Source organism: Rattus norvegicus, chromosome 3 (assembly GCF_036323735.1).
Source record: "Rattus norvegicus strain BN/NHsdMcwi chromosome 3, GRCr8, whole genome shotgun sequence".
Classification (NCBI taxonomy): Eukaryota; Metazoa; Chordata; class Mammalia; order Rodentia; family Muridae; genus Rattus; species Rattus norvegicus.
This window is the reverse complement of record NC_086021.1, coordinates 137,443,631-137,508,748: the sequence shown is the minus strand read 5'-3', so window position 1 is coordinate 137,508,748 and position 65,118 is coordinate 137,443,631. Positions and strand designations below refer to the sequence as shown.

Here is a 65,118-nt window from a genome sequence, read left to right as displayed (position 1 = left end):
AGGCCTGCCTGGATGCTGCTGTGCTCCTGCCTTGATGATAATGGACTGAACCTCTGAACCTGTATGTAAGCCAGCCCCAATTAAATGTCCTTTTAAGAGTTGACTTGGTCATGGTGTCTGTTTACAACAGTAAAGCCCTAACTAAGACAGGGGCATTGTCTTAATAATTAACTGATACAGGAGAGTCTAGGCCACTGGAGGCAGTACCATTCATTCCCTGGGCAGATGTTCCTGGGCTGAATAAGAAAGTAGGAGATGGTGAGCAAGCCAGCAGGCCGCATTCTGTCATGGACTCTGCTTCAGACTCCTGCCTGATTTCTCCCATTGATAAACGTAGATGTGTAACAAGACAAACTCTTCCTCCCTAAAGTTGTTTTTTGTTATGTACTTGTCCCAGTCACAGAATGAAACTAGTACAGCAGGTGGCATCTGCTTCCCTCCTCCCTACTCAAAGGAACCAGGTGGGCATGAAGCAGGCCTCAGGGCTTAGGTTAACCTTGCTGGTGCCGGCACCATCCTCACTCCCATGAACCTGGCATAACCACCGAGCTGGCCCCATCTGATGATAAGTCACTATGTAATTCACAGACTGCCCACAAAAGCAACCCCCGGACCACTCCAGTGTATAGCTTTATTTATGTATTAATTTATCATATTTATTTATTTAGACCAGTTCTCACTTATGTAGCCCTGGCAGCCTGGCACTTACTATGTAGACTGGCTCTGGCCTCAAACTCACACAGATCTACCTGGCTCTGCCTCCTAAGTGTTGGGATTAAAGGTGTGAACCGTGTTCGGCAGGTGTGTGGTTCTAAGTGGTCGAAGTAAAAGTACTGACACCCTGGAGTAGACATGAAATCCGGATTTCTGCACCCATAACTAGAGTTCTGTTGGCACTCAGACACACTCACTTGTGTGCATACTCTCAATGGCAGTGTGCATCACGACAGTAGAGCTGGAAATCTTCAGTGGACCCTTGAGCCAGCAAAGCCTGACATATTCACTGGTTGGCCTCCGACACGCTGGCCGACCCTCGATCCCGGGGAGGGAGATTAAACTGCAGTCTCACAATTAGCATCTGGTAATACCCGTGGGTTTCATTCCTATGTCTCTGGGGCTGGCTGGAATGAAGCCAAGCAGAGTGGGCTGGGGCTCACAGCCTCTGGGTTCTTGTCCCATGGTGACAGTCTACCCTGCTGGCTCCCAGTGTTTCCTTGAGAATGTGGAATAATAAATGACTCTGATTACACAGGGTCGCTCATTCATCGACTTAGATGCTGCCGTCTACTATGTGCCATTGCAGGAACTCTTTTTTTTTTTTTCTTTTCTTTTTTTTCCGGAGCTGGGGACCGAACCCAGGGCCTTGCGCTCGCTAGGCAAGCGCTCTACCGCTGAGTTAAATCCCCAACCCCGCAGGAACTCTTTAAGGACATACACAAACTTTTTATATTTTCTATTTACAGAATATAATTACATTTCTCCCTTTCATTTCCTCCCTCCAAACCTCCCATACATCCCTTTGCTTTCTTTCAAATTCATAGCCTCTTTTTCATAGATATTACATATGTATGTACATACTACATATGTATTTATGTATGTATACATATAAATTATTAAATTCAAAAGTACACTTGCTCAGGGCTGACCATTTGGTATTAAGTAAGTTGGTGTGCTCTTTCCTGAGGAAGGCTATTTCTCTCGCTCAGGCATTCCTTGTCTGTTCTCAAGTAGGGCTGAGGTTCCACGAGCTTTCTTGCATCAGGGTTAGCATGTCTTTTGTCCTTGTTCAGATCATGTCTAGACAGCCGTATTGGTGAGGCTGTAGCTCCTGATATTCTGTATTACAGCAAACTTCCTGGTCTCTGGCTCTCTTATAATCCTCCTGCCCCCTCTTCTACAATGTCCCTCCGAGTCTTAGGCGTAAAAAGCTGTGTTGCAGATAGATCAGTTGGGACTGGGCTCCATGTGTGATGGTTTGCATGTGTCTGGCCCAGGGAGTGGCACTATTAGGAGGTGTGGCCTTGTTGGAGGAAATGTGTCACTGTTGGGTGGGCTTGGAGACCCTCCTCCTAGCTACCTGAGGATGCTCAAGCTGTTCCTGGCTTCCTTCGGGTGAAGATGTAGAACTCAGCTCCTCCTGCACCGTGCCTGCCTGGATGCTGTCATGCTCCTGCCTTGATGGTAATGGACTGAACCTCTGAACCTGTAAACCATCTCCAATTAAATGTTGTCCTTTATAAAACTTACATTGGTCATGGTGTGTGTCTGTTCACAGCAATAAGACCCTAACTAAGACACCATGTATATATGCACATACCACAGGACAATACAGTTCACATGATACAGTATACTGTAGTGATATGATTTAGGAGAAATGAGATATGTTGAAGAGTCAGTGACAGTTGGGGACTTGTTTCTTTAAATAAGTCAGGAAGGGTCTCAGGTGACATGGACAGACCACCTGTATGAAGCAGAATACCAATGTATTCCAGGTGGAGGAACAGGCGTGCAAGGCTCAGGGTGCTTAGAGACAGCAGAAAGGCAAGATGGCTTTGAAGCAGAACAGAGAAGATGCTGGTGGCAAGGCTTGAGAGTAAAGTAGAAGAAATGTTAAGTGCTACAAAGTCTATAATGTTCTGGGCCACTGTGTGGCCCGCTCTGTTGACTTAGAAGGAAATTGTGTGGATACTGACCAAGATGGGTCCAAGGCCATAGGAGCTCCTTTGGATGCTCAGGCATGGTAAAACCTCCTGCAAGGCTCCAAGTTGGAAGACCAGAGGCTGAGAGAACCCTGGGCAGTTGAGACTGCAGACCGAGCAGGGTCTGGAGTGAGATTCTGGCTAGGCAGTAGGGTGGACAGAACAGTCACCTAGGACTTACCTCCTTCAAGAAGACTCTGCCATGCCCTCCAGATTGTTTCAGGGCCTCATTTCTGTCTCCCCCGGTCAGGCCTGCCAGACCAACGTGCCTGTATTCACCCCATTTCTTCCTCTGGAACAGAAGCTCCTGGGTAGCAGTGTAAGCTGGAGACAACTATTTATCAAGCCCCTCAAGCCCTGAACAACGAACAGAGGCCGGGTGTGGGGTGTGAGCAGGATTAGTGAGGTTCTGGATAACTCCTTCCACTGACGTAAACACTCACTCACTTAGCTGGGTTTGTTGGTTAGTTAGTGGTGTCAATCTAGTACTCTAGGATCTAGAATGTACTGGAAGATGAGCCTCCGGGAATGCCTGTGAGGGATCCTCTTATGTTAATAGATGTAGGAAGACCCACGTGGGTGGGACCACTCTCTGAGCGGGAGTTCAGGAGGATGCAGAGAGCTGCGCTGCTAGCATTGTGTGCATTCGTCATTCTCTCTCTTGGCTGTGGATGCAGTCATCTGCTTCAGCCTCCCGCCTTCCCGACTTCCTAGCTACAACTGTGAACCTGCTCCTTTACGTTGACCTTCTTAAGCTTTTTTATCCCAGCAACAGAAAAAGAGAGACCAGGATAGAAATTGGCACCAAGTGGGACCAACACTGTGCTAAACCTGACCCTATGGTTTGTAGGCCTTTGAGACTGTTCTAATGAGGGCTAGAAAGCCCTTAAGTGCTAAAAGCAGAATAGGCTGTTCTGATGGGAACTTGGAAGACAAAATTGCTGAGGAACTCAGACAGTGGAGGCCCATCTTGTGAGGTTCCCACGGGCTGAGTGCTTTGTACAGTGAGGCAGACGCCTCTGTTTGCCCCTGAGCTAGGGACCTCCAATGTGAGATTTTGGCTAAGAGTTCCATTTTGTCCATATCCTAAAAAGCTGAATGGAGCTCAGTGTAAAGACTACAAACTTGTTTGGTAGAGGAAAAGGTACATAAACAAGCCTGCTTCGGGCAGAGAATACGAAGACAGCAAACCGCTGTCGTTAGGAAGAAGTGACATTCATGGAAATCTGTGCTGTACTGGAACTATAGTAAAGTTGTCCCCCACAGAGGCTCCAGCCTAAGCTGTTGGCAATGAGGTACTGGTTTTGATGGCATAAAAACACAAGTCATTGGGAGCAGCTGAGACCAGGTAATCTGTGACAAGGTCAGAATCCCCACAAAGAGGTCCTGAGAGACCATTTGTGTACAAGTACAAAGGTTAAGCAATGGAGACCCCCAGGATATTGGAGATGTCAGGATTGTGGGATGTCAGCCAAAGCAAGCTGTATAGATGGACTGGAACCAACTGGAGAAGCCACAGAGCTTAAAGGGGTGTGGCTACCTACATTTTTTGAAAATCAATTTCATCACAGCTTCAGACACTACGTAGAGAGCTGCAGATTTTATATGTGCTGTGCTGGCTTTAGTTCTTGCTTAGCATGGCCATTCCTTGTTATGCCTGGATTCTCCCCTTCTGGAAGAATATTTCTTCTAAGTTGAAGGCCAGTTAAGATTTTACTCATTGAAACTGTTAGACTATAAGAGAGGGGGCCAATTATGAGGTGGCTTAGTAGTTCCATTGTGCTGTGACACACATGTACATTGTGCACCCCATGTACATGGGACCTCCCCCCTCACATAATCACAAAAGATCTTTAAAGACTATGGAGACTTCAAGTTGGGCTGAGTGCCTTTTACAATGAGGCATTGTCTTTGACAAGGGGTAGAGTTGGGGTCAGGGTAGACTCTAAAGTGACTAAAATGGGGTTCTGGGTATCTGAAGGATTTTTTAACACATTAGCAGATGTGGGGAGACCCTGCACAGTGATCCTAGAGGCTTTGCGTGTATCCATCCTTGTTCCCTTTGTAGATGTCTGCGGTCTGAAGCTTTTTCACCTCCACTTTCAACCTTTTTTTTTTTGGTTCTTTTTTTCCCCCCCGGAACCCAGGGCCTTGCGCTTCCTAGGTAAGCGCTCTACCACTGAGCTAAATCCCCAGCCCCTCAACCTTTTTTTTTTAGCACAATTTCTTTATATTTTCAAACAGTACACAGTCACATGTAGGATTCCCTTAAAACCTGGATTCCCCACAACATCTTTATCATTATTTCCAGTACAGGAATTTACTGTTGTTGCTGCTCTTGTTGCTGTCACTTTCAACCTTTAAACTAAGCTGAATATAGCCCTTCCCTTGAAGTTGAGCTCCCCCCACCCCACCCCACCCAACGTAGACCTAGCAATCCTGGAACTTGTAATGCAGATTAGGATGAACTTAAACCCAGATTCACCTGCCCGTGTCCGAGGTGCAGGGATTAAGGGTGTGCACCACCACACCCTGCTGTTCTTACCAACGAGCCAAGTGCAGCTAAGAGTGTTCTAGAGGCTTCCACAAAAGGTCTAAATGGCACACCTCAATTCCTTGGAGCACAGTGCTTTATTACTTTGCTATAGGTGGTTCATGCTTCCTGTTAGTAATGATCAAATGGTCACAACCTCCTCTTTGCCTTTCGAATACTACCCTACCTCCAGTGCCAGAGATAAGACTGATGGAAGAGAAGGGCCTCTTGCTTTTCCTGTAAAAGGTTTTCTGTTTTTTTGGTCCTTTTAGCCATCCTGTGTGGCTATTTACTGCTCTGTGGATGAGAGAAGTGAAGCTGGAGGGAAGTGACCAGTGAAGGGCCAGTAAACAGCAGAGCTGATCTATATTCCTTTAATCTTGCCGAGTGTGGGTGTGCACCTCCTTACTGGATCAGTGAGTCAGGATAAAGAATCTGCTGGCTGTTCTCCCTCCCTGCTCTGTACACCAGAAGTAGACATCTGTAGTTCACACATACCCAACTAACTACAAGGGGTGCGGCAAAAATGCATTTATTGGAAATGTTCAAAGTATGACAAAAGCAAGGTCTAACTAAACCTTGGTGTATGCCTCTAAAAAATATCTTGATACTCACACACATAAAACAGAATCTTAGAACACAAACACACACACACACCACATACACGTAACCCCACTAAACTTGTGGTTATATTCTTCAAGTGCCAACTCATTACCTGGCTCAAGGACAGAAGAATCCTTTCCAGAAGTCCTTGTCCCTAAATCTAGGATCTAAAATGGAGTTTACGTAGTTTATGTCTGTGTCAGAAGTCTTTTTCCTCTAACACATATTCCAAAGTACTGATTCTTTCATGTTTTGTTCTGTTCCTTCCAGTCTCCTTTGGTAAGATCCGAAATGGGGGAGGGGGGCTCAACAAGTAAGTGCTACAGACTGCTAGAATCCCAAAGATGACTCTTCAGGAAGAGGAACCCGGCCCAGCAGGGGGCTCTTTACATGCTCTGAAGGCAGCCATCTTACTTCCGCTGTGTCCTGGCTGTTATTTGTCCCAGCTGGCAAGCTTTTCATTACTACTTCTGTTTAATTGGTCTGTTGGGGGCAGGTCAGCAAGTCTAGCTTGTCAGAAGTGCCAGGGCTCAGCTTTAACCCTAACCCCAATAATACTGTGGCCCTGGCCACTCATCCGGTAGCAGTAAAAATCACAAAACACTCATTTTCAAATAGCATATGGCTTTTTTTGACCCCATCAAATAACTTTATTCACACAAACGTCCCTTAATTTACAAAGTTTCAGTCATTCATACACATTAGAGGGAATCCACAGTGTTCAAGGAACTTAAATATGTTATCATACCAACCCAAGTAAGCCAAGTACAAAAAATATTCATATAAAGTTGTTCACACATAGGTCCTATATTACCAGCTTCTGTGCAAAAAAAAAAAAAAAGGAAAATAAGATTAACTAGTATTTGAAACTAACCTTGTGCCTGGCTTTAAACCTCCCTCAAAATCAAGTCTGACCCACATGAGCATTAAGAGTAACTGAAATATCCTCCAATGTTGATGGTAAGGAGCCCTAGGGGTAAAAGTGTTTTAGGGAAAAAAACAAAACAAAACAAAACAAAACAAAAAAACCTCCCCTAAACAGGTTTCCTTCTTCCTATGATCTCATCTGGATTTATAAAAAAAAAAAAAAGCCCCACTCATTCTGTACTCTCCCCATCTTAGGGGCCCTAGGCAACCCATGGCAGTAGACCTGCCCCTCAGCAATGGCTGTGGATACTGATATTAGCCAATGCTACGAGTACCTACTGGGTTCTCTTTCCAGAGCATGTGTCCAGACAAGGCTCCTTTCCCTCAAAAGTTGGGCCTGTACTGACCCTGTGCATACAAACTCAGAGAAGGCAGAGGCATCAGCCTGCTGGCCTGGAGAGCTGACTACCCAAGCTTAGCCAATTCTGAGGTAGACTCCCAGCAGCTGTCTGGAGCTGTCAGGCCAGGAGAGAATCCAGTCAGGGGGAGAGAGGGATAACCCAAAGACCCACCAGTGCCCCCCTATGGGGACGGAGGAAGAGAGGTGGGAAGTCTATGGTGGGCAGGGCTGGAAGGGGCAACTCAGTAAGGCAAGGGCAGTGCAGTCCCTTCCTTGGAGGATAGCAGTCAAACTCCTGCTCTTCCCATTCTTCAAGATACCTAAAGGTTAAAAGCCATATATAACCACCCCTCCAAGCTGTCTTCCCAAACAGTAAACAGCTAATAGTATAAACAGATTCCCACAATGCTCTTTTCTTCTTGGAATAAGATTCACACAAAAACAATAACTTTATTGCTGCAAACACTGGTTTTCTAAAATAGTGATATGTTAGAGCTGAGAATCTTGGAGGAAGGAAATGACATGGAGGGGATTGGCGGGGCAAGAAGGCTACGTGGGAAATAGGGAGTGGTCTTAGCACCACAGGGTTAGGAAGCAGAGTAAGTCAAGGGCCTCTGCTCACTCCGGGCTTCTCCGCCTTTACCACCACTGCAGTTACTACTGGCAGTGCCACCAAGGAGACCAGGCCCTATCCAGAGTCAGATCTTCACCTAGTGTGGGCGAACATTTCTCCTCCAGCTGTAAACAGGGTATTTTCTTTAAGTAAACATTAAAACATCCCTCAGGCAGCCAAAGGGCAAGCCCTACAAGGTGGGACTAGAGTTCCTAACTCCCTGCCTCAGTGCCCCTAAGCTAGATGAGGCAAAAGCCTGAACCTTGGTCTCCTGTGACCAGAATGGGGTTAGCTGGTGCCAGTTTGGATGGTGCAGTAGGTGTCCTCCTGGCTTGAGCTAAGTAAGAACAGGGAGGGACAAAGGCAGTGTGCATATATGGGCAGCAGCATTTGGTCCTGGTCTAAAGCTGCTGGGAGGGCCACGGAGGCAAGAGGAAGGTGTGTCTGGCTATAGCCCACAGAAGGTGGGTGGGGGCTCAGGTTTCCTTCCCCTGTGGCTATATACAGGTGAGAGTCTGAGTACAAGTGACAAAATGAACCAGAAGACAGCCACCTGCTTCTGGCTGAGTCTGGACAGGGAAGACAATGGAATAAGGCACTATGATCTGTCCTGCTGACTCCCTTCCCTGACAGGGAGCTGAGCTCTAAGCAGAGAACTGAGGCCAGGCTAGTCCTCACCAGCCCCACCCCACAAAAGGACAAACTTCTAGAATGTGAACAGCTTTAACGCACCTGGAGGCACCTGAGATCAGATGCCCCAGACCTTCTGGTGAGCCTGCACCCCAGAAGAGAGACTGAAAAGGGACAGGACAGGGGTCCTGACCCACCTGCCATACATAGGGCTAGCTTTTGTCTAGCTGGCAGGTGATGGATGGGTCACAGGGAGGAAAGGGCGAAAAGACCAGGAGCAGGCACTTGGGGCTCAAGACCTGGCTCTTGTTTGAGCCAGAGAAAGAGGTGCAATCTCCAGGCCAGAACTAGCTGGGAGTCATGGAAGAAAAGGTGCAGGGAAGCAGGCTACCCCTCACCAGGCAAGCCACCTGCAATCCACAGGGGCTACATTGACACCAAGAAAAGTGCAGTGGGAAAGCACTATCCCAGGTCTCGGCTGGACCAAGAGCTAAGTAAGAGACAGGGTAGAGAAAAGAATTAAGGTAGACAGAATAGTGATTTGCTAGGCCTGAGTCTTTACCAGGAACCCAGAGCAGGACTGGAGCAGGGAAGAGTTGGGGTACTGAGCTCAGCGACTGCTTTTCCCATTTGCTCAGGCACAAAGGGATAGCAGCACCCAAGGGAAGGGAGGGTAGCAGAACAGAAGTGGAATGTATCTTGCAATTAGGGGATGCCGCTGTTCCCACCCTCCCAGGTGCTACTGATTAGGCTCAGGAGGCTGCTTAAAAAGTCACTCCAGGAGACGAGATGCTATCACAGTGCAGCACAAGGTAAGTAAGGTTCCACCTGCAGTCATGCACCCACAGAACAGCTGCTGACTGACCTCTGGCCAAGAGGAGAAAAACTTTGGTGCTGAGTTGCCCAAGAGAAGGCTGGAAAGTGAGACTTGGAGGAGCTAACTAAGCAGGGTCAGCTGTGCAGACCTTCCCCACACTACAAGAACAAGGACCCTGCTCAAGGGAAAATTCCCCTCAACCTCTTATTTCCCTATCCATCCTGCACTAGTTTAGGAAGTATAAACAAGAATGAACAGAGACTTTCTTTCCTTGTCCAGAGGCCAGAACAAGGTGAAAAGTCTGGAAAAGTTTTGGACCAAACAAAGGTGCATCTAAGTAGAGGGCAACACCAGAGAGGATGGTGGGGTCCATGAGGCAACTGGAGGGAGGGGGTCTTCCCTCAGGAGGCTGTAAGCACACTGCAAGGGCGTTACTAGTGTGTTTGGCAGTCACGGGGATCTAGGTTGGGGGTGCTTTATAAGGCTAGCTGCTATATGGGCCTCTAATAACCTGGGCACCCCTAACTGCCTCATACCTCCCTCTTGAGGCAGGTCCTTTCTCTTCTCGTCAGACAACAGTGACATAGAGGTTGATACCTAACATGAAGTCCCTGGGGTAAGAGAGATGGCGCTTGGCAGTGTCACCCAGTGGTGACACTAGGGATCCTGTACACAGGGCACACCTTTCACTGTGAGGAAATGATGGCAGCAGCCAGTTGAGGGTACTCTGCAAGGATCAAAACTGGATCTTGGGACCTAGGTAGTCTCTGTGACAGGCTGGACTTGTAGCACGTAGAGAAGACAATCCAGAAGTACAAGAGTGTGGAAGGTATCAGCCTCATAGTAGTGATGAGAGGCCAAGGAAGACAAGTCTGACGGAGTGGGGATGGGGGAGAGGGGGACTTGGCACAACAGTCCTAATAGAAGATAGGCTTGTGCAGGAGAATAGGGGTGGGGTCTCTCTATCCCCAAGTGATGGGATGACCACTCTTGGTCTCTTTTCCTCAGGGACCCCAGTTGGAAAGGGCAGAAGAGAGAAGCAATGCCTACTACACTGAGTCCGGGTGTGGCCTAGAGCTCCCAAGAACTTAAACAGAACCAAACCCATGGTTTAGGTCTTTTTTCTAGAGTCCCTCTGGCCAAACTCTGGTGGTTCCTCTTCTGAGAGGTTCTTCATCTCTGATCTTGTCTGAGGCCTGAGGGCTGGCCAGGACCAGCATCCAAGACGTTCAGCAGCTCCCACATCTGGAGGAAGGCAACTCAGAGGCTGCTTCCTCAGATCTTCTTTCTATCCCTTTCCAGGAGAAATACCAAACTCTGGGTAGACAGAACTTCTGTGGGAAGTGGGATGTTAACAAAGAACTGAGATGTGTGTAAGAAAGAAATAGAACATGAAAAATAAAACCAAAATTGCTTCCTAAGAAGTTAACAGTGACTATATGCATAAGCTTTGTCCACATTCAATGTTCTTAAAAACAAAACAAAAACAACAATAAAAAGGTGCCTGTCCAGAGTATAGCCTTCTGTTCCTCAGAAGACTTGATGGTTTAATGTTTAAAAAAAATAATTATTATTATAATAAAGGAGAAAGAAAAGGGTAGAGTGGGAAACCCAAGCAAAAGCTTCACATTGTGGGAGGTCCAGCTGTCAGGAGATCACCACGACCTGCACCCTCTGCCATCCTGTCCGAGACACGATGAGACTGTGGGTCCCGAAGGATCGACCTGGAAGACAGAAGGCAGGCAAGGAGTGGACATTGGATTAGTGGGTGAAGGTATAGAGCCAACACCCAAACCAAACTGACCCCAAAGCTGTGTACACTGTTTTCTAAATACTTTACATACAGTAAGCTGAACTTCTAACTACCTCAGGTAAGGACACTGATGTCTCCAAGGTCATATGACTGAGAGAAGACTCTGGAAGAGGGGATTTAAGGCATGTTGGCTCCAGCTACCAATCTGATCACAAATCCTGTACCTTTTTCCTAATTCCAGCTTCCCGGTACTCCACAGGTCCCATTCTAGATAGGCTGTTCCCAGAAGACCCTCATGGTCTTGGTTCTACTCAGCATTCTCCACTCTCAACACCTGCTGTCACGGCCTCAAAGCTGACCCTGTATGGTTCTGCTAACAGTGCTCAGCACCTGGGAACCTGCACACGGTACGTTAACCAGCAAGCTTTAAAGAGAACACACTTCCCCCACCCCCTCCTTAGTCAGGTAGACCCAGAGCAAGCTTTCCCAGAACCAAGTGACAGGTCCCACCCTACCCACAGCATCATCTACTGGGGTTATAACTAAGTGCTCTGCAGACAAAACTGGGCCTTACTTATTACATTCTGCCAGCTGACTGTACAATTCAAGACAAATTCTTTGGTCTCATAATCTATGTCACAGGTGACTTTACAGATCACATAGTACAGCTGTCTGAATATCAGAGTATAGTAATGGGACCACCATTGTGTACTGTCTGCTACTGCTAGAAACATCATGACATGTAACTGTGCATGCGCGTGCACGCACACACGACTTAGAACGCCTGGTCCTGTGAGCACTGGCTGCTGTTTGGGAAGTGCTTTGATACAAGGTCTCAGGAATAAGACAAGAAGCTGCCCTTCAAGGAAACACAGATTAGCCTTGGGTCAGCCCCATATTCTAAGCCACTTAATCACATAGCTAAGTATAGCTTTGTCTTAGACAGGGCAGGTCATCTGGGTAGGAAGTAATGTTCTGAAGTTTTTAAACTGTCTAGTTTCTCCCTAGATGACTGACTCAAACAAGCCCTTCCCTGCACACCTGCAACCCTTCAGTGGCTTCTACAGACACATCAAGCCTACCGTCTTGAAGTATGCCCTGCTTCCAGCCAGTGTGCACCCTTCTCCACTGAGCTGTGGTTAGTACCATCAGACAACACTGGCCCTATAGCCTTAGGTCTTAAACAGAGGCTCATTCACAAAGTGACACCAGAGTGGGCATGTCTGCCTCGCTCTTCCTCTGGAAGCCTTCTGTCCCCTTCTGTCCCCTTTGGGATGAGTGGAATAACGATAAAGTATTGGGCCTACAGGAGTTCTGACATTCAATGAGTTCACTTGTTGTTTGCCAGTGTCTCCAGCTAGATTCTGAATGTACCTTCAGCCATTCAGCCATCCCAAGTGGTTTTAAGTGCCATGGGAAAGACTTCCCTCACACTGATGGAGGAGTGTAAGCAACCTCTGTTACCCGTGTAAGCTGGTTAAAAACCTTCAGAATTTCATGTGTGCTGAGAGCTAGAGCCTGGTGCTCCCACTCCTGGAAACCCAACTTCACTGCTAACTCTAAATATGGAGAATTCATGAATAAAAATGACCAATTATGAGGCAATACCTCCAAAGTTCAAAACTAAAGAGACTAAGGATCTATCAGCTCACTGTTAAACTGAAGAATGAGAGAAGGATGGCAGTTGTGTATCAGTAAGAAGACTTAATGGGTCAAGTGAAATACTGTTACAAGGCTGTGTGGTAGAAAGCAAGAATATGGTTTTCCTCTATAGGAGAATGTTAAAGTCCTTGTTGCAAAGGTAATAGGGTAGTGAAACGTGGTGTTTGGATGGAGGATGCCTTTGGGAGGTTATGAGAATTTCAAAAATCATTTGGGTAGAATCCCATGATTAAGCTCTTTTAAGAGGAGATCCTAAGCAGCTGGAGAGATGGCAGCTCATAACCATCTTTAACTCCAGTTCCAGGGGATCTGATGCCCTCTTCTGTGTGATACACATTTACATGTAGGCAAAACAGGTGTATACATAAAATAATGAGTAAATCTAAATAAGAAAGGGAGTAGGGTTGAAGTGCAGATCCTGGACACACATACACCATGGAGGCTTCTTGATACATGATGCCCTGTGTTGCCTCAAAACACAGCCAGCAAGCAATGTGGACCAGATGTGGACCTCTGACTTGGGACTAAAACCAAGAATCCCCTCTTTTCCTTATTTTTAATAAACTTATTAAAACAAACAAAACATGACTTACACATAAAAACCATAACGTACTGAAATTAACCAGACCCAATGACTACACATAAAAGCATGCACTTTGGAGACAAGTTAGAGTAGAAGGGAAAATAGAATATATAGTTAATAGGCAGAATTGGTGGGATACAGACCAGAATGGAAGGACCAAACTGAAAGGGGAAGAGAAAAGAGGAAACAGGAAGGGAATAGTGGAAGAGAATTAAGATTGAGGAACATTGGAGGGGGTCATATGGAAACCTACTGTAGATGCTTCTTAAAATATATTCCTGTAGGGGGTTGGGGATTTGGCTCAGTGGTAGAGCGCTTACCTAGGAAGCGCAAGGTCCTGGGTTCGGTCCCCAGCCCCGGGGGAAAAAAAAAAATATTCCTGTATGAAAGAAATCTAAATGGAGTCACCAAATAAAGGAGGAGACAATCCCCCAACTAGACATTTTTCTCTGCTATGTTAAACTTCCAGTGCTAGGAATAGGTTACTTCTAATTCAGTTGTTGAGCAAAGGGAAAAGCCACCCAGAGCCCAGGGTATTACCAGAGATAGTGGTTGCTTTCTACAAACTGATAGTAAGGCCCTACTGCTGAAAACAACATATCTCTGTGAGCAGCAGTCAAGCTGTGTCTGCCTGACAGAGCCTGCACCCTTCCTGACAAGTTGTCATGGTACTGGAAGGTACTCAGCATGCTACCAGAGCAGAGAGGAACCACAAGCCAGCTACAAACCTACAAAGGTAACCTGGTGCTTAACACACCTGTGTGATGGCTGACCAAACACCGTGGGAAAAACCAACTTCGGTCTACTGAAGTGGATTTAAGGTCCACTCCATGAGATGAACCTACGACTAGGCAGGCAGGCCATGGTCCATGGGAAAACCAAATACTATTGTTCTGCTAAAGAACGGCAGCAACAAGCAACAAAATGACTGCTAACAACTGCGCCCATAGAGCAGCATTTTGCTCAGTCTCATCAGGAAGCTTCCTTCTGAAGTAGGTGGGAACCAATAAAGAGACTCAAATCTGGACAATTTAAAGAATGAGAGCTGTCAGGAGATGGAGGACACCAAGGTAACAAGGCCTCCTAGGCACAACAGGACTGTGTTACTGTGACAGGTCCAAGCTGGATAGGGTCCCAGCACTGAGAGGGAAAGCCAGACAGAGAGTCATCAATATCCAAGAAGCTATCTCCAATTGATAAGTTTTCTCCAACAGAGTCTCCAACGATTCTCCAGGGCACCCGGCCCCACACCCGGCAGTTGATGGTCAGTAGAAAACAAACCCCATGGTACTGGAGGGTGGTGTTTTTTTAAAACCTTACTGGTTTTGCATATTATGGCTTCTAATTTTGTGTTTTTATGGATTTTGTGTGTCTCTCTCCATATGTATGTGTTTCTCCTGTTTTGGGTTTTGTTTTGTTTAATTAATTATTGGGTTTTTGTTTTGTTTTGTTTTAATTTGCCTGTTTGCTCTCCAAGGCGAAAAAGAAAGCAAGAATAGTTTGGTGGGTGAGGAGGTGGGAAGAACCTGGGAGAATCAGAGAAGGGAAAACAGAATTCACAAAAAAAATATCCAATTAAAAAAAAAAAAACAAAATCAGTATGCACAAAATTAACTACTGGACCCGAAGTCTATACCTAAAGAACATACACTCTAGAAAGAAAACTCTTCTGAGGCCCACTCTTTTACTGACTGCATCTGCTCCCCTACTAGCAATAGGAAATAAAGAGTGCCCCAAAAATTCAGTTGGGGATTTTCCCCCAGCTTTCATGGGGAAAACCTCATCTACTCCCTGATGACTTGGCAGCTATCCCAGCTTATGGAGCTTTTGCCTGTTGCTCTATGTTTTCAGTAGATCAGTAGATGAGACAGAAGACAGACAGGTACACCTTCCCCAAAGCACACAACACAGCATGCTTACAAAAGATGGGAGGCACATTTTACCACCTCAACAACAACAGTAAAAGCCATCTGGTTTGGAGTCAAAGCAACCAGCCCTGAATACTTGTTAGCTGATGAACAATTCAGGGCCCAGCCATGTGGGCCCTGGCTTAACTCCTTTCATCCTACCAGATGCCAGCCTTGGCTCCCTTGGTGACCAGGGTATATATCGTGATGTGGTTCCTAGCATCAACCAGGAATTTCCTTGTTGCTGTCAGTGAGACTCCTGGCCACAGCCCCTCCTGAAAGTTAAAGCCACATCTGCTAAGCATAATGACAAATGGTAACCATCTGTAGTGGACTTCAGTTTGTAACTACATTCCACCACTTGTGTCAAGATGAGCTTGACCACTTTTCCCAAAGAAAGGTACAGAGAGAGGGAGCAATGGGGTCCCATCACAAAAGCGAGAATAGTACATCTATCTTAACAAGAACCTCTCCAACCTTCCCACTAGAACTTTTACTGTGTGCTTCAAACCTGGTGAAGCCACTGGTCCTAACAGCGTACATTAGATACAGCCTTGGGATAGAAGGTAATCTATCAGGTTTTCTATAAATCCTTACCTTTGTTACTTCAGATCTTGGACTAAGTTCCCTCAGGACCACCCAATTTCTCTAGAACACATCTTATTGGGCACTTAACCCAGTGAGGTGATTTTCAACCCTCCTACAAAGCTGTTCAATTTAAATTTGCAACCTCCAGCAACTCTGAGGTAGGAGGCAGCGTCACCCTGGCCTTAAAGAGGAGGGACTTGAAGCTGGGAGAGGGGTTACATCATCACTAAGCAGCAGCCAGTCTCTCCAAAACTCTACTTTCATCACATAACTCCGTGGTGTCGACTTCATTCTTTCAGACACAAGGGCCAAGTGTTACTTATTGCTTAGAACACATGTGACCCTTACATTTTTATATAGAAAGCTCAGCAAAGATTGTGGATTAGGCACCTGCCGTAGGCGCTTGTCATAAGCTCCAGTGTTCAAGGTAGAAAGGTGTGTTAGCCACCAGGAACCTCTTCTGCCAGCGAGCAGTAGTTTGTTCTACTCAGTAAGTTGAGGGAAACTAACCCTTCCCACCAAGCCATCAGCATCTCAGAGTACAGAAACCAGAAGAGCAGGTAACAAGGGGTGGAAAGATATGTCTAGAGACAGGACAGTGTTGTCGACCTCCTGTCCTCCCCATTACAGCCTCTCCTCCTGTATGTCTAAGTGTTACTTCTTTAAATAACTGTTCATAATTAGCAGGAACAGTTTGAAAAGCTGGATCCCTGTACTGGACCCTAGTTTATTAATAAATTGTATTATCTTAGGAGATGTGTTTAGAAACATGGCAGGTGGAACACAACTTTCTTATTCCCAAACTCCATGAAGGAACGGCACAGGCTTTACAGGAGACATCTAAGGGTTTGGAGTCAATATAGGTAGTCAATAATACTACCTATTATTTACGACCCTGACTGATGCGCACCTCCCACCCTCTCCTTTTTTTGGAAAGCAAACAGTGCAATGTACACTGAGGTCTGCTGTGAGGAGTAAGAAAGAGTTCAGTCAACTGTCAGCCCATCCTCTTCACCTACTCACTACTCGGCTCACAGAATGACATTCAGATTACCTCACTGTCAGGTATTCATGGTCACTTTGGCTCTTAGGGTATCAGACCAGACAAACTACTTAAAGCTTAACTTTTTTGTTTTATTGAAACAGGATTTTATTCTTTAGCCCAGACTGGCTTAGAACTAAGATTCTTAAAGTCAAGGCAATCCTCTGACTTTAGTCTCCTTGAGTGCTGGGATTACAGGCAGAGTCATCACGGCTAACTTGGGAGTCAAGGCTTAATTCAGGATCTGGCCTGCATCTTCCTTATGAGGCGAGAGAATAAATGCCGGTATACTCCATTCAGAGGATAGAAATCTTTACCATAATGGTCCCAGAGACAATTATCCTGCCTCAGCCTCTTAGGTATTAGGATTACAGACATACACGACCACGTCCAGCTTCAAGCAAAATCTATAACTTAGTGTCTAGTCAGCCGTCTCTTCAGGTGAGAGCTTCCTTCCTTCCTTTTTTTTTTTTTAATTTATTTATTTAATGTATGAGTGTTCTGCTGCATATACATACACCTGCATGAAGAGGGCATCAGATTTCATTACAGATGGTTGTGAGCCACCATGTAGTTGCTGGGAATTGAACTCAGGACCTCTGGAAGAGCAGCCAGTGCTCTTAGCAGATGAGCCCCGAGAACCTTTCTGCGTGAGGATTTAGTTCCCACAGTTCTGCTTCCTTCCCCATCTAGCTGTCACCTTAGCCTTCCATATTGCTTTCTGTACCTTCTCCCAGAAAGCATGTCCAAAGAACAGTCTTTGCAAGCACTCTGCGGTGAGCAGGCAGGCCTAACAATCAGCTTCCACAGTCTACACTGTGGGGATTTAGCTCAGTGGTAGAGCGCTTGCCTAGCCCTGGGTTTGGTTCCCAGCTCCGGAAGAAAAAAAAAAAAAAAAAGATTATCAAGTGGTATTGGACGCTACCACTACAATGAACTCATATACTGAATGACTGATAGAAACTGTCAAATTAGTATATATGGCAATATAAAACTAATTTTAAAATTTCTCCGAGATATTTAAAAGGACAGCATTTTAAGTGAAAAATATGATTATAAAAACTTTCGCTGGGCTAGAGAGACAGCTCAGCGGTAAAGAGCACTGAGTTCAGTCCTGGGTTCAATTCCCAGCAACTACATGGTGGCTCACAACCATCTGCAATGTGATCCGATGCCCTCCTCTGGTGTTTCTGAAGACAGTGACTGTGTACTCACATAGATGAAATAAATCTTAAAAACAAAAATCAAAAAAACCTTCTGCCTTTGACTAAGTTCCTACCTCCATGGCAAGTACTGACTGACACACTCACTCCGAGCTTCTGAGCAGCCAGCATATTGAGGAGTTCATTCACACCTATAAAGATTGGGCTACTTCTCTTCCCCAGCATAGAGCAAGGGGCAGAGCGCCACGAAGCCTGCGCTGTTCTGGCACCAAGCTATCCATCCCTCGGCTCTCACACCATCCCAGCAAATGGAGAGTGTGGACTCTTCTGACTGACACTGAGACACTCTACTGCTTAGAGAGAGGCTCCTGTCTCCCTTCTCGTCCCAGCTTCTCAGCATGAGAACCTCCCTCAAAGGAAAAGCGAATTCCACATGATATTCACGTGGAAAGCTCCTGAAACCCAAACCTGGCTATGCTGAGGGGGCTGGCTGCAGACCATGTCCCTTGGGCATAAGTCAGATAAAGGACAGGATTCTCGTCAAGAGCAGAATTAGAATCTGGCAACTATCTATCTGTAAAATAGCAAATGAATAAACAGGAATTAAGTTTTAGATGGCTTTACCCTCCTTGGCTGGCAAGCAGCTCAGGAGGTATAGTGGAGCTCTGGTGGCAGAACAACAACTGAGACTCCACACTCACAAGTCAGTGTCAGAAGGGCGACTGTGGACAGATGCCAGCTATCAAAGGAAACAAGCAGTATCCACCAGTGCCCAGGAATCTCCTTCTTGGCCAGGGAGCCCATGCTCCCATCTTCTACATCCCACACACCTACTTTGTTCAGAGTCATCTGGCCTGACAGCTTCTTGGAAAGGTAGAGTACCACCTGGGCTATAGTAGCATTTGTGGCACACTAAGTCTTGGACACAGATTCCCAGGCGGTGGCCTATGCGGAAGCAACAGGAAAGACCTACATCTCTCCATGATGGTAAGAGTGGATGAGAGGCCTGGCTTCTAGTGCCACCCCTTTTACCCACAAGTGCTCCATGAAGAACTTGACAAGACTGAAGGATTTTTAGTCCAAGACTCTTCTAATCTCAGGAATGTAGCATGAGTTCTAGAATCCCTGAAAGGCCTTAAGCCCTCACAGTATATGTGTCATATGCAGTTTTCCTGTAGACTATCTCCCTACTCAGATTCTGAGAAGCACCCATGGCACAATGAATAATCAAATAATCAATAAAACCTGATTTATGCAGGCAAAAACCGGAGGTAGCACTTGACCAAGAGAATTGGCCATGGCTTTGCAAGGTCAGGGAATCTGGTCACTGAGAAATGGTGAGGCCACCTTCAACTCAACATACCAGAGCCTTTCCTTGTCTCCGACATCTTCAAGCAGAACCCACAACCCTTTCTCAAGGGCACAGCACCACTGAGAGACAGGGCTCCATGTCCCATCATCCACAGCTGGACCCACAGCTACCTTACTCTCTCAGAAACACATTGTTAAAGAAAGCACAGCTACCAGGCCAATGGACACCAGAGCAGGAAGAGTCAGGAAAGAGAGAAAGGACATGAGTAGCACACGGCTGAAAACACACCAGCCTTCCCTCAACTGTGTCAGAAAACTCCACAGGGCAGTGAGTCAGTCTACAGCAACAGCACAAGAAGGGAGCTTTCATACATTTAGACTTACTTAGTCCTAATGTGTCAGTAATCACACTTCATTACTGACATACTATTTTAAACCATCTGATTCCTTAGAGCGTGCTGCCAAAATTGCTAGTATTAAAAAGTTCACCAAATGCACAAAAAGAATTACTAGCCAGGATGGAAGATTCTAGACTTAGAAGGCTCCATGGTAACCAACAGTAGGCAGAGCTGCCAGCTGAGTCATCCTGACGATGAGAGCTTAGAACCACTGAGACCTCTCCTCTGGCCTTGAAGGAAGACAATAGGTCTTGGGGGTGGGGCTGCTGTTTTGTTTAGCATTTTAGCCGTTAATGGGTCCTAAATTAAAAGAGAGAACATTTTTGTTCCTAGAAATAGCTCTGATAACATTGGCAGTGAGTTAAGTGTACACCATAACAAACACCTTCCCTAAGCTTATAAGTGTGGGACTGAACAATGCTGCTCACTGCCTCAGTTGGTCCCCACAGAACCAGGTTCAACTGCAGATGCTATGATTAGCAGAGAAAGGGCTCCAGGGAAAAGTCAGGGATCCTGGGATTTCCCCAAAGGACACTTTCCCACCAGGAGGAAGCCATCTAAGTCCTCGTTCCTAAAGGAGAGGTCAGTCTTCCATGTGGTGACAGATAATCTGAGGTTATAAAAGGAAAGGCTCAAGGCCAAAATGGTCCGGGCAAAGAACCCTCTGCTTACAGCTTAAAGCCCAGCATGCGGAGGGAAACTCCTAGGGGCTCTTGCTAAGGAGTCTGTGGCTTTCTTAGGGGAAAGAAGGGCGGCATACATCATGAGGGAGAGATAAAGTCAAATCCATGGTTAGCCTAGAAAGGTTTCCCAAAAACAAAATACCATGGTGAGGCATGGCACATCTGAATTCTCTGCTTGCTGAATTGCAATGCAGACAACGGTGTGAACACCATCCCACATTTCACACAGGTAAACAACCCAGAGAGATGAAATACCCAAAGCCACTGAGGCTTTGGTTTAAATAAAGATTCCACAAACATCTAAATGCCACTATAAAGATTCCACAAATCTCTAAATGCCACTACTGTGAAAATAGAGGGCTTCCACGATCCTGTCTGGTTGTCTTTCCTCCTTCACATAGAAAGGGACTGTGTAGTTAGTTTCATGCCCTCCACATAGGTATCCTGCCAGCTGTGGTACTGTAGCTCCTTCCCAGAAGGTCTAACCCACCCTCCTAAAATGCTAGCGTTTCACCCACTCTCCTCCTCTTTAGGCTGACATCAAAGCCCCTGGCAGAGCCAACCCAGGCCTAAGCTCTTTGCACATATATTCTTGGTGCTCTGCCAGTGCTCACTCTGAGTTCTGCTCAGGATGCTGGCTGCTGGCCTTTCTCCAAGTCTATCTAGACAAATGTCCTGTCATCTATTTCTTCTCTGAGCTTCTAGTGGCCTTTAAGACAGCGTAGCATCCCCTAGAGTTGCCTACATGGCCTCTCTTTGGAGCTCAATGGAGGCAAACCTGGGCTACAGCTCTAGCACTTGAGCTAGCAAATGTCACCCACATGGCCAAATCACTCGCTTCCTCTCTGGAATGGAAGTGAAAACAGGGAGAAAAGCAGCCACACCAAGGACACAAATAAGGATTTAACAGGCTATACAGTGGGAATGCAGGGAGTCTGGCAAACTCAGCAAGTGGAGGAAGCAGGGCTTCCCTTTCACATCCCACTTGCTCTTCTCTTCCAGGGAGAGGTCAAGCTAAGGCTACGGAGCATTCATTTGTGAGCTTCTGATAACTGTACTCAGTTTTAAAGGCAGCTGACAGGAGAAGACTGTGGCATGGCTTGAAGTTCTCCCTGATGGATTCCAGCCCTTGCTTATGGCTGTCTTAAGGTTTTGACAATGCTAAATTGGAATCACCTTCTAACACTGTTCCGTTTATCCGGAGGCCAAGGATTGGGACTACAGAGGCCTGTCATTTGGTCTGCCCACAGAATCAACCCCAGCTCTTCGAGCAGGTGGGCAAGTGGAATTCTGTATCAGTGGGATGGAGCTGCATGCTCTCCAAAGGCTTTTTATACGGCACTAGAATGAAGCTGGACCCTGAGATGGTCAAGGGACCTCTGGACTGTGTCAGTGGTGACAGCTGCACTTCACTTCAGTACTTGGCTTAAACCCCAGAACAAGTTTTATAAAGGTGAAAAGTCACCCTGTTGTTTGTCTGGGGTGTGGCATTTTTCACACCCATTTCTGCTGCACCATGCAAACCAAGAGTTTCTTCCAAACATTCACCAGATCCAAACAGGCAATCTGGTTACTAACAACAAATGAGTCTTTACTTGTGACTTCCAGTTTTCTTTATGTCTGGTACAAGGGGCTGGGTCCTGCTGGCAATGGTGTAGAGTGCTGCCAAGATCTCACAGCAGCACACTCCTACTCCATGCCTAAAATTTGTCCTAGACTGAAGCTTTCTAGAAGGGAGAGGTCTCCAGTAGAAATAGAAAAGGAAAAGCTAAGGGGGCTTTTCCCTAGAGGACGGACGTAGGAACCTGCAGAATCAACCCGCTGCCTTACATCATCTTGGTAATTTTACTCCCTGGACAAATTAATAAATATTAAAATCCAAATGATATAGCCAGTGTTTCTGCCATCACTGCTCTAGGACCATGCCTGTGAGTTCAGAAAACAAACTAAAATCTAATCATCATTCATAAGACTCCTTCCCCCAGCTTCAAATCAAGATTAGTTTTATAGCTAGAAAACAAGCATTTCTATCTTCCTTACTATGCCTTATGGGGTGCCAGAGTAGCTCTAATAGTCTCCCCCAAGTCCCTGGGCATCATTTTCTTTAACAAAGAAACAAAATACAGAGTCCTTTCTGACCTGTTTATGTTACAGGCTGAGTTACAGCTTTCCCAAGGTAGCTCTTACTAAAAGTGAAATTCCTTTAAGGTTGGGAAATTCACTGCAGTGTTTTATAGTACTGATTTATTTTAAACTTGGTTGGCATTTTTAAGACCTGCCATGCCTCTGAGCCCTAGAAATGCTGAAAGAAACCTCTATTTCTTCTGCTTTTGGAATAGTATGAGGTATTAGTTGAAATGAAGAGGGGCTGACTTGTCTGTTCTTCCCAACAAAATCTTAGGTACTCTTCCCAGTCCTGAATCAGCACTTGGGAACATCACCCTTCCCTTCTCAACAGGAGTAGGCCTGAGTATCTGTTGAACGAAGCCTCCTCAGTACATACCCAAGGGGTCTCCTCACATCCCAACTTTGGTAAGATATTCTTATGAACCAGTTCTAAACACTCCTCCTCAAAGACCTGCCTGCCATCCACTGAGCCATCAGCTGTAACTACTGCAAGCTCTCAGGAGACAGCAGGAAATCTAAACGACCAATGTCGCCAACGGGCTCCACTGCCTGCTTGCCTTGGCCCCAGAACTCTTCAACACAGGGTTGCAGGCAGCCACACCCGTCAGAGCAGACACTCAGCTTTAGTCAGGATTTGAGAAAATTGAGAGATCTGTCCCTGAGAATCATAGCAACCCTGCTGTTTTGTTTTGGGTCCTTGTCTACCTGAAATTTCTGGCTAATTCTTGAAAATAGGTTTCAGACAGGATGCTATGGTAGTGCAAGCTAGTGCTGCACTACTACTTGGATGAAAACCCTCCTTGGTTATATGGGTGTCTCTATCCTAGACTGCCTTCCCTGCCAATGTCTAGGACAGTGTCACAGTAATTCAAAAGGAATCTGTTATACACAGTTTAATGTTACCTAAAGCAATGGCTGGGCTGGTGGTCCTACTGTGGTAAACATAGCCAAGAGCAGCCGTGGCTGTAGAGGAACCTACAGGAACTATGCATGGAGGGCAATCAGTGTAGCTTTTTTCTGGGAAAGAACTCATTACCTGCTTAAAGCATGAACCCAGTAAAGTGTGCTTTTCAAGAGACTGCAGAAGACAAGAATAGAAGGCTAGAACCTCCAACCACATATACTTGTATCAAATTCTGACTCTCAGTGAACACTGCTCTCTCATGTACAGAAAGAGGACAAATAACTTAGCTAGATAGATGATGTAGAATAAGTTCATCTAGGGATAGAGAATAAAGAGATAGGGCCATTGGCTCCACTCACAGGCCCTTCAAGCAGGCTTCTTTGATAGCATTGTTATTACTTAGGTCAGTGGGAATATCTTCATGTCCCAAGGTCCTAAGAGATTCAAGTTGGGAAAAAAACAAACATTCAGACAGCTTTGCTGGCAGATGACTATCAGTCCCTCAGATTCGCCCAAGGGATGAATTTTCTGCTGGGTGAAGTCAAGGATGCTAGAGAAAGCCCTATTAGCAGCATCTGAGCCTTGCTACCAACAGCCCCAGGACAAGCTTGTTCCTTCCCGATACTAGCATAACAGAGGACCCCTGGGTGGGCACACAACCCATTACAGAACTAACAGCTCAGCTTCCTCCTGTCTGAGAGCAGGAGCCATCAAGAGGTGGTAACGGGATCCACCAGGAAGCTGCCTGGACTTGCTATCAGCCTTCCTCACCTGTGGAAAACAACTCCAAAACACCTAGAAAGACAAGGCCTCAAGGGACATATGTGTGCACTGGTACCAAAGTCATCACAGTCAAAGGCAAAGTTTCTATTTCCCGGGACAAGAGAACCCAATAAGGCATCTTCCCCAAAAGTTATCTCTTGGTATAGCTCTGTCAAGTACTAAAGACACACAGCCCTGACCCAGTCTAATCCCTGTATAGTAAAGGGCCCAAAAGAGATTAAGACAGAAAAGACTCACAAGTCTGCCTAAAACAAAAACAAAACCCCTGCTAACTGTAGCAGTTTGAATAGGTTTGGCCCCCATAGACCCATGTGTTTGAAAGCTTGGCTAAAGAGAGTGGCACTATTAGGAGATGTGGCCTTGTTGGAGAAGAATGTCACTGTGAGAAGTGGGCTTTGAAACTCTAAATGACTGGAAAACAGTCTGCTCTTAGCTTCCTTTGAATGAAGATGTAGAACTGTTTCTTCTCCAGCACCCTGTTGCCTGCATGTTGCCACGCTTCCTGCTATAATACTGGACTAGACATCTAAATCTGTAAGCCAGCCTAAATTCAATGTTTGCCTTTCTAAGAGTTGCCTTGGTCATGGTGTTTTCACAGCAATGGAAACCCTAAGACACTAGTCAATGGATCCCCTGTAGCCAAGTGATCATTCTACTTAAATAAAAGTCTCATTCTTACATCTTCTGTGTGTAACAATCTACTTCAGGCCACAGAGTGTCAAGTTCCTCCTTTAACCCCACAAACCCGAAGGGGGGTGTACATTGTGGCAAATTCAATGTTACATAGACTAAAACTAAAATCAACTTCTGGGACAGACACCAAAGGCCTTGGCCCTTTAGCCACCACTTTTCCTTGAGAGATTGCTTGGACCGGGACACTAAATCTCATTGAAGAAACTATCTCCTATGGGAAACCTACCAAGTTCTCTAGCCTCTGCCTGCACTCCAGAATGCTTCGAGCTAGACAGCCAAAGTCAGGGTGGTCCACACTAAATTATTCACTGAATTCAATTATGGAGATTTAAGATTTAAGATCTAAACTATACACATTAGCTCAATGATCTTCATCAATAACAAAAACCAGGCCTACTTCTTTGATACAAACTATTAAAACTTCATATGGAGCAAAGACTATTTTCTATGACCCCACCTCTCCAGACATTTCAAGTCACACTGACATCTGCTTTCCTTCAGCAGGCTTTAGTTGCCCATTCCAAACATACCACCCAAGAGCTTGACTTCAAAAGGTCCTAGTAATGGAAATGTGTGTACTGGACAGCAGGCTTGGTCTTTAGCACAGAGGCCCTCACTCTTATCACAGTACCCTCCTGGTAAAGTGTGGGCTATGGCACAGGACCATCAGTTTGATGGGCTTCCTGCTTGGGGTAAGGCTTGTGTCTGATAGGATTCATTAGAAATGGCTCTCTTCTAAAAGTGACAAGTAAGGGAGAAAGATAGGCTATATTGAGCAATTGTTAGACGCAGGTATCCCTTTCTAGAGCAATCAACTGGACAAGTCGGCTGTTCTCAAAGGTCAGCCAGCCAGCGTCAGGCTACTGTGCATCAGCTTGCTCCCAGCCAGCAGATGTACTAAAGCTACTGCTCCTCTCACACAATTTGGGGCACATACAACCACTATAAAATATGCATGGTTAAATCCATTCTGTGAGTTTAAAGCCAACGCCCAGAGTGTGGAAATAACCAGCCTGATCATCACATAGCCAATAAACCACAGAAATGAGACTCAGGCCCTACACTGTAGCCAATTATCTCTGCATAGGAGGAATCCTACCTTTCCAGCCCAAAGGGCAGTTTCTGCCCCTCTTCACTGTTGCAAAAACAACTGCTCTTTAGGCACACACCTAACTGCTAATTGATTGGGTTTTTATGTTGGTACTGGGACCAGGTATGCTGGGACCCCCCAGCAATGACAAGTCTAACAGAAAGTTACCTAGCAACAAGTGCTATCCCTTAATTTGGGACAGTCCTCAAATAAATCCTTTGTGTGTGTGTGGGGGGGGGGGGTGAGGATTCTAACTCGCACACACTTCTCAGATCCTCTTCACAGAGCAACTCCTCAGAAAGAGGCATCTGCATTACAGCTTCTCTACCTGCTGTCTAGCCTGGGAGTTTATGAAGCTACGCTTTTCATAACAAACAAGACACTGCCTGCCTTTGTCACTTTCCTTCTCCCAGTGGAGTTTTCCAGAAGTTACATGAGTTGTCTACCATATTATAATGCAGAACCCAATGAGACTATTAAGGCAAGAATTAAACAGATTTGTAAAAACAATGCTAGTCATCCTTAACTTTTAGAAAGTTATTTTCATAAAATATAATTACTTATGACAATAACTAGTATATTGTTACTAATTCATTCATTCATTTGGAGAACATTAAAATAATGTTTCTTGGGGTTGGAGAGAGCTCAGTAGTTAGTAAGTGGCTTGCTGTTCTTCTGGGAGGACCTGAGTTTGGGTTGTAACACCTAAATCAGGTGGTTCACAACCTGTAATTCCAGCTTCTGGGGACTGGCTTACAACACCTAACTAATCCACCTGATTTCTTGTTTTCTTTAGCTGCAACGTTGTCCTGTAAATGAGTACATGTCTCATGTGCTGAACCAAGTAGGGGTCTGGATCTCACTTGAGACATTCCAATAATCCTAACCTAAATTCAGGTCCTTTTCTCAGTGACAACCTCTTATACAAGGAAAACTTGAATTCCAAGAGGTCTTACAGAAATGCAAAGGCCAGGATGGAACTGTAAAGCTACAGTTAGAATACAGTCAGAGCACTGGCCAGCCAAGTCTACTGAGAACAAGACAGAAGCGTGCTGCTTGGCTAAGCGCAAGTCATCTTTTGCAGAGGCTCAAAGGGAGAGAGAAGCCAGGTTCTGTGCCAGACGGTCCATTCCTATGACCATGAAACCAGCACTACCCCTAGCAAGACACCAGCAAAACTTATTATGTGCAGCTTATTTCTTCTACCCTGTCACCTGGATGATCCAGGGAAAGGGGGGAAGTAGATTCGATAAGATATACTTGACCTTAATTTAACGGGATATGACTTAGAACACTTAGGTGTGTGAAAATACCTAGCATATATGGTGGTCAATTTCTAATGTCCTGCCCTGTCCACCACACCTCAGACTTGGAGAGTCAAACATCTCCAGATACTCTCTGTTCTTTATCCTAGCGGATCCTCTTCCCTTTCTATATTATCCCACACTAAGACACACTGGTCTATTCTCTACTTCACAACCTCCTCCCTCCAGTAAGTACCAGGTCCCCTATGGACAGATCTGGGTGCAAGAACACCACCGAGACAAAGTGTCTTCTCCAAAAACTGTATTCCTTTTAGCACCATTTCATAGGGAAATAAATTTTATTATTTGATAATAAGAAAAGGTGTTTCTAAAGAGCTTGAAAGATTCAGCCTAGTATAATTTCCTCTTAAAAGACTTTTCAGGGGCTGGGGATTTAGCTCAGTGGTAGAGCACTTGCCTAGCAAGCGCAAGGCCCTGGGTTCGGTCCCCAGCTCCGAAAATCAATCAATCAATCAATCAATCAATCAATCAATCAATAAATAAATAAATAAAGACTTTCCTACGTTCCTTACTTTTTACTCAAATAATCTGACCTATCTCTACTTGCCAAGACTTGAGGGCCAATCTGTGTCAACAAGACTTACTTCTCGGCCCTGAATTTTCTCTACAACTGCAGAGCCCAGCACAGGGAGTGTGTTACGTATAATAACAAAAAAGCACTCACCTAGTTTAACAACACCCAAGACGTCAGCCCTGGAGTTTAAGCAGCACATGTGACCTGGTCCATTCGGGTTTCAAGTTCAAAAGCATCAGGTCGGTCCTGTGGGTTAGCAGCTAACATGTCTTTCAAGAGCTGCTTGACCCCCTCAGACATGGAAGTCCTACGTTTCTGGGGGATATGCAACTCCATCTTTGGGTTTTCTAGCAGCGCCTCACCAACAGGGACGATCTCAGTCCCCTGTTTAATGTAGGTCCCCAGGAGCTCCTTCTTGGTTTCAGAGTCAATAAAAGTAATTCTTTCTATCATTGCCCAGATGATAATGCCCAGAGCAAAGATGTCCGCCTTGGCTGTATAGTGTCCCTCCCAGACTTCGGGAGCCATGTAGAAGTCTGAGCCACAAGCTGAGGACAGCCAGTACTTATTCACATTCACATCTTTGTTATCTTGATTGCCCTCTTTGCCTCGAGGTGCCAGCCCTGCACAGACCTTGCTCAGTCCAAAGTCTGCCACCTTGAGGATGGGGGTGCCAGACCGCTCTGTGATCAGAATGTTGTCTGGCTTTAGGTCCCTGTGCACGATGTGGTTTTTGTGCAGGAAGGCAATGGCGCTTGTAAGCTGTAGCATGAAACTTTTGTTGGTGGCTGGGTCAGGTCTCCGGGACAGGACATACTGATTGAGGTCTCCACCTTCACAGTACTCCATGACAAACCAGAGATAGCAGGGCTCCTCAGCATAGCCCAGGATCCTTTCTCCTAAACCAAAGGACAGGAAAGAGCTTGAGTGGACATTCAGATTACTATATTAAAGAAAGAAGACGGTGACAAGTAACTGTGCCAAGAGGATCTACACAACTGGCACCAAGCAAATTCCCGCAGTCCACTTCTACCCTTACAGAACAAGTCGTATGGCAGAGGCACCAAGGCTGGGTGTCAAGCACCGGGGGTTTGAAATCAAGACTCTGCACTTGCTGCCATCTAGTTGGCTTGAGGCCATTTTGTGTATTTACATTTTTTGAACTGCTATATGATTCTATCCATTCTTTGTAAGGCTGCTGGAAAGATGAGAATAAAAATCCAACAAAAGGAGCTTCGTAGAGTGCATGCTGTTTCTGCTATTACCATTTGGATAGCACCCTAGCTTCTATAATTCCTAGTCCATCCAAGGCATATGTTCTAGCTCTCTTCTTCCCGATGCACGTAAGCCTTTAGTAACACAAACACAATGACATTTTCTACAATTTTATTTCAGAAGTACACTCCCCTCCTTCCTGATCTTCTGCTAGTTTACCACAAATATGCCTAGTCCAAGCTAGGACTGTATCATGCCCCCGGCTCTATGAACCTTGGTTTCACAGGGACTTATGCCAGTTATTAGCCCGAATGGAATGTTGGCAATAAGATCGACTTCTATAGAAGATTGACGCACACACACACACGTAAGAACTCTGGGCTAAGATGAAAAAGATAGTGGAACACAGACAAGCGGACCGGGAAGGTATAAGGAAATGAGGGTACGGAAGGCAGGAAGGTCACCTGATGGAACAGTGAGCGGATGCGTTAAGGCAGAATTGGGTTACACAGAAAGCTGGAAAGTTGGTGACTGGCACTTCCACATCAAATCAATCCCTACATGCTTCATAATGCAACTCTAGAACAGAGAGTCCTTATGAGTTACTGGATGACAAATGCTCTCTCTATAAGCTAAGTGCAAGTAGGCAGATGTCTTATTTGACAATACAAAGACTGATACTGTGTGTGCAGGCATGCGCCTTTAATCCTGGCACTTGGGAGGCAAAGGCAGGCAGCTCTCTAGGAGTCTGAGGCCCGCATAGTAAGTTCTAGGACAGCCAGGGCTACATAGTTGACACCTTACCTCAAAAACAAAACAAAATAGAAGGAAGAAAAGGAAGACAGACTATACATTGATGGCTAATTGTTAAGTGAAGACTTGAAAATAGGTCCCTTGGCTCAGAGTATGCTATGTCCCAAAAGACAAAGCTAACACTTCCTCAGCCTCTAAAAGGAGGCTCTAGTCATTTACTACAATATTATATACTACAGTGATACAATAAGCCACTGCTTCCCCAGTGGCCCTTAAATCACTAAAGTACAAACAAAATCTACCAAAGCCAGAGGTAGGAAGAGACATGACAAAAACATTTTGTTTTAACCACAATCTGTCAGACCTAACTTCACTTGTAACTGTACAATTTATTTGTTTATATTACTCACAAAGTAATACAAACAGAACCAATTCAGGACATATGGCTTCTTTTTAAAATCAGTGTTGAACTGTTCCCTCAACCCCCACTCCCTGCTCTATAATCCTCTTTTTGGTTGCCAGCAAGCAGGCTAAGTCTACCTTAAAAAGAAAAAAACAAAAAACTGAAAAATGAAGCCATAACCTGAGGCCCCACCTAGAAACAGAAAAGGGACAGCAGGAAAAGTTCCATGACATACAGCCAGGGAGGAGGAATGCCATCAAATTCCTTCTACAGAGACCACATCACATAGCAATGAAACTTCTAATCTGAGATATGAATAGGGAAATTATTATTTTATACACAAAACTGGTAACTATGGTAACTAAGAGGACTAAAAGAAAACAAGTTGGCTAAAGGAACTATCACACAGATCTCGGGGGTAAGAATGCAGGGAAAGGAAAGCTGGGAAAAAGCACTCTCAGCTAGTCTATAGAAGGAACCTAAAGATGCTAGAGGAGCCCTAGGACAGAAAGACCAACAGAAGCAGCAGGCTCAGAGCCCATGCAACCTCACTGAGCAAACAGATGGAACCCTGCAGAATTACTTCTCTAAGCAGGCAAGGGTCTGGGCTTCACTCAGGGGAAGCCTGTGAGTCCCAGCTGTCCACCCAGAAGACAGAAGAAATATTAGGATTCCAGTCCTTCCTTCAAGACAACTACCTGCCCGGGCCTCTGCCAACTTCTGACCAGGACAAAAGGAGGAGACACAAAATGTGAAGAAACCAGGAGGAGCACAGAGCAGGACCCACCCCCCACCCTCTGTTCTAATGGATTGTTAGCTCTTTGGCACAAACAGAAGGTAAGGGTAACCTTGGGAAAATCCAGAATTCTTATACATCAAATATGAGAACTTAAAATTTTGCAGAGCATAAAGATACTTTTTTGAAAAAAAATATCTGACCATCACTAACATCCTCATCACCACCTGAAACAAGGTCCTCCAAAATCATCTGGGGGTGGGGGTTGGGGGCTGTGTGCAGCTGCAGAAGCCAGGAAAGGGCATCAGATCCCCTGGAACTGGAGCTCCAGGCAGCAGTAAGCCACCTAACACAGATGTTAGGAACCAAACTAAGGTCCTCCGGAAGAGTAAGAAACCCTCTTAACCTCTGCACTCTCTCTCCAACCCCTACATTTTTTTGGTTCTTGAGACAGTCTTGATATGTAGCCCAGGCTATCCTCATTCATGGAATTACACTCAGCTTGGAAGTCATTGATTTCAATAATCCCAGTACTATACAGGTTACAGAATGTTACATGTTGGGCAAAAGATGAGATCTAGAATTTTGCTCCATCTATACTACACATCAGGATAGACATCAGGATGGGTTAACTTATGCAAGAGCACGCCACATCTCGGACATTGAGTGAGAAAGCTCTCTCTGGAGGCTGAGAGCCCCGGAAGACGGACGAGCAGGTAGGAAGTCATTTGGAGGTTCTGCAACAGAGGAAGACAGTGAAGGGAGGAAGCCAGAGGGGGCAGGGTCAAGGATTTGAAGGTTTACATCAGAATTTAGTAACTTATCTTTTGTGATAATTAAAGAATTAAAAGCATTCTCTCCAACTGTTTCTGCCCCAAACTGTAATCCTGGTAACAACACCCTTAATCTTGACAATTAAACCCCAATTTCAGGTGAGAAGGCTAAAGCTCAAACAGTTTGTCTTATAATGGTGAAGCTAATTGGGGGGCAAGACTCAGAACTTTTCACTCAAAGCTCTATTGCTTCCCGGTGCTAGCAGCAATTTCACACTTGGATATTCTATTTCCCCTGCTACACAAGTTCCTTATACGCAGGCTCTTAGACACACCAAACAATTTAAGCTTCATCAAGTCCCTAGTGCAGGATTATCCAACTATAGAAAATACAGATTCCTTTTTATGGTTCAGGATTTTGATAGACTTAAATGTGCTTTGTGAAAGCTACTCATCAGGATTCAACTAAATAAGGATGAGAATTTGAGTCACTCAGGAGGATTCGTGCCCTAAGGACAGGGCTGGAGGGCAAATTCAAGGTGAACTGATACTCTACTAGGGAAGCTAAGGTCTCCTTGAGAGTTTACACTATAAAAAGCCTTCCCACTGCAACCCCAATTAACCAAGGTTCTCAATTAAGACAGGGTGGCTTCTATCTCCTGGGGCTAGTTCCTAAAATCCCTACACATGGAAGGAAAATACTCAGCTCAAAGAATATGCAATTGCCCAAGGCATCCAAGGACAGCTGAGAAAGCAGCTCCAGCCTCTTTGGCTGCCATGCAGAAGGATGGCACCAACAGAAAGCAGTGCGACAAGGGCTCATACCACATAGGAAACAAACCAAACGTGGCATCAGGATACATGACCGGTCACTAGCATTAAATTCTACTAGTAAAATATAATTACACTTATTTTACAAGCAAAAACCCAAACCAAACCAAACAAACCAACAACAAGCCACAACTCAAGCCTTGAAGCCTCTCATTTAACATACCCCCTAGACAGTTAGACGACAATCAAGGCAGAAGGTCTGTGCTTGAGCCCTGGCTAAGTTACTTGCTTATCTATTTTACATTATATATTATCAAGTTTGGGATATCTGACCTGCAAGACACTCATAGAACCCATTTCCAAAGGTGGTCATGAAGGCTGAATGAGCCTAGCACTATCATCAAGCTTTGTTTCTGAGACATGGTATGACTTAGGACTTGCTGTGTAGTCCTGGTTGACCTTGCACTCAAAGCAATCTTCCTGCCTCACCCTTAAAAAGATGGGCTTACATGTGTGAGTCACCACAGCTAGCTTCATCCAGTAAATTTCAGTAAAATTGGGAAAGACTTTGGACTCTAAATCATTGTTCTACTGCATCCCCTTAATTTTGAAGGTCCCCAGTGCCACTTTATTTCAAGAGTCAAAGATCATCCCATTCTGCCTAACCTGGAGGGGCTCTAAATTCCACGGCCCAAGCCACAGTAGTAAAGAATTCAGAGATGCTTTGGAGATGACTACCATGCTCAGAGAACCTTAGGTTTCCTTGGGCATTCAGTAGCCAGGAATTTGCAGTAGTTAATTCCCTTCTAGATCCAGGTTCCTGTGTGTCAGCTACTTTTGTCCTGCTTTCCTAAGTCCCTAATGAAACTCTCACCAAGAGCCTGTTTAATAGGATGCCACAGCCTGTGACCTTACAGATAACCATTAGGTGTGCCCTCTTAGGGGAAAGCCTGCAAGCCTCTTATGCAGCGGCCTGGCTTGGCACACAGGGAGGAGGGCCACCCAGAAGCCCAGGTCAAACACATCTAGAACTACAAAAACATTCTGGTAAACAGGAGAGCTTACACACGAGCTAAGCTAGTTTCCCAGCTTTTCTAAGTTCCTAGTTCCATGAGAGTTATCCAGAATTCATGTTTGGGGTACGTAAAGGTCAATCTTCCTGTCAGAAAGAGTTAGACTAGGGCAGCAAATTTCTGAGTGCTTGCTATTCTGTTTTAGGTACACTCAGGACAGGGAAAATGAGGTGACAAAAGCAACTATTGATACCTTAACTCACAGACTAAGGGCTGGGGTAGAACCCTGTTGGAAAAGTATCTGCCTAGCATACACGGAGCCCTAGGTTTAATTCTCAACAGCACATAAACAAAATGTGATAGATAGTGCATACCTTTAGCCCAGTCAAGGCAGAGAATCCTTAGTTCAAAATAATCTTTGGCTACATAATATTCTGAGCTACATGATACCCTGCCCCCCATGATACAGGTCCTAGGAAACACCTGCTATGAGGCAGACATGGACCACAGACTTCTGAGTAGGATTTGTTTGGCCCATGCTCAGAAAAGATGAAAAGCTAATGGAGTGGGATATGACCAAGAACAAACATAGTTATGCCTTCTTTTTTAAAATGTATTTTGGATACTTGTTTGTACTTCAAGTTATTTCAGTAAACTCTAAAACTGCTTTCTGTATATTCACTAGAAGCTGAGGTGAGGTGAGGTGAGGAGGTAACTTAAGGCCGGGCACTATCCTCTCAGGAGCACCTTTTTCTCTTAAATCTCTCTCCTGTCCTCTGGTTAATGAGCTAACCTGTCACAGGGAGAGTGACCCTGATCACTATCAATGCCTTCAAACTTTTCAGTAGCCAGAAAGTGTTTTGCTTTCTTTTTTCCTCTTCCAATACTACCAGAGGCACGCAGTAAATCACTCTGAATTACAAGGAACAGGGCAAAGTATGATTGCAAAGAACTTTTGGGTTTAAGGAAAGCTTTGATATCACTAGACATCAAGTGCATGCTAAAAACCCAGGGCCAGACCAACCAAGACTTGGATGCTAGAGTCCAGAAAACATACCCTGGAGAAACTGGCGTCTTTGTTTTCCACTTAATGTTAGCAAGCTATGTATTATTTTATCTGCTAAGCAGAGCACGCATGACATGCGAGCTTAGCACTCATTAAGACTGCAAATTAAAACAGACATGAAGTATGTGGCCCAAAGGAAAAAATGTCTCTAGTTTAAGCTCACAAAGGGAGGGTGAAAAAACTACTGTAGCTTTCAACCCGCTGTTCCCAGCCATACAGGAAGTGTATTCCACAGTCAAAGTTTGAGAAGCTACAGACCTCTAGGTCCAAAGCGGCTGAACTTAAAGAGGCAGTTGGGTCCTTATGGAATACTGCTGACATCCCAGCATGCACAAGCCAGGACCTCATTAAGTCCCAAACTCCAGGGTGTTAAACAATTGCTATCCTGCCACCATTTACTGTAAAATTCTTTTTAAAATGTTATCCGTGAACAAAGTTTTTGTATGCTAGAAGAATTAATAGGGGCTGTTAGCTGAAGTTCAAGTTTTAAGCTGGCAGCAGCAATGAGCGAGGTTAGAAGATATTGTTTGGCAATGCAAATTCATGTAGTCCAAGGTAGTACTGAAACATGACCACAGAAACATTCACTAAGATGTCCCACTCATTGCCGTTGAGAAATGTGTGTGGAAAAGGACTGAGAACGTGAAGAGACTGAAGGCAAAGAAGGCGATCCTCAAGTCCCCATCCTCCTGGAATTGATGGCCTTTTCAGAATGGACAAGCAAGATGGGAAAGGCCCCCAGAGAACTCCATCACGCTATCCAATCCATTGTTAAAGGAATTCCAAACTCTGCAAGGATTCTCTTGGGACCTTACAATAAAATCTGACAGATGCTCTAAAAAGATTTTAGGAAATCTAGTCCTAAGTCCCACCCATCCTGCTAAGCTCAACCTCAGGTAGGGAAGACAGCATCACACCTGGAAGACTGTCCGATTGTCCATTTTTCCCATGGCCTCTTCTCTGCCCCAGGAAGCCTCAGACTTCTGCTAGAGGAGAGAGGCAGTGGGCTAGTTCACCCAGGAAGGCAAAGTGTTTGGCCTCATAGAGCCCCATTTTCTGCAAAATCACTTCTCAGACAGCCCCAAAGGTTATAAAAAAACAACTGAGATTGTACCGTGGCAGGAAAAGATGTAACACGTTTTATGTGACAACTCTTGGCCCACCTGTGGGGGTTATTACTCTGTGTGAGCTATGCATGCCTCAGGGACTAAGCCAAGAACCAACTAAATAACTGTCTGCCCTCAGGTGAAGGGCTGGGTTCTCAGAGGAAACTTCACATTTGGAGACAAGGTTTGGGAATAGAGTTGGAAGAAACTAGAAATCAGAAAAGGAGACCGCAGGGATGGGTCTGCTCCTTTTTTCCCCTTTATGTTCTGAAGAGAAAGAGGCATGAGGGGGCTTCTGCAGTTCTACCAACAACTTTGAATCCCACCAGGACTACTCTTCGTCCATCTAAAATGCTAGACTTGTAATTATGGCTCACACCTAATGGTTGAGTACTTTAAAAGATAAAGGTTAGCACTAGTGAGCTTGTTATGGAATGCCAGCTAGTGTTTGGGGAACAGACTGATTTTGCAGCATTGAAAGAAAGGTCCCAAAGCCGGGGCAAGAACCTAAGTGAGCCAGAGACAGTTATTAGAGCTGAGAGGTTCTGAGAATGAGGGGGTCCAGGAAAGGGCGGGACTGCCTGCTGTAGTCTACCTTTGAGCGAGGTCTCCACCAGGCGCAGGTAAAGCTGTGAGTTCTTGTTGCCGTGACTCATACGCTGGGCTAACCCATTGCGCTGTAGGACACACTCCTCAAACTGCACGATATTCTGGTGACGCCGCTTGAGGCTTGTTAGGGCCCAAAATTCAGCTAGGGCCAACTCCACGTTCTCAGGAGCGTCGCAGCGGATCTTCTTGACTGCCACCTTGGCCCCACTGCGCCCAGCCACAGCCTCATAAACCACGCCGTAGCTGCCGCGCCCGATCTCCGCCAACAGGCTGTAGCGCGGCCGTGCAGGAACATCCCCGCCGCCGCCATCCGGCCGCCGCCGGGCCAGGAAGGCCTCGCCCGGGACCTCGGCCATAGCCGGATCCTTGGCCTCGGCCACCGGCCTCAGCTTCTCGCAGAGTACCCGCTGCACTGGGCTTCGCCTTTTCCGCTCCGGGCTTTTTGTCCTTCTGCGGGCTCCGTTCTCTTTCCCCGTTTCCATGGCTGCGGGGGGCGGGGGGAGCAGCAACGGCGCCGCCCGGGCCCCCCCTGCCTCATCCCTCCGTCTAGCCCGGAGATGCGGAGGAGCGGTACCTTGGATTGTGATCTAAGAGCGAAAGAATCAGTTAAAACCACTAGGCCGAGAGGAGTAGAGGAGGAACTTAAAGCGTGCGGCGTCCCACCTCCGCCGCCAGTCGCGGCCCCTTTAAGAAGGAGCTACGGTCCCGAATTGAACGGGGGAAGGGAAAGGAAAGCGGGAAAGACGGAACCACCGGGAAGTACCGAGGGAGGACCGGAAACCGAAGCACAAACCGTTCCCTCTCTCCACTGATTTATCCGTCAAGAGTAGGAAAAAATAAAGCAGTAGGGACCTTCACCATTCAAGACAACCGTCTTAAGAGAGACAAGGCCGGCTTAGACTTTCCTGGGACTTAGCCCCCTCCCAACAGCCCCTCTCCGCGTCCTACCCAGACTTCTCCCGGTGTAAACAGGCCTGTGAATTAAACCTAGCCGAGCCCGTGGGACGACCGAAGCCCCTGGGGACAACGGGTGAAGGGAAACTGGCTAAAGGTTCGGCTTCCGAGGACGACAAGCCGAGGCCTCCATGACCCTCCCGGAGTGCTGTGGGGTGCTGGGGATCCCGCTTCGGCCCTTCCTCCTCCACTCGCTCTTACCTGGCCGGCGCTGTTCCTCTTCCGGGCGGACCGGTTCCCCCTTGGAGCCCGCGCCGGAGGATGATCCGTTCCGAGCCCGGGTTGTCTGCAGAGCCGAGTAGGGCGCGAGGCGGGGAGCCTGGTTGGACGTGTAGCAGGTCGCGGCGCTGCTCCTGAGATGACAGCAGCGCTCCCGGGGGAGGCCTCGGCTTCCAGGTTCCCGTGGCTGTCCTCGAGTTCGCGCCAGCTGAGCACTTTACGTAACCTCTTTATGTAAGCTGCACCTCCCGCCGCTACTTTGGTCAGTGGAGATTCCTGGTGGCCCATCCCCCAGGAGGCCAGCGAAGAGCTGCGCCGCCTCTCTACAGCCGAGGTAGACCCAGCAGCCGCGACAGCCCGGAACCAATCACTGGCGAGAACACCCAGCCAACAAAAAGAGCGCGCCAAAATCCCGCGATTTGTACAGAGGGCCTTCGCGAGTCGTGTGCGCTCCGCTAACGCCTTTCCGGACTTGACCTGCATGGTACCTACAAGCCCGCAGTCGGCACTTGATGCTGATTGGGTGAATGGCTTAGGTGTAATTGATTCACCAGCTGAGACCCGGGTTAGAATGCTAATCCCCACGCCCACTAATGACCCCAATGATCTCAGCCGCACATAATCCTCAATATCCTTCTTTGCCAAACCCGGTGGTCCTCACTTCCCAGGTTGCAAAGGCCCAAATGAAATATGATGGCTGGCTAATTGAGTGCCTGATATAAGCTGCTTTGGGCTTGGATTTTGATACTCTTCACCCCGGCCGCCCATTGTAGTGGGAGGGAGCACAATGGCTATGTAGTTAAGAATGATCTTGAACTTTTCCTCTTGCCTTCCTCTCCTGAGTAATGAGATTAAAGGCGGGCACCACCACACCGGGTTTATACTCCCTATTTGTTTGTACAGGGCTAGGAATCAAACCAAGGGCTTTGTGCATATCAGACAGGCACTTTACTAAGCTTCATCCCCGGCCCTTGGGCGTGGATTTTTAAGTATTTTGTGCCCTGCTTTGTACTCCAATGCCTAGAAGGTGCCCAGTATTTTGTTAGCTGATATTGAAGGTTGAGTTTCTGCTACACACTGTTTTATGTCTAGGGGAAAAGTTGTGGACTTGACAGCCTTTGCCTTAATTGTGATTCTTTGCCCCTGGAAGAGACAATCAATCAACTTTGCGTCTTCGTAGACTTTTCACAACTAAAGTACTAGAACAGAACAGTGTTAAAAGCACACAGGATAGATTAAATATAATGTAAAACAATAAACAAGAGTTTCTGGGATTTCTATAGCTTTTTTGTATGTAAATGGTCAAGTATACACACAAAGTGTAAGAATAGTAGAGAAGTCTCCCCCTTTTTGGCTAGATTTATATTGTTTTGCTATTTTCTCTTGTTTTACATATATATATGTATACATATATATGCATGTGTACTTGTTGTATATGTATGTATGCTTTTATAAATCCTTTTAGATTTATATCATATGTGTGTATGTATTCCTGAAGACAAAGGTACTTTCTCACACAATCTCAATTACAATACAAAACAGGAACTTTAACAATAGCATGCTTTTATTTAATATGCCACTTCAGGTTTTACCGATTGTCCTTTCCTTTCTCTTCTAGTCCAATATAGCAGTCCTCAGTATCCATCCTATTGGATAAGAATTCCAACAGCCTTGTTTTTAACTTAAACTCCTTTACTTCTTTGTTGTTGGATTCTTTTTTTTTTTTTTTTTTTTTTTTTTGAAACAGGTTTTCTCTATGTAGTCTTGGCTGTCTTGGAACTCGATCAGTAGACCAAGCTGGCCTTGAACTCAGGGATCTGCCTGTCTCTGTCACCCAAGTGCTAGGATTAAAGGTATGCACCACCATACCCAACCTAACAACTTAAACAACTTAAATGTCTTTAAAGGGGTTATCTGCAAACATTGTTACTAACTTATTGGGGGTTATAGCTTCAAACATGATTTTGAGGTAAGGCCATAATCTGCTTAGTAGCAAGTACAGAAGTGACACCATAGGCCAAGACTGCTGCTAAACTGTAGTCAATTAAAGAGACTATTAGAATGTGAAACAGCCTGGGTGATGGCTCAGTGGCCGAGCCACTTGCCAAGTGAACCTGTTGACTTGATTTCATTCCCCTGAGCTGACAAAAAGTGGATAGAGAACCAACTATACAAAGTTATCCCCTACCCTCTACTCTAGTACCCACAATCCTACAGACTTCAGTGATGAACACCAGAGGCTCAAAGGTATGAGTCCCCTGTAGCTGTTGAATTACCCAATAAATCCTGAATTCACATCTTATTGTCTACTTTGGACTTGCTTAAACTACTAAAGTAACCTTCACTTACTTTTATGCTTAATAGCTAACGTTCATGAGCGTTTTCTATCTTCCTGGCATAGAGATTGACAAAGAGTAGTTATGACATCCTTGAAAGATAAACAGCTTCTTCCAAAGTCAAATGTGTATGTTTGCATGTGACCTAGCTATTCCCAGGCTCGGTGTTTACACAAAATAAACTTAGATTCACAAATAGACTCTTCTATAAAACTATAGTAGCTCTTCCCATGAGAGTCCAGGAGCTGGAAGGTACTACTATGTTTATCAAATAGACAGATGTGTCACTTCCAGATAATGGGAACAAAAGGGGAACTGAGACTCTATAGCATGGACGAATTAAAAAAAAAATGCTGAGTGAAAGAACCCAGGCACAAAAGAACATGTGCTAGGTGACTCCTACACCACTGGGGAAAGAAATACAGCCTAATTTATACTAGAGAGGGGATGAAGGAAAACAGGCAAACCTTTTTGGGTTGAAAAATAATGTTCATTATTCTTATGTGGTGATAGTTTTAGTGGGAAATGCTAGAATACCTCAAATTGGGGTTAGAGAGGTGGCTCAGTGGTTAAAAGCACTAGCTGTTCTTCCAAAGGGCCCAGGTTCAGTTCTCAGCATCTCCATAGCAGCTCACAATTATCTGTAACTCCAGTTCCAGGGGATCTGACACCCTCACACAGACAGACAAGCAGGCAGAACATCAACGTACATAAACGTAAAAATAAACTGTAAAAAAATGTTTTAAAAGAATATCTCAAATTGTGTCCTTGTATGGGTTTTGTTTATAGCCACCTTTCTGCCTCACCTCTAAAAAGCTCTAAAAATGGAGGAAGTAGGGAGAATGCTACATACTGTATGATTCCAATAATGTAAAATGTAGCCACCAGCCTTCGGTTCCAGAATGCGAATGGTTGACTGCCAAGTGGCACAAGGATGATGGGATCTGTGAATTGTACTACAATAAAATTCAATTAGAAGCTGAAAAACAAAAGCCCCTCAATCATGAAGATTTGTGGGTTTTTGTTTGGGGGTTTTCTGTTTTAAGACAGCATTTCTCTATGTAGTCCTGGCTGTCCTGTGACCTCAGACCCACAGATCTGCCTGCCTCTGCCTCCCAAGTGCTGGGATTAAAGACTTGCTCCACCATACCTGGCTAAGATTTGTGTTTTAAAGAAGTTTCTGAGGACAGAGCACTGTGTGGTATATCCTAGCTCCACTCCTCCCACCCTTAGGTCCATAGTCTGAGAAAAAGTCAAGAACCTCTATCCTCCTTGCTACTGTCCTCACCTGAATTTGGAGAGAGAGAGCAAGAAGCTCTAGAAGAACTATGGGTGTGAGTTTTCTGCAGCTGTTAGAGTACTTCATTTCTTTTTAATTTGCTCAAATTACAAATATAACTATTGTTATGCCTGATGCTAACATTTATGAGCATTTATGAAACTGACATAGAAGATTTATGACATTGCAGAGAGGTGGTTTCTATCACCAGCCCATTTTTACAGACAATGAAAACGAAGGTGAAAATTCTTTAATGAGGTTTGGAACTGAGGCCCTAGGCTCTTTATACCCTTCCTGGCTTTAGCAAGGTGGTGCTAGGGGTTGGGACAAGGTAACATTTTAGAATGGATGGTTTGGAAAACCTCTGTGATGCTGGAATCATTGAATAAGGGTTTGATTCCTGTAACAGAATAACCAAATGTATCTCTAAGAAAGTATTCTGCCCCTAGGTGGTCCACCTGGGATAACTAACGGAGACAGGAGCCTAGCATAGCAGCCCTCTGAGAGGCTCTACCTAGCAGCTGACTGAGATAGATGCTGATAGCCACACACATTGGATGAACGTTGGGAATCCCCATGGAAGGGTTAGGGGAAGGATTGAAAGTTCTCAAGGAGACAGCAACTCCACAGGAAGACCAACAGTGTCAGCTAACCTGAACCTTGAGAGCTCCCAGAGACTGAGCCACCAAAGAGCAGACAGTGGCAGGTCCGAGGACCCTGGCACATACATAGCAGAGGGTTACCCTGTCTGGCCTCAGTGGAAAAGGATGCACTGAACCCTGCAGGGGCTTGATTATCCTGCAGGGAGGAGGGATGCCCTCTCAGAGGCAAAGGTAAGGGGGGACTGGGAGAGGAGACAGCATTTGGGATGTGAATATATATACATATATACACATATATAAACATACATATTTATAAACATATCAGATAGGAGAACAAATGCAAAGTCCCTGAGATGGGAGAGCACAAGGAAGTCAGTGGTGTTGTGTGTGGGACTCACAGTGAAGCAAGGGCAGAGGCCATGGTAGACTTGGGTCTTACTGATGTGATCTGAGCAGCTGGTCTTGCACATAAAGCCTCTCCTTTCTGGTAAGAAGGCTGAAGCTCAGTTATGCTAAGAACTGCCACACCCACCAAAGTGAGCGGGCTGACAGTTGAGGGTGGAGCTGGGAGTCTAGCCCTCTTCCCCATGCTCACACTTCAGGAGAACACCCCAACCCTGGGTCTGGTTCCATGGGAAAGTAGGGGGTTCTGGCTTATAGAGAAAGAGTGTGGGTTGGGGGTGGTGACTAGAAGAGGAAAGGGTGAAGAGAAGTCTAGAGGGCTGCTCTAGGCCACACTGTGGGATTGTGAGAGGGTGAGCTGAGGGTGGGAGTGGGCTAAGGAGGGCAGAGACAATAGGACCAGGATATGGTTTAAGGAGGACTTCTGAGATGAAGGAGTACTGAAGACAGACACCCAGTACCTCAATGGAGTGGTTCTTGAGCACGGGATCCTGGGAAAGACCTGGGAAGACTAAGTTTGTAGAGCAACAGACTGAGTAACAGAGTAACTGAGTTCTGAGTAACAGAAGAGGGAGAGAGACCAAAATATCTGGATTATATAGGAAGGAGCTTCTCTGGGAAGAGCAGCCCAGCCTCTGGGCTGGAAAGTTAGGGTTGGGGGAAGGGTATGCAATGTAGGGAGGGACTGAGGGTTGCTCTAGGGAGAACCTAGAGGCCGGGTCTGCTTTGGTATGTAAAACATTTACCTTAGTCACTTGTTCCGGGTCAAACCTAACTAACCTTGAATTGGACTAAAAATACCTAGGACACTGCTTAGTGGTGGGTGTGCCTTTAATCCCAGCATTCCAAGGCCACCCTGCTCTACAGAATGAGTTCCAGGACAGCTAGGGCCACCCAGAGGAACTCTGTCTTGAAAACAAAATGAAACAGAAAGAGGAAAAAAAAAGAGAATGTGTCCCCATTTTAGGGAGGAGAAGAGTGGGACCTGCAAATCGGGTGTGCATATGAATTTTTGCTCAGAGCTGTTAAAACCCAGGTCATCTGCAGAGCCACTCATTCAGTACATCTGGGACCAGATGTGCACTGTTGTGCAGAGGGACACATATCTGGGAAGAGGGAGTCTCAAGTGAGGAACTCCCTCTGTAGTGCCAGGGAAGCCTGAGTGATCCCCCAAAACAGACAGGAGCTGATCTGATGCAATCACAGTAGGGCCTTTTCGTTCGAGCTAGTTGGGGTTCCCCAGCGCACCACCATCACACAGGACAGTTTTGGTGGTAGAGCTAGGCTCCGGTTTTGTTGGAAACAATGTTAGGTACCACCTGTTAGTTTGTCTGAGTTCAAACTTAGGTAGGTCAGGTTCTCTAAAATGGAGTCTGAACTTAAAAGATTTGGCCTCTTACCTCCATCAGATTAGCCTGTAGGCAAGTCTGTGTGGCATTTTCGTGAGTGATAATCCATGTGAGGATTGCCAGCTAACTCGGTGGTCCTGGGTGGTGTAAGCGCACAGGCTGAGGAAGCCAGGATCTGTGGCTTCTGCTTCAGTTCCTGCCTCTAGCATCATCCCTTGGCTTTCCCTGATGATGGACCATAACCAGTAAGCCTGTGTTAAAAATTCTTTCCCAGTGGGAGGTATGAGCAATATCTACCCCTTTTCCTAAGGTCCCAATATAAATCAAGACATCATTCCACCAAAGTTCACTCTGGGGAACCAATGAGTTTATTAGGTTCCTTTACAGAGCAGAATGCAGGTGAGTGGCTACTTACAGGGGTGTAAGTGCTTCATCCCTCAACAGGCCGTACCTGGAAAGCCTTTTCTCAACAGAAATGAAGGCTTCCCAGTAGCCACACAGATGGATCCCCTCAGACTATATAATCTAGTACTTATCCCACCCTCAGGCCGGATGCAATTAAGGCAAAGTTGTATATAACAGGTTACAGAGAGGGGACAGAGACTCGGGTGATGGTTCCTTGAAGGCTTTCCATGAGAGGTGGTAAATAATCATTTTACAAGGGATCACGTTTAACTCTCCAAGATGGTGCTGCTTAGCCAAACAGAACTTTTCTCCTTCAAGTTGCTTTTGGTCAATGTATTTATCACAGCAATACAAACTTAAGTCAGGATATGATAATCTGTAATTCTTTTTTTTTAATTCTCTCTTTATGTATATGAGTACGCTGTTGCTATCTTCAGACACTCCAAAAGAGGGCAGCCGTTCCAATTATAGACGATTGTGAGCCATCATGGGGTTGCTGGGAATTGAACTCAGGAAGAACAATTAGTGCTCTTACCTGCAGAGCCATCTCTCCAGCCCCTAATCTGTAATTCTTTCCGGTCCCAAAGACGTTCGTATTGATATGCTAATCTCATGAGATCACACCTTGAGAATGAAGCCTTATACTTCTCTAATCCTAGATAGAGCAGTAAGGCGACTGACTTAAGCAAATAAGACCTGAGGTGATTATCCAAATCAAGAAAAATGAAGCCTGAGAGTGGTGGCTCACACCTTTAGTCCCAGCACTCTGGAGGCAGAGGCAGGCAGATCTCTGAGTTCAAGGACAGTCTGGTCTACCAAGAGGCCACCAGTTATAGCTACAGTCCAGGGTTAGGGGGGCACTGCATAGACATGGTGCCCAGATATACATGCAAGCAAAATACCTATACACATAAAATAAAAATAAATAAATCTTTAAAAAAGCAGATGCTAAGCATATGCAACTGCTAACCTTCATTGAATTATGTATGTATTTAGGACCATCCTAAGTCCTTATGTGTATTGGCTTTTCTAGTAAATTGTGGGATATAGTTGATCATTATCTTAATTTCCCTAAGAAATTTGAGGCAAAAAGAGTTTAAGTGACTTTCTCAAGGCCACAGCAGCAAATGATGGACGGACTCAAATGTAGATCTAGCTAATTCCACAGCTTCTGACCCTGAGCAATCATGACACATAAACCTTTGTAGTTATTATTACTTTTACATACATAAAGGAAATATTGGGTAAATAGTGCTCTAAAAGTCAAGGAGAATCTTTTTTTCAGTTGACTCCTTCACATGTAACATAATGTTACATGATTTGAACATTTTATGTATTATTTGCAGCATTAACTTTTAATAATGGTTTCATAATAAAATTCAATTAAAAACAAATAGTGTCTAATAATATAGAATGTTTCTTATTTGTACAATGAGTTCTTTTAAGTCCCCGTTTTTTGTTGGCCTGGGGACTGAGATGAGCAGAACCAGTTCTTGTCCTGCAGGAATTCATGGTTCCTGCGAAGGCACCCAGAGGAATGCCCATTCAATGGTCTGTTCTAGATTGATGGTTGGGGTCCTTTAGGTTTTTGTTTGCCAATGAGAAATGTGTGTGAGCCACAGTGCAGAGTGTGTTTCTTCCAACACACAGAACTAGGGTCTGTGCTGTTCCCAAACTATGTGTATTGTCATTCTCTGTAGAAATGAACGGCTCAGCAAATCTACAGTACTAGGTGTTGTTAGGCCTCAGTGTGGCAGTCGGGGCTTGTGCTAGTGAAAGCTCACAGAACAATGGGGAGACAGCTGAGCTTTGAAGTAGTTGGGAAAGTCCCTATGGTATAATTTCATCATTTTAGAGCACATAAAAAGATAACTAGCAGGCAGTGATAACTTAATATTTCAAAGTATCAAGTAAAAGATATTTTTAATATTTCCAATGCAAAGGCATAATAAGCATCAAAGGTGATACATATTATTTTGTTCTGATCCAATCACCACACATGATATAATGTATCAGATGTGATACTGTACCCATTCACATGTAATTATTAGGCTTCAATAAAAAGTTAATTCATTCATTCATTTTTATTCTTTTATGCCAGAGATTGAATGTAGAGCCTCACATATGCTAAACATGTGTTCTATTATTAATCTATACCCTCCGAAGAAATAAAGGTATATTATTCAAAACATTTTCCAATAGAAATAACAACAATGTTTGTTCTATGTTAATATAATTTTCATAACCACTTTTCTTTTTCAAGATGGGGTTTCTCTGTGTAACTATGACTGTCCTAGAACTCTCCCTGAGGACCAGGCTGGTCTCAAACTCACAGCTCTGATTGCCTCTGCCTCTGCCTCTGCCTCCTGAGTGCAGGGATTAAAGGCATGCACCACCATTGCCCAGCTGCATAACCAGATTTTAAGGAGCGTTTGCCAAGCACTGTTTCAAACCCTTGCTGCAGGGCATGGATTCAGCGAGTGATCGGAGAGATGCTATTACCATCTACTTTACAGATGAGGGAGCTAAAGCACAGACAAGTTTGCCACAGGCCAATTTTTTTTTTCACAATAAGATGGTGTGTGTGTCTAGTGGAATGTATTATCCTAAAGCTATAGATGAGCTACTTAAATGCTTCTGTGTAACATTTAATATTATTGCAATATTTATGTTAAAATTATTGTAACGATTAAAATTATTGTTTTTTATTTCAAGATTATTTAGAATTATTAGAGTTTTTCCCCCCACTCTATCATTCCAAAAAACAATTTCCTTCCATTTCTCTTCGAACACGTGGTATCTCTATCTTTTTTTTTTTCTTTTTTTTTTTTTTTTTTTTCCCGGAGCTGGGGACCGAACCCAGGGCCTTGCACTTGCTAGGCAAGCGCTCTACCGCTGAGCTAAATCCCCAGCCCCGTGGTATCGCTATCTTAACTGTCCACGGGGATGGTTTCCACAACCTCCAGGTTGCTCTCTAGATTGCATGCTTCTCCATCCTGTTCACAGTGGGATCTAGCACCTTTTTAGCTTTTAGATACTTCAGCTTCCAAATTACTTCTTCCTGGCTTTCTTAGCCTGAAGACATCCCTCCGCCCCCGCCCCCCCATTTCCAGACTAAGTTTATATTCATGGCCACAGAATCCTATATATTCAATGTAGCCTTTCTCCCGTAATATATTTTTTAAAGCTTTCTTTTTATAAAACTTGCAAAAGATTCGCCCAAGATTTGAGTGTAGGATGGGTGCAATAGTTCAGTCAGCAACACGCTTGGCCCAGGATTGTTCTGAGAATTTTCTCCCAGAGGCAATGTAATCCTTTACTCTCTTCTCCCAAGGACAAACCGAAGTAGGATTCCGGCAATGTTCACTCTGGAGAACCAATGAACTTATTAGGACTCCTGAACAGAGTGTGGGTGAGGGGCGATGGGCCAGAGTGTGGGTAATCCTAGAGCACGCCCCGTGCAAGGTCTGTTTTGGAACATGAAGGATGTCTTCCCAATGGCCACATAGACGGAGCCCCTACCAGCCTTCCCTAGCTTATCTACCCTAGCGAGTCCCTGAGACCCCGAGGCTGTATGTAATTAAAGCTGACACCATTGAGAGGAATGTCTGGATTCTCAGGTGAGAGTCCAGTGATCTTTCCCACTCCTTATCTATCATCCAACAAGCCCTGCTACGGTGGTCTGCCACGAGCAGGCACAGCTGATCTTGTAGTGATAATGGCTCTTTTGACTGGAGGATAGTCCTCTAGTAACAAGAAACCGAGTCTGCTTTCCAAGAACAAAGAAAAGCTGGGCAATGGTACTTGTACTTCCGGGATATATCAGAGGCAGAGACAGGTAGGTTTCTTGGGCTAATTGGTTAACCAGCCCTGTCTACTTAATAAGCCCCAAGGCAGTGAGAGATCTTATCTCAAAAGCTAGGTAGTCAGCACCTACGGAAGAATAGCCAAGGCTGTCTCCGGCTTCTACTCAAATGTTGGAACAAGGAGAACAGAGTAACAGCGTAAAGAAACAATTCTACCCACCAGAACTGTAATGAGATAAAACTCATTTTATCAAAGGGTTAAAAAAGACAAAAGAGGGGCTGGGGATTTAGCTCAGTGGTAGAGCACTTACCTAGGAAGCGCAAGGCCCTGGGTTCGGTCCCCAGCTCCGAAAAAAAGAACCAAAAAAAAAAAAAAAAAAAAAAAAAAAAAAAAAGACAAAAGAAGCCCAGTCTTTAAGGAAATTTGCAATTTGTAAAGTTGCCACTTAGCAAAAATCACCCCCCTGTTCATTATTTTTTCTTTTAAAACAGATTTATTAATTTTTATCCCCTGTGCGGAGTGTTTTTACTTAGATGGATTATGCCTAGTGCTCCAAAGTTTGGAGGCATTATGAGTTTAAATAATTCATGCATATGGTTTTTAATTTTATTTAAATTATTTTTTAACAATCCAGATTTTATGCCCCTCCCAGTCCACCTTCTGACTGTTCCCCATCCCATACCTCCTCCCCACTCCCCTCTCCACCCTCTCCACAAGGTTGCCCCTGCCCCCACCGCCTGCCCACCAGACCTCTAAACTCCCTGGGGCCTCCAGTCTCTTGAGAGTTAGGTGCATCTTCTCTGACTGAACACAGACCAGGGAGTCCTCTGCTGTATGTGTGTTGGAGCTTCATATCAACTGGTGTATGCTGCCTGACTGGTGGTCCAGTGTCTGAAAGATCTTGGAGGTCCAGGTTATTGAGACTGTTGGTCCTCCTACAGGGTCACCGCTCCTCCTCCTCCTCAAAAAAGTATACAAAATGTTGCAGTAAAAAGTATTTTCCTCAGCCTGGGTCATCCTAATTCCTATTCTCAAAGGTAGACTGTTGTTCTCTCTACTTCCAGAGATGTGCCCTGTAGGAACGTACATATAAACGGTAGCATGTCACCAGAGTGGTTAGCCGTGTGGCTTTTGTGTAATACGCTGCATATAAAATCTCAGTGATTATGTCATCATAGTCGTACACACATGTATATATATACATACTTACACACATGTATATACACACACACATACTTAAAAGTCTCAGTGATTATGTCATCATAGTCGTACACACATGTATATATATACATACTTACACACATGTATATACAAACACACATACTTAAAGTCTCAGAGTCTGCTCTAAATGGGGGCACCCAGATCTGCTTGTTTTCTTCTTTGAGACAGCGTTTCCATAGGTAGCTTTGGCTGTCCTTGAACTCACTGAGATCGGCCTATTTCTGCCCCTGAGTGCTGGGATTAAAGGCACGTGCCACCATGCTCAGCCCCTGGTTAATTTTTGAGAACTGCTCATTACTCCATTTTTTGGACTTACCATGTCCAAAGGTATGGGCCACCACAACTAGTGAAGTCTTAGGGGTTCGTTTGTTTGCGTGTTTGTTTGTTTGTTTTCTGGAATCAGAAAGCAGGAATTTTCATGGGTTTTTTATTTTTATTTTTTTTAATATATGTTTTAAATGTTATCTCCTTTCCCAGTTTCCCCTCCAGAAACCCCCATCCCATCCCCACCTCGGTTTCTATAAGGGTGCTCCCTCACCGACCCACCCACTCCCTTCCATCTCCCTTCCCTGATGTTCCCCTACACTGGGAATGTCAAGCCTTGACAGGTCTCTCCTCCCATTGATGTCTGACCAGGCCATCCTCTGCTACATATGCAGATGGAGCCATAAGTTCATCCCTGTGTTCTGTTGGGATGGTGGTTTAGTCCCTGGGAGCATGCGCGTGCATGTGGGGGAGGAAAAGTGGGGGGGTCTGGTTGGCTGATATTATTGTTCTTCTTATGGGGTTGCAAACCCCTTCAGCTACTTCAGACTTTCTCTAACTCCTCCATTGGGGACCCCATTCTCAGTTCAGTGGTTGGTTGAGAGCATCTGCCTCTGTATTTGTCAAGCTCAGGCAAAGCCTCTCAGGAGACAGCTATTTCAGGCTGCTGTCAGCACACACTTTTTGGTATCTGCAATATTGTCTGGGTTTGGTGTCTGTATATGGGATGCATCCCCATGTAGGGCCGTCTCTGAATGGCCTTTCTTCAATCCTGCTCCACATGTTGTCTCCATATTTCCTCCTGTGGGTACTTTTGTTTCCCCTTCTAAGAAGGTCTGAAGCATCCACACTTTGGTCTTCCTTCTTCTTGAGCTTCATGTAGTTTGTGAATTGTATTTTGGGTATTCTGAGCTTTTGGGCTAATATCCTCTTATCAGTGAGTTCATGTCATGTGTGTTCTTTTATGTCTGGGTTACCTCACTCAAGATATTTTCTAGTTCCATCCATTTGCCTAAGAATTTAATGAAGTCCTTGTTTTTGATAGTTGAGTAGTACTCCATTGTGTAAAATGTACAACATTTTCTGTATCCATTCCTCTGTTGAAGGACATCTGAGCTCTTTCCAGCTTCTGGCTATTATAAATAAGGCTTCTGTGAACATAGTGGAGCATGTATTCTTGTTATATATTGGAGCATCTTTTGGGTATATGCCCAGGAGTGGTATAGCTGGATCCTCAGTTAGCATATGTCCAATTTTTTTTTTTTTCGGAGCTGGGGACCGAACCCAGGACCTTGCGCTTCCTAGGTAAGCGCTCTACCACTGAGCTAAATCCCCAGCCCCATGTCCAATTTTTTGAGGAACCACCAAACTGATTTCTAAAGTGGTTATACCAGCTTGCAATCCCACCAACAATGGAGGAGTGTTCTTTTTTCTCCACATCCTTGCCAACATCTACTGTCACCTGAGTTTTTTATCTTAGCCATTCTCACTGGTGTGAGGTGGAATATCAGGATTGTTTTGATTTGCATTTCCCTGATGACTAAGGATGCTGAACGTTTCTTTAGGTGCTTCTCAGACATTCCTCAGCTGAGAATCTTTGTTTAGCTCTGTACCCCATTTTTTTTTTTTGAGCTGGGGACCGAACCCAGTGCCTTGCACTTGCTAGGCAAGCACTCTACCTCTGAGCTAAATCCCCAACCCCCCATTTTTTTTTTTAAAAAAAGAATTATTTGATTCTCTAGAATCTAACTTCTTGAGTTCTTTGTATGTATTGGATTATCAGCCCTCTATCGGGTGTAGGACTGGTAAAGATCTTTTCCCAATCTGTTAGTTGCCATTTTGTCCTATTGACAGTGTTTTTTGCCTTACAGAAGCTTTGGAACTTTTTTGAGGTCCCATTTGTCGATTCTTGATCTAAGAGCCTAAGCTATTGGTGTTCTTCTGTTCAGGAAATTTTCCCCTGTGCCCATGTGTTCAAGGCTCTTGCACACTTTCTCTTCTATAAGTTTCAGTGTATGTGGTCTTATGTGGAGGTCCAAGATCCACTTGGACTTGATCTTTGTACAAGGAGATAAGAATGGATTGATCTGCATTCTTCTACGTGCTGACTGACAGTTACACCAGCACCATTTGTTGAAAATGCTGTCTTTTTCCCACTGATGGTTTTAGCTCCTTTGTCAAAGATCAAGTGACCATAGTGTGTGGGTTCATTTCTGGGTGTTCAATTCTATTCCACTGATCTACCTGCCTGTCTCTGTACCAATACCATACAGGGTTTTTTGTTTGTTTGTTTTTATCACTATAGCTCTATAATACTGCTTGAGGTCAGGGATGGTGTTTCCCCCAGAAGTTCTTTTATTGTTGAGGATAGTTTTCACTGTTTTGTTGTTGTTCTTGTTACTCCAAATGAATTTGTAAATTGCTCTTTCTGACTCTGTGAAGAATTGACTTGGAATTTTGACGGGGATTGCATTGAATCTATAGATTACTTTCGGTAAGATGGCCATTTTTACTATATTTTTTTTTTTTTGGTTCTTTTTTTTCCGGAGCTGGGGACCGAACCCAGGGCCTTGCGCTTCCTAGGCAAGCGCTCTACCACTGAGCTAAATCCCCAGCCCCCCATTTTTACTATATTAATCCTGCCAATCCTTGAGCAGGGGAGATCTTTCCATCTTCTGAGATCTTCTTCAATTTCTTTCTTCAGAGACTTGTTGTTCTTGTCATACAGATCTTTCACTTGCTTGGTTAGAGTCACACCGAGGTATTTTATATTATTTGTGACTATTGTGAAGGGTGTCGTTTTCCTAATTTCTTTCTCAGCCTTATCCTTTAAGTAGAGGAAGGCTACTGATTTGAGTTTATTTTATATCCAGCCACTTTGCTGAAGTTGTTTAGCAGCTTTAGTAGTTCTCTGGTGAAATTTTTGGGATCACTTAAGTACACTATCATATCATCTGCAAATAGTGATATTTTGATTTCTTCACTTCCAATTTGTATCCCTCTGACCTCCTTTTGCTGTCTGATTGCTCTGGCTAAGACTTCGAGAACTGTATTGAATAGATAGGGAAAGAGTGGGCAGCCTTGTCTAGTCCCTGATTTTAGTGGGATTGTAAGTTTCTCTCCATTTAGCTTGATGTTGGCTACTGGTTTGTGGTATATTATTTTTACTAGGTTTAGGTATGGGCCTTGAATTCCTTTTATCATGAAGGGGTGTTGAATCTTGTCCAATGCTTCCTCAGCATCTAATGAAATATCATGTAGTTTTTTTTTTTCCCTTGAGTGTGTTTATATAGTAGATTACATTGATAGATTTCTGTATATTGAAGCATCCTTGCATCTATGGAATGAAGCCTATATGATCATGACAGATGATCATTTTGATGTATTCTTGGATTCAGTTTGCAAGAATCTTATTGAGTATTTTAGCATTAATAGTCATAAGGGAAATTTGTCTAAGTTCTCTTTATTGGGTCTTTGTGTGGTTTAGGTGTAAGTGTAATTGTGGCTCCATAGAAGGAATTGGGTAGTGTTCCTTCTGATTCTATTTTGTGGAATTGTTGTGGTTTGCCCTGGAGTTATTAGTATTTTGATGCTAATTCCACTGCCCCAGGACAGCTGCCTAGCCACTGCTCAGGACTCAGGTGACTTTACCAGAACTTTCTCCCCATTTAATTGTAAAATACAGGTGAGGGCAGGTACAGGATAGAAGGAGGCCTGTCATTGGACAAGAAGGAAGGATGGGCAGGAGAAAAGTTTGAAGAAAGAGGAGGAGACTGGAACGAAAGGAGAGGATAAGTAGAAAGATTGCTGCCAGACTCAGAGAGAGGCAGTGTGATATGGGATGGAGCAAAGTGGGTGAGAGGCTTTGCTGACTGAGAATTAAGATATCCAGCAGATATCTTGGGGCACCGCAGTGCTGTATCTAGAGCGGGATAAAAGACTGTATTATTTTTTATATTTTTACAACAACATAGAATAGTTTGGACAGTATTGGTCTGAGGTCTTCTATGAAGGTCTGATAGAATTCTGCACTGAACGCATCTGGTCCTGGGCTCTTTTTGGTTGGAAGACTTTTTTTTTTTTTTTTTTTTTTTTTTGGTTCTTTTTTTCGGAGCTGGGGACCGAACCCAGGGCCTTGCGCTTCCTAGGCAAGCGCTCTACCACTGAGCTAAATCCCCAACCCCGGTTGGAAGACTTTTAATGACTGCTTCTATTTCTTTAGGAGTTATGGGACTGTTTAGATGGTTTATCTATCTGATCCTGATTTAACTTTGGTAACCTGATATCTGTTTAGAATTTGTCCATTTCATCCAGATTTTTCATTTTTGTTGAATACAGGCTTTTGATAGTGAAAGGAAAATTATACAGATTTAAGGTTTAAAAATATGAAGTTAAAAGAGTAAGTTTCAAAATTCACAGACTCAGGACTAAACACTGTGAAAAGCAAGTCCAGGCAGCCCTGCCCTGCCGCTAGGACTAACAGACCATAAAGATAAAGAAAAGGAATGCAGGGACCAGCCCGAGTTATCAGGACTGACCCAAACCATCTGGCAGAAAGGCACCTCCCCCAGCTTACTCAGAGTCACACCTTAACCAGATGTCCTTCAAACCCTGATACACCCCTAGCTCCTAAGATCCTGTACGCTCTAGTCAATACATACTCTCCTGCTGTGCTGTAATCTCACTGCCATGTTTAAATGAGCCAATCACTTATAGCTGCGCCAGAAATTAGCCAATTGTGTGTAACCGCGCCAAACCCCCAAGCCTTCCCTATATAAACCCCTGACTTTTGAGCTTCGGGGTCGACACCTCTGTCTCCTGCACAGGATACGTGTCAATACGGAGATCCCCGTAATAGATCTCCGTAATAAACCTCGCCTTTGCTTATTACATCCAAAATGGTCTCTCTGTGTCTGGGATCCGCAATTTCCTGAGACTTTAGAAAGGGTCTCTCTTCGGGGATCTTTCAATAGGTCTGATGATTTTTTTGGATTTCTTCAGTTTCTGTTGTTATGTCTCCCTTTTTATTTCTGATTTTGTTTATTTGGATATACTCTCTGTGCCCTCTAATTAGTCTGGCTAAGGGTTTATCTATCTTGTTGATTTTCTTCAGGAACCAGCTGCTGGTTTTGTTGATACTTTGTATAATTATTTTTTGTGTCTACTTGGTTGATTTCAGCAATGAATTTGGTTATTTCCTGCCTTCTACTCCTCTTGGGTGCATTTGCTTCTTTTTGTTCTAGAGCTTTTAGGTGTGCTGTCAAGTTGCTAGTGTATGCTCTCTCCAGTTTCTTTTTGCAGGCACTCAGAGCTATGAGTTTTTCTTTTGGCACTGCTATCATTGTGTCCTATAAGTTTGGGTATGTTGTGCCTTCATTTTCATTAAATTCTAGAAAGTCTTTTTTTTTTAAATATCTATTTTATTTATATGAATACACTGTAGCTGTCCTCCACACACCAGAAAAGGACATCAGATCTCATTACAGATGGTTGTGAGCCGCCATGTGGTTGCTGAGAATTGAACTCAGGACCTCTGGAAGAGTAGCCAGAGTTTGTAACCCCTGAGCCATCTCTCCAGCCCTAGAAAGTCTTTAATTTCTTTCTTTATTTCTTTTTTTTTTTCTTCTTCTTCTTCTTCTTCTTTTTTTTTTTTTTTTTTTTTTTTTTTTTTTTTTTTTTTTGGAGCTGGGGACCGAACCCAGGGCCTTGCGCTTGCTAGGCAAGCGCTCTACCACTGAGCTAAATCTTTATTTCTTCCTTGACCAAGTTATCATTGAGTAGAGCATTGTTCAGCCTCCATGTGTATGTGGGGTTTCTGTCCTTCTTGTTGTTATTGAAGAACAGCCTTAGTCCATGGTGATCTAATAGGACGCATGGGATTATTTCTATCCTCTTATGTCTGTTGAGTCCTGTTTTGTGATAGATTATATGGTCAGTTTTGGAGAAGGTACCATGAGGTTCTGAGAAGACGTTATATTCTTTTGTTTTAGGATGAAATGTTCGATAGATATCTGTTAAATCCATTTGGTTCATAACTTCCCATATTACTGTCTGAGGCACAATGTGTGTTTTGAGTTTTAGTAATGTTTCTTTATGAATGTGGGTGCCCTTGCATTTAGCATAAATATTCAGAATTCATTCACCTTGGTGGATTTTTCCCTTGATGAGTATGAAGTGTCCTGCCTTATCTTTTTTGATAACTTTTGGCTGAAAGTGGATTTTATTTGATATTAGAATGGTTACTCCAGCTTGTTTCTTGGGACCATTTGCTTGGAATAATTTTTCCCAGCCCTTTTACTCTGAGGAAGTGTCTGTCTTTGTCACTGATGTGCATTTCCTGCATGCAGCAAAATGTTGGGTCCTGTTTATTTATTAAGTCTGTTAATCTATGTCTTTTTATCTGGGAATTGAATCCATTGATGTTGAGAGATATTAGGGACCAATGATTGTTGTTTTCTGTCATCTTTGTTGTTAGAGATGGAATTATGTTTGTGTGTCTCTCTTCTTTTGGTGTGGTCACAAGGAGATTACTTTCTTGCTTTTTCTAGGATGTAATTTCCCTCCTTATGTTGGAGTTTTCCATCTATTATCCTTTGTTGGGCTGGATTTGTAGAAAGATATTGTGTAAATTTTGTTTTGTCGTGGAATATCTTGGTTTCTCCATCTATGTTAATTGAGAGTTTTGCTGGATATAGTAGCCTGGGCTGGCATTTGTGTTCTCTTAGGGTCTGCATGACATCTACCCAGGATTTTCTAGTTTTCATAATCTGAGAAGTCTGGTATGATTCTGATAAGTCTGCCTTTATATATTTCTTGACCTTTTCCCCTTACTACTTTTAAGATTCTTTCTTTGTTTAGTGCCTTTGGTGTTTTGCCTATTATGTGATGGGAGGAATTTCTTTTATGGTCCAATCTGTTTGGAGTTCTGTAGGCTTCTTATATGTTCATGGGCATCTCTTTCTTTAGGTTAGGGAAGTTTTCTTCTATAATTTTGTTGAAGATATTTACTGGACCTTTAAGTTGGGAGTCTTCACTCTCTTCTAAACCTATTATCCTTAGGTTTGATCTTCTCATTGTGTCCTAGATTTCCTGGATGTTTTGGGTTATGGTCTTTTTGTGTTTTACATTTTCTTTGATGGTTGTGTCGATGTTTTCTATGGTATCTTCTGTCCCTGAGATTCTCTCCTCTATCTCTTGTATTCTGTTGGTGATGCTTATGTCTATGACTCCTGATCTCTTTCCTAGGTTGTCTATCTCCAGGGTTATCTCCCTTCCTTTGTGAGTTCTTTATTATTTCTATTTTCATTTTTAGTACCTGAATGGTTTTGTTCAATTCCTTCTCCTGTTTGGTTTTTTCTTTTTCCTGTAATTCTTAAAGGGATTTTCGTGTTTCCTCTTTAAGAGCTTCTACCTGTTTACTTGTATTGTCCCGTATTTCTTTCAGGGAGTTATTTTTTTTTTTTTTTGGTTCTTTTTTTCGGAGCTGGGGACCGAACCCAGGGCCTTGCGCTTCCTAGGTAAGCGCTCTACCACTGAGCTAAATCCCCAGCCCCTCAGGGAGTTATTTATGTCCTTCTTAAAGTCCTTTAACATCATCATGAGATGATTTTAAATCAGAATCTTGCTTTTCTTGTGTGTTGGGGTATCCAGGACTTGCTGTGGTGGGTGAACTGGGTTCTGAAGATTCCAAGTGACCTTGATTTCTCTTTCTTAGTTTCTTACATTTGCCTCTTGCTATCTGGTTATCTCTGGTGTTAGCTGGTCTTGCTGTCTCTAACAGTGGCTTGACCCTCCTATAAGTCTGTGTGTCAGCACTCCTAGGATACCAGCTCTTTCCTGGTGGGATTTGAGTACCGAGAGCTCTGGCACAGGGTCAGCTCTGGCCGCACACAAAAACTGGAAGGAACCTGTCCCAGACTGCACCTGGGCTCCTTCATCCAGAGAGCTCCAGGCAGGTCCCTCAGAGCAGAAGTGGTGGTTCTATCTGTGCTCTCAGATGTGTCAGCATTCCTGGGAGACCAGTTTTCTCCAGTGGGATTCAGGAACTGAGAGCTGTGATCAGGGTCACAGAGCACAGGGTCAGCTCCAGGCGCAGATGGAAGCCAGAAAGAGGTCTTCTTAGGTTAGATCAGCTCCTACTTCCTGTTCCACCTCAGCTTCCTGGTTTATTTAATTGGTCCTCTATGGATGACATCTGTGTTATTGTCCATCTTTTGACAGCAGAGATGAATGGCATTTGCCAAAATCTCAATCTTAGCCCCAGACTTATTTTCAGGGTGCTTTTGGGTGTTTGTGGCATCTTAGGGAGGTAGGCCTTTGGGGAGTCCTTAGGAGAGCAATTTGCTTGGTCATGTACTGCTGCAGTGATGTACTACCTTCCTAAGAGCCTGAATCATCTCTGTGATCAAATACCAGACAAGAAACAATTCCAAGAAGGAATGATTTGTTGTAGTTCACAGTACATCATGGAGGGGACACCATGGCACGGAAGGAAAGTCAGGGTGGCAGGAGCCTGAGGGACAGCTCTTGCTCTTCTTATGCAGCATTCTTAACCAGGAAGCCAAGATTGAACAGGAAGTAGGAACTGATCATACAACTTCAAGACTGGGTTGGAAAGATGGCTCAGTGGTTAAGAGCTTTTCCTAAGGTCCTGAGTTCAATTCCCAGCAACCACATGGTGGCTTACAACCATCTGTAATGGGATTCAATGACCCCTTCTGGTGTGTCTGAAGACAGCAAAATAAAATCTTTAGGGGGAAAAAAAACCAAACCCTTAATTGTGGTGGCTCACAGTTTTAATCCCAGTACTTGGGAGGCAGGTATGAGACAGGTGGATCTCTGGGAGTTCTAGACCAGCCTGGTCTACAAAGGGAGTTCCAAAACAGCCATGGCTCTTGTAGAGGAAACCCTGTCTCAACTAACAAACAATAAAACAAACCCCAAAGACACTTTGAAATCTACCCTAAGTGGCTCATTTCCTCTAGCGAGGCTCTGTCAAGCCTAAAAGTTCCATAATCTTTTCAAACGATGCTACCTTCTGAAGACTAAGACATTTCACATTCAAGCCACAAGGCCCTTAGAGGACTAGAGTCCAAAGTAACCATTTTTCTCTTGTTTCATTAGTTGCCCCAGGTATTTAGTGATAGTGATAGTAACAGGAAACTTATTAATACATCAAACAGCCTTATCTTTGCACTTGCACATGAGTATTTTATTTTGAGACAACATTTATATATCACAGGTTGGTTTTGGTCCTTCTGTTTCTCTCCAAAGGGTGCTGGGATTACAGGGTCTGTGCCACTATGTCTAGCAAACATTAGTGTTTTTCCAACCCAATTCCTGGATATGGAACTATAAAATCAAAGAATATGGGCATTTTCAATTCGGATTTGGTTGGTCAGGATCCCTTCCAAGGTTTGTGCTAGATTATGTTCCAACTGACAATTTAGGTAAGTGTCTGAGTTCCCCTGGTCCTGAGACATTGCTGCTGGCACCTTGGACACCTAAACTAATCTCCGGCATTGTTACTGGTGGGGAAACCCAGGAGTGGTGAGAACAAGGACTTGCTCAATACTTTCATCTCTAAACTTCTGCCTTCAGAGCTAAGAAGTGAGGGCTATCGATAGAGCCTGGTGCTGTAACCCTGTGAGGACCGATGAGGCACCTCAGACGCTAGGCATCTATGCTGTTCTCTGTGGGGTCTTTATTAGCCTTGTTTGTCTCCAACACAAGGTTGTAAGAACATGAGGATAAAGAAGCAGCTCTGGATGCTGCAGCACAGCCCGGAGTCAGTTACAGACTCCACTTTCTGAGTTACAGACGCTACCTTCCTTTCCAGAGCTTTCTGCAACCACACCCCTGCTTTATTTTTTTCTTCAAAGTTTCTGGAGCAGAGCACCTGGGATCTAGTTAGAAATGTCTATTTTCAGACCCACTGAAGATTTACTCAGTCAGAACTTTGGGCATGGGTGCAGTAACTTGGGGTTTAACAGCCTTTCAGGAGATGCAGATGGCTTCTAGAATATGGTGCTCTGCTAGCCACTTCCCATTCACGAGCCATTTCATTTCCCACTAGGTCCTTCCTCCATGGTACAATTTCTGAGCATGCTCTGGCTTCCAGCTTCTGAAACACTCCCTATTCTCACACCCGAGCTCAAACAGAGGTCTCCAGCTGACCCCAGTTTCTGCAGCAATGAAAATGTATAGTTTAAGATGCATGGATAGACAGACAGACAGACAGACAGACAGACAGACAGACAGATAGATAGATGATAGATTGATAGATGATTGATAGGTAGATAGATAGACAGATAGATAGGTAGATAGATAGGTAATAGACCGATGATAGATAATGAATAGATGATAGCTAATGTACAGATATATGTTAGATAATTGATAGGTAGGTGATAGATAATTGGTAGATAAGTGATAGGTAATAGATAATAAATAGATAAATAATGGGTAGATAATAGATGATTGATAATAGATAAGTGATAGATAATAGATAATAAATAGATAAATAACAGGTAGATAATAGATGATCGATAATATATAGGTGATAGAAAATCAATAGATCAGTAGATAGAATTGATAGATAATAGATAAATTATAGATAATTAATAGATACGATAATAGATCAATAGATAGATAGATGACAGATGATTGAACCAAAGGAATTGTATATGCTAGGCAAGCACTGTGGAACAAAACTATATCCTCAGCCTATTTCTCACTTTCATGTTGTAACAGGGTCCCAAACTGGCCTTAAATTTGGAAATCTATGGCTCCAGCTTCCCTGAGTCCTGGGATTATAGGAGTGTACTTCACACCTAGATAACACTAAGTTTCCTAAGAGTGTATACATGTGTAGCACCGTGTTGGAAATTTATCTCCAGTTCTTGTATATTGTGGGCAAGGCATCTCTACCTCTAAGCTATCCCCTCCAAACCCTTATTTTGTTTTTGTTTTGGAGATGGCATCTCTGTCACTCAGAATGGCCTGCAATCTTTCTGCTTCTCCCTTCCAAGTGCTGAAGTCACAGGTATGCAGTACCACAACCAGTTAGGAAGCCTACATTTAAAATTTTTATTTTCTAGGTTCGATTCCTGTTTTAATCTCTAGGCCTGCAGATCAAGATGTAGTAGCTCTCAGCTACTGTTCCAGCACCCCCGTTGCTACCCTGCTCCCCACTGTGACGATAATGGACCAAGCCTCTGAAACTGCAAGCCAGCTCCAATTAGATACTTTCCTTTACCTTGGTCGTGGTGCCTCTTCACAGCAATAGAACACTGATTAAAACAGTTTTTTTTTTTTTTTTTTTCCGGAGCTGGGGACCGAACCCAGGGCCTTGCGCTCGCTAGGCAAGCGCTCTACCGCTGAGCTAAATCCCCAACCCCGATTAAGACAGTTTTTGTCTGACTGTTTTTGTTTGTTTGTTTGTTTGTTTGTTTTAAGACAGGGCTTCTTTGTGTAGCAGAGGCTGGCCCGGAATTTCCCTCTGTGTACTAGGCTGACCTCACAGAGATCTGCTTGTCTCTGCCTCTCCCCAGTGCTGAAATTAAAGGTGTGAGCCAACGACACTGGCTCACATATCTGGCTGTTTTTATCTGATAACATGGCAGCTTTTCCTTTCTTGGGCAAAATCAAATCTGCCACTGTTCCCCAATCCCAGGAGAGTCAGTTTCTCTTCCGAGGGTCCTTATCCACTTGGAGAGTTTGTGATGATTGGTGATGCTTATCAATGGGGGGGGGTGAATCTGGGATAAGAGGAGACATTATCCTGTGAGGACTATTTAGGCTAAATTAGCCCCTGGCCAGGTCTGTGAGGGATTATCTTGATTAGGCTAGAAGATTCGGAAGGCACTGTTCCCTACCCCCATCACCACTACTTTGGGTCTCAGACACACAAAAAAGAGAAAACAGGGCTAAACTTCCTGTCTGTCTGTCTGTCTATCTATCTATCTATCTATCTATCTATCTATCTATCTATCTATATTAGAGTAAAATGATTTTTATTTGCTCATCAAATCTGATTTTAGGTTTCTTTACCATATTTCCATTTTATTAAAAGCAAAGGCCAATTAGTCCTCAGACTCTGAACCATCTTCGTCTTGACTAATTTGGAAGTAACGAAGTTCATAAGTCTCCTTGTCAGATGCGACCACACGAAGCCAATCACGGAGATTATTCTTCTTAAGGTATTTCTTGGTAAGATGTTTCAAATACCTTTTTGAGAACTGTTTCTCAGAAACAACTGTGATTTTATTCTTCAGGCGTTCAATGTGAACAACATTCCCAAGATTTCCAGTTTTTCCGTTGACTTTAACCTTCTCCCGTAGAAACTGTTCAAAATTTCCAGAATCAAAAATTCCATCTTCTACTGGATGAGTAAGGTCCAAATGAAACCTCCAGGTTGACTTCTTAGGCTTCTTGTCTTTCTGTGGTGCCATCCTGACTGTATATTCTTGACCACCTGCTTCAAGCTCTTACTTCCAGGACTTCCTCACCATGATGGACTTTACCCTCCAACTAAGAGCCAAAATAAATCTTGTTGGACTGGAGAGATGGCTCAGTGGTTAAGAACACTGACTGCTCTTCCTGAGGTCCTGAGTTCAAATCTCAGCAACCACATGGGTAGCTCATAATCATCTGTAATGGGATCAAATGCCCTCTTCTGGTGTATCTGAAGATAGCTACAGTTGACTTATATATAATAAATAAAATTTTTAAAAAAATCTTGTCTCCCTGGAGTTACTTTTCTTGGGATATTTTTATCACAGCAACAAGGCTGAGTTCCCACCCCCCTCTCAACGTGGCTTCCAGTCATTTTGTCTAAGAGGGCAGTGGTGGGAATGGGGGGTATCACTGTGGCTGGGCGCAACCCATAGGACCAAGAATTGTTTTAAGCCAGCACCCTCACTTATACCCCCAGCTGAACTAAGCTTTGGTTAATATGCTAGATGAGAACTAATAACAAACTCATAATCAAACTGCACTCCAAGTTCTTCCCCTTCTTCTAGAGCCACTGTGGGGGGTTGGGGATTTAGCTCAGTGGTAGAGCACTTGCTAGGCCCTGGGTTTGGTCCCCAGCTCTGAAAAAAAGAAAAAAGAAAAAAAAAATAGAGTCACTGTGGGTCTAGTGAACTGAGCTAGGCTACCAATGGATCCTTTGGGGGCAGCCCAAGGTATCAGGAGTATGAAAAAGATGTACACAGGGGAGAATTATGTGTGACCTTTCTACAGAACCTGCTAAGTCCCTTTTCTTTGTGCCTGTTCTGAATGGCGTGGAGAGGCTGTGAGCATAAGGCTGAAAAATGGAGGTGGGGGTGGGGAGACCTTTCTCAAAGGCCAGTCAGTCTACATGCTCTGGTTTTTATGCCCTAGGAGCCTCCCAGAACAGTGTTTGTTCCCTGGACCAGGTTAGATCAGAACATTCTGACCTTTATTCTGACTCAGAGCTAGAAGTCTACAGTAATAAACTGTCAACCAGATTGACAGTCTCTCTCTCTCTCTCTCTCTCTCTCTCTCTCTCTCTCTCTCTCTCCTTCTATCCCTCCTCCTCTCTCCCTCCCTCTCTCCCTCTCTGTCCTTGGCAAACAAGTCATTAATATTTCATTGGTTCATCAAATGTTTATTTGGTATCTGCATAGCACCAGGAATTATATAAGGAGGTTGGAACAGGAATAGGAAAGCAGTGCCTGTCTCACCTGCTGTACCCGCAGGAGCATGTGTGGACACAAGGTCACAAAACCATGGTCTTCCCAACATGCATTTGGGGGATTTCTGGGGTCCTGAAAATGTTTGAAGGGGTCTGTGAGGTTGGAAACTATTTTCATAGAAAAAATAAGGCACCTTACACCATTTATTCTATTCCAGAACTACATGCTTTGTATGTGCATCCCCAGAGAACCTTCCAGTCTCCTCCACATGACTATCAGGTATTATGGAAGCAAAGATGAGGATCCGGTTGTATAAATGTCAGAACAATGCCAAGTATAACTATAGTTTATAAAAAATTAAATTAATATGTAAAGATTTATAGTTACTTACTAAATAAAGATTTGAAAATCCCCCCCCCCCTTCCTTCTTTCTCTTTTTCAAGACAGGGTGTCTCTTTGTAGTCCTAGCTGTCCTGAAACTCACTCTGTAGACCAGGCTGTCCTCAAACTCAGAGATCGGGGGCTGGAGAGATGGCTCAGCGGTTAAGAGCACCCTACTGCTCTTCCAGAGGTCATGAGTTCAAATCCCAGCAACCACATGGTGGCTCACAACCATCTGTAAAGAGATCTGATGCCCTCTTCTGGTGTGTCTGAAGACAGCTACAGTGTACTTATATATAATAAATGAATAAATCTTTTGAAAAAAAAAACTCAGAGATCGGCCTGCCTCTGCCTCCCTAGTGCTAGGATTAAAGGTATGTGCCACCTCTGCCTGGCCTAATTTCCTAACATAGTAAATATCATTGCAGTTCGCAAAACAATCTTAAAAACTCTTGATTTTTGAGACCATTGTACACTAATATGCAATTTTAAGAAACAATACAGCAAAGTTCTGAAGAGCAATGTGTCTCAGAACTAGCATGTCCATCTGTCTCCTCCAGAGTTCAACATTCAACACCTTGTCAACAATTTGTCTCCCTCACTGGCGGTATTATAAAGGCAAACATAATTTCATGAGAAGATGCCACAGTCTAGGCAGCTGAACCATTTGACATTCCCAGCTGCTTACAAGTGAGCTCTCGAATCTCAGTTTCGCCTGGTTTTCTACACGTCGTCTGAGTTACCGCTCTCTTTTAAGAAGTCCTGGTAGCTATAACAGATACCTCACTGACTTTAATTTGCATTGCCCTAATGTGTAATGATGCTGAAAATATTTTCACACACTTACTTGGCAACTGGAGATATTCTCCAGTGCACTGACTCCTTATATCTTTTGCCCATTTTCCAATTAGAGTTTTTTTATTTGAATTTCCCAAATTCTTTGCATTTATAGGACTTCACTACATTGTCAGATATGTGCTTTGCTAACACTTTCCCTTGGTTTCTATCCCTTTCCTGGTATCTTTTTCAGAACAACAGGCTGTCTCTTTGAAATAGATGTCATCTTTTTTTTTTTCTTGGCTAGGTTACACCTTGGGGATCATCTAACAACATCCATCCATCCATCCAGCTTCCACCTTGGGGATCGTCTAACAACATCCATCCATCCAGCTTCCACCTTGGGGGTCATCTAACAACATCCAGCCAGCCTGCTTCCTGAATATCTTCTATTGTTTTCTAAGTGTGGTGTGTGGTGTAGTGATAACATTTATATCTAATCTTTCACCTTTATTGAGTTAATTTTTATAAGGTTTGAAGTTTAAATTGAGTTTCATATTTATCTATGCTGTGCTTAAATTTAGACATGCTTAAATTTCATGTATTCAATATTCGGAAAGTCACATATTACTATTTGATCAGTGGGATTTTCGGGGAGGCAATTGGTTCTACTCATGGATTAATGGGTTAGTTTTTTTCTTTTTCTTTTTTCTTTTCTTTTTTTTAAAGATTTATTCATTTATTATATATAAGTACACTGTAGCTGTCTTCAGATACACCAGAAGAGGGCATTGGATCTCTTTACAGATGGTTGTGAGCCACCATGTGGTTGCTGGGAATTGAACTCAGGACCTCTGGAAGAGTAGTCGGGTGCTCTTAACCACTGAGCCATCTCTTCAGCCCGGGTTAGCTTTTTCTTAACTCACTAACTTACCCCACCTTACCTAAAACCCAGGTTCTTCAAGGACACTAAGAGTTTATCATGATAAGCACATAAACCGGTGAGGGTGTTTCCGGGTAGCTGCCAGGTGCTGGGGGGGATGCTGGTACCTTTTCTTCTCCTCCCATCATTTCCTTCTTTCCAGTCTGGGGGGTGAACTCACCTTGGGTGTTCAGTTTATACTTGATTTAATTCTTTTTCTCCCAAGTTGATGCTCAATCAGCTGTAGAGGCTTCTTAAAGCACAGCTGCCAATTTCACCCTCAGAGTTTTTGATCTGCGATGATATAGTTGAGGAATCTGGAATCACCTGGGGAAAGAGACCTCTGGCAATGTTTGATTACATTAATTGAAGCTGGAAGGCCTGATCACCTTAGGCGGCACCACTCCCT

At 44.3% G+C, this 65,118-nt stretch overlaps 2 protein-coding genes and 1 long non-coding RNA gene across 5 annotated transcripts; 1 reads left to right on the top strand and 2 right to left on the bottom strand.

The window, feature by feature from the left end:
* Window positions 1-10,194: 10,194 nt before the first annotated feature.
* Stk35 (serine/threonine kinase 35) lies at window positions 10,195-42,865 on the bottom strand. Of its 3 annotated transcripts, NM_001107773.1 has the most exons (4): window positions 37,289-38,639; window positions 36,120-36,720; window positions 27,839-28,587; window positions 10,195-10,886 (listed from the first exon to the last, which is right to left on the bottom strand). In NM_001107773.1, the coding sequence occupies exons 1-3, from the start codon at window positions 37,787-37,789 to the stop codon at window positions 27,875-27,877; spliced, it is 1,815 nt and encodes a 604-aa protein (NP_001101243.1). In that variant the 5' UTR covers window positions 37,790-38,639; the 3' UTR covers window positions 10,195-10,886; window positions 27,839-27,874. The 3 variants fall into 3 exon arrangements, with proteins under 3 accessions (NP_001101243.1, XP_006235037.1, XP_006235036.1); XM_006234975.5 differs by lacking the exon at window positions 27,839-28,587 and having other exon boundaries at window positions 10,664-10,886; window positions 37,289-42,865; XM_006234974.5 differs by lacking the exon at window positions 10,195-10,886 and having other exon boundaries at window positions 27,840-28,587; window positions 37,082-38,022.
* Window positions 10,791-12,226, top strand: LOC134486151 (uncharacterized). The gene is made up of 2 exons (XR_010064893.1): window positions 10,791-11,322; window positions 11,913-12,226. It is a non-coding gene; the product is annotated as an uncharacterized LOC134486151 (long non-coding RNA).
* Window positions 42,866-60,963: 18,098 nt separating the features above from the next.
* On the bottom strand, window positions 60,964-61,428 carry Rpl22l2 (ribosomal protein L22-like 2). The gene has a single exon (NM_001408857.1). It carries the CDS (start codon window positions 61,418-61,420, stop codon window positions 61,052-61,054), a length of 369 nt encoding a protein of 122 aa, NP_001395786.1. The 5' UTR covers window positions 61,421-61,428; the 3' UTR covers window positions 60,964-61,051.
* Between the last annotated feature and the right edge of the window lie 3,690 nt (window positions 61,429-65,118).

What these genes read in the sequence shown, in the direction of transcription:
- Stk35 (NM_001107773.1), bottom strand. Translation starts at nt 37,789, where the DNA reads ATGCAGGTCAAGTCCGGAAAGGCGTTAGCGGAGCGCACACGACTCGCG. An exon ending in AGAGGAACAGCGCCGGCCAG is followed by an intron (nt 36,721 to 37,288) that starts GTAAGAGCGAGT and finishes TTTCGCTCTTAG; the next exon opens with ATCACAATCCAAGGTACCGC. An exon ending in GGTGGAGACCTCGCTCAAAG is followed by an intron (nt 28,588 to 36,119) that starts GTAGACTACAGC and finishes CCTTTGGTTTAG; the next exon opens with GAGAAAGGATCCTGGGCTAT.
- Rpl22l2 (NM_001408857.1), bottom strand. Translation starts at nt 61,420, where the DNA reads ATGGCACCACAGAAAGACAAGAAGCCTAAGAAGTCAACCTGGAGGTTT.